At 37.3% G+C, this 72,089-nt stretch overlaps 2 pseudogenes; one reads left to right on the top strand and one right to left on the bottom strand.

Moving 5' to 3' along the window:
• Positions 1-10,653: 10,653 nt before the first annotated feature.
• On the bottom strand, positions 10,654-11,148 carry LOC141519995 (large ribosomal subunit protein uL14-like; annotated as a pseudogene).
• A 56,294-nt stretch (positions 11,149-67,442) lies between these two features.
• On the top strand, positions 67,443-68,327 carry LOC141519994 (very-long-chain enoyl-CoA reductase pseudogene; annotated as a pseudogene).
• The last annotated feature ends 3,762 nt before the right edge of the window (positions 68,328-72,089 follow it).

Raw genomic sequence — 72,089 nt, 5'->3', positions numbered from 1 at the left:
AGACTAAAGGATCAGAATATAACAATCAAAAAAATCACAAAATTTTATCTTGTTGCCCAGGTGATTTTGCTTCAAAACAAACAAGATTTGAAATATATAAATATAATAATCTCAAATTTTATATAGAAACAAATTCTATAAAAATAATTTTCTCTGATAATATGTTCACTTAACCACATTTAAATAAACATAAGTAATAAACTATTGCTTACAGAATCCTTTTAAAAACAATTAGAGCATCTTTAGGTGATTTTCAATAAATTTGAATTGTTCTACAGTTATTCTAAATTCCACTGTAACCAACAACATACATTGGATTTCAAATAAGAAGACATATAACCTGTTACCCTTCATACCATTTTCATTCTGTAAACTTATTTTCTTAGCTTAATGACTTAAATCAAACCTACTCCTGAAGGAGTGCTAGGTGGTGCAGTGGATAAAGCCCTGGACCTGGAGTCAGGAGTACCTGAGTTCAAATCTGGCCTCAGACAATAATTACCTAGCTGTATGGCCTTGGGCAAACCACTTAACCCCATTTGCCTTGCCAAAAACCTAAAAAACAAAACAAAAAAAACCCTACTCGGGATACATATATTCTCCCCCCCCCCCACTTAAATTGACCTCTTAAAAAAACCAAACATAGAACTGAAAAAAAACAAGGAGAGACATCATTCTTACTTCAGAGAGAGAAAGAGAGATAGGAGGCCACAGCTGACCAATCCAAACAATAGACAGGATAGTAACTCACTTTCCCAGCTTCACTCCTTTGGGAGACTCACTTCTTTCAGTTAGAAAGGTGAAGGTGACTTCAGACACATGTACAGAAAGGCCACAGTCAGTCAATCAATCAGAACTTCAGAAATATAAAAGGCAACTGGAAGGACAAAGAAAATGAGAGAGAGGGATGAAATTTTCTTAGCCAATCACTAGACTGTCAAAGTTAGGAAAAGAAAAATAGAACCCTTTCTCCTTCAAAAACAAAACCCTTTCTCCTTCTTGTCCTATGGTGATGAATCATGAGTTTTGGGGAAAGAAAAAGATCCAGTTTCCCCTATTTCCTCGCTGTGAAACAGAGAGAAAGGGAGAGGAATGCAGTGAGTTGTTGGCTCATCAAGGGTGGGTAGATTGGCTACTTAGGACCCATAAATATGATAGCAAACCTGACCAGGCAGAGACAACTGAGAGTTGGGGTTTTTTAAAAGATTTTTCAAGGAAAAGGGGTTAAGTGACTTGCCCAATGCCACACCACAAGGTAATCATTAAGCGTCTGAGGTTGGATTTGAACCCAGATACTCCTGACTCCAAGGCCAGTGCTCTATTCGCTGCACCACCTAGCCATCCTGACAACTGAGAGTTTGATTCTGCCTATACCACAAAGAATATCAATTTAAATAAGTACCTACAAAAACAAACTGAGTCAGAGCATCTCTAACTAGAGACCCTAGAATTCCAGGGAAAACTCTCTTTGCTCTCATATCAGAGGATCATCAAAACAACATAGACAAAAATAACAGGGTGTCAACAACTTCCCTTTCATTCATCAAAATGCTACAAGAGATCTAATAATAGCAGGCCACTTTATAAAATAAAAGTGCCACAACATGCACCTGACCAAAAAGCCCTAAAAGTTGATAATCCCTAAAACCAGGGATAAAATCCAGAGAATATTTCATTTTAAAATAAAGCAATTGAGTTGAAAAAGTGGAAGCCTCATTTTGTTTCAAGGCCAGTTTTATGGATCCCATATCCAGCATTGTTGAAAAAAGTTAATCTACCCCATTTCCAAGTCAAAATTGTCTAAACCCATTTCTGCCAACTAAAACACTGGTTCAGAATACAGCTGGTATTTCACCTCTTTCCTTTCAAGGAGCATGTTTTGAGTACAGACCAAATACTTGTCCATCTGATGTTATGGGCACCAAAATTGTAACAAATCTTTAAAATATACAGTTAAAATAAAATGATAGAAGATATAGGTTAGATAGTTAAAAGTTTTATTCTCTAAGATCTAAAACTTAAGGTAGAGGCCATTTTAGGATTTACCCCAATCTGGGGAAGAAATTGATCTTTTAAGCAAAAACAGAGAATAGGGAATTTTAGCTACTTTGTGGTCTAACCATGAAAGTTGCACAATATCCCTACTCAAAACTGTTTCTCAAAGGTTATCCTCCTTATATAACACTTCCTTATATAAGGTTATCATCCTTATATAATACTATCAGATTTTTTTTTCTTTTAGGATTTTTGCAAGGCAAATGGGGTTAAAGTGGCTTGCCCAAGTCCACACAGCTAGGTAATTATTAAGTGTCTGAGACTTGATTCGAACTCAGGTACTCTTGACTCCAGGGCTGGTGCTCTATCCACTGTGCCACCTAGCCACCCCTATCAGATCTTTTGTTGTCTCTTCCTGGCAGGGACAGTCTCCCAGCATCCGGGTAACTGATACGTGACTCTAAAGAAATCAGTCTTTTACCAGGATATATAGTTATGAGAAATTATTATTATACTTTCACAGGTTAGAGTTCTGGTCAGGAGGACCTGAGTTTCAATCCAGACTTAGACACTAGCTATGTTATTCTGGGCAAGACACTTAATCCTGATTAGTATCAAAAGAAAAAAAATGACAGAATGTGAATCTAGTGGGGAATACCTACTATTCCATGTTGTCCTTCCTCTGTCATAGAAAGAATTGGGACAGTTACTTCTAGTACTGTTTCTTCTTTCCTTTTTAAAAAGTTTATTTTTTTTTATTTTTTCCAATTACAAGCATCCTTTTGCAAGCCTTTAAATTCCATATTTTTCTTCTACCCTCTCGTCCTTCTTCTTCCCCATGACAGTGAAATAGTCTGTACGTGAACAATTGTGTTTAACATATTTCCATATTAGTCATGTTTGTGAAAGAAGAATTAGATTCTAGTGATGTTTCTTACAAAGACTGTTCTTTATCCTTCTCTGAAAATTCTAGTGCCTCTGCAGATATAATTAGGCAATGCAGAAGAAACCCTAGCTATGGGTAAAGAACTGAATCATCTTTACCCCAAATCAACTCAACCTATTCAATTCTTTATTTCTTTTCAATAATCACACTAAACCTACATGATTTACTAAATGTGTAAAGTTGGGCCTCAGTTTTCTAATTTGAACTAGATGGCTTCCAAGGTCCTTTCAAGATCTAAATCTAGAATCAGATAGCTAATATGATATGGTATCATTCTTGCCCTCCTCTCATCCTCACCATCCTCACCATAGTCGCTATGTTCTGACAGTTCTAAATCCCTGATATTTTGCTCACATATGTGCCCTTCTTTCCATTTCTATTTTCCACAATCTTTGTTCAGGATGGTACCTAGACATTCCTCCAACTCACAGTTTTCTTAAGCACAAATACATTTTAAGAGATGTGTGAAATGAGATGAAAAAAAATTGCATGTTTATTTATTCACTTTAATTGAAATTTAATATTTCCTTCAATTACAAATCTAGGCACAAACCAAGGAGAATTAACAGCCTGAGACTTTTACCAAGAGTAATCACTGCTGTTTTCATATTATATTACAGTTATAGCAGATATCTTAAAATATCATTTATAGTCAACACAACTTTAAAGTTATTGCGATGTTAACAGAATTTTACTGAACCAGTCTCTAACCTGGGAATGGAAACAGAGTAGGTTAGAGACAGGGTGCCAGTAATCTAGTAGCAGTTTAATTAATTAGTTTCATCATGAGGAACAGATTTGCAAATTGGGAATTCTCCTGATTGGAACTCCACCTTGCTGAAGTGAAGACTGAGATTATATACATAAATCACAAATGAGAAGTGAAGGAGAAGGTGGATCACAACACAATCATTTGTAATGCCTGAGTGGTTTCTCGAGGCATGGTAGTCATTATTATTTTGCTTGGGTATGGGAACACATTATACAGTTTTTGATTCACTTCACTTGGCACAAGCAGGTACAGTACAGTGAAAGAATGTAGGCATTGAGAGAGTCCTGTCAGAGTTGACAAATCACTTCAGGTTGTATTGTACTCTCTGACTCCCAAGCCAGAGTCTGCTTGTGAAAAGGGAGAAATCCAAATTATGTATATTCATTATACACATCATATTGGTTATTATGAAAATCATAAATTCTTTCCATAGCAGTTATGAGACTTAAATTGCACTATATCTCCATCTTCCAGTCTGATGATGGAAAAATTTTGGAGTGGTCTGGTCTAGGGTTTGAGAATGTTTGAATGAATGAATTTACAGAATGACTGGCTCTTGACCCAGAAGTATTTAGGGACAAAAAGGTTTATTCTGTTAAGGCAACAAAGTAAAGGGATAAAATAGTAATATAAGATTAAGAAAGTAATTAGGGAAAGTAGGATCAGTTATAAGAGTGATTCAGCTGGGCAGATCAATAGCAGCTTCCAGCAGGGGATATGTATCATAAAGAGGGAGAGCAGCATAAAAAAGAGAAATTAGGGACAGTTGCAAGGTTGTTGCAACTGGGTTGATAACAGCAGCCAGCAGGGGGTAGGCAAGGGAAAGGGGTAAGGGAGGAGTTATGGTATAGAGGGATTAAAGAGTGAGTGACACATAGACTGCACATATCCTGAGGGGTCAATTTAGAATCTTCAAGTAATTTTTATAAGGTAAAATAATGGAAAGTAAGTCTGAGATCTCAAGTTATTTTTATAGACTTAAACAATTGGGTAGAAGTAGAGGTATGTGGGTGGGCTTAACAAGAGGATGAGAGTAGGTGAGCTTCAAGTGCTTTTGAGTAGGAGCATACATAGCTCAAAGACTTAATCCTTTTGGATTAGGGCAAGAATTTATTTTTTAATTAATACAGTCTTGATTTATGCCTGGAGGCAGGGATTTACTAAATCCTTGACAAGGAGTAAGATACTTCTTGAGGTTCATTGACCTGACCTCATCACATCTATAGACTGTATGTCTGGGTATAGACTTTTAATATCATTAGTTTTGGACCTGCATGAACTGATGCTGAATGAAATGAGCAGAACCAGGAGACCATTATACACAGTAGCAGCAACATTGTGAGATGATCAACTATGATTGAAGCAATTCCTCTCAGTGATTAAGGACAATCTTGAGAGACCTGTTATGGAAAATGTCATCCACAAAAAACTTTGAATGATGAATACAGAGCAAAGCATACTATGTTCACTTGTTAAAAACTTCATTTTTTTTCTTTCATTCTCATATTCTCCCCCCCCTTAGTTCTAGTTCTTCTCTCACAGTTTGACTAATATTGAAATATGTTAAATGCTATTTTACATGTGCTTTTCCCCTCAAAGTAAACAACCACAGTTTTGGGATATATAAATATTTATATCCACAATAATCCCAATTTACATATATAACTGGAAAATTTCTATACATAAACTTGTTTAACTACTGGTCATAATTAAAATATAAATTATTACTTCAGAATTCGTTAAAACTATTAGAACACGATGACTTCAAATTTCCAACATGTGTTATTAATTCTAATGTAATAAAACAATAGTAAGAATAACCAGATATTCAAGTCAATTAACACTTGATTTATTAAATTTTATAAAACAATATTCCTTTATTATATTATACATTATTTAGTAATATTAGGAATCCTAGTGGTGATCTTGGTTTTGATATTTCCATTTCATTATCCTTACAAAATAATTAGGTATTAATTCCAGGCTTCAATACTATTACAATATTCAAATAGCTTAAACGGTCATAAGAGATAACCAAATAATTATAAGTCTACAAAATCCTATCACTTAAACTGATAAAGATTTTTCCACATCTTACTTACAGACCCCCCCCCACATCAGAGAACATCCCACAATCAGGAATTTACATGAGAGAATAAATCTATGATTTTGCCTTCTTTAAAATTAAGCATATAATTAATAACTTACATTAAACATAAGATATTTAGGATCATTCTAACTTAGGCTCATGCTAACATCTCATTACCTTAGAACAAAACCAAGCAATGAAGAGGTTTTCCTTAACTTAAGGCAGATCTTATAACTCAATATCTTTTGCAATTTGTTTTATATACTTATTTACCTCTATTTCAAATATGCTTTTTTATTTTTAAAAAGAAAATGAGAATTCCTAAGGATTAAATCATATATCTATATATCTATAATATATCTATATGATAATTTTTTTTTTTAGGTTTTTGCAAGGCAAGTGGGGTTAAGTGGCTTGCCCAAGGCTACACAGCTAGGTAATTATTAAGTGTCTGAGGCTGGTTTGAACTCAGGTACTCCTGAGTCCAGGGCCAGTGCTCTATCCACTGCGCCACCTAGCTGCCCCGATGTACTCTTTTTAAAAAAAAATTTAAGACAATGGGGTTAATTGACTTGTCCAAGGCCACACAGATGGGCAATTATTAAGTATCTGAGGTAGAATTTGAACTCAGGTACTCCTGACTCCAGGGCCCATGCTCTATCCACTGTGCCACCTAGCCATCCCATATATGAAAATTAAAAAAAAACCCAATTAACTCTTATTTATGCCATGGATACTAGGCAATTGTTACATTTACATCAAATGAGATTTCAAATTGATACATTTTCTTATTTTCAAATAACAGATGTTAAGTAGATTTTACTTTAGTCATATATGTATATATATATATATATATATATATACACACACATATATCTGTATTCCCTTCTATACACATGTGATGAAAGACAAGGTTATTACAAAATTTTCACCAGCAAAAAGTTTTGTGAGATTCTTGACAATGTATTATCAATATTAATTTAAACCAAAACAAATCAGATTACAGAATTTAGTAGTGTTTCTTTTCCCAAAAGAAACTCTCCAATTTAGCAATTTTCTTTCCTAACCACAAGGGGGAGACCTTTCCTTTTTAAAGCATCTTGGGGGCAAGATGTTCCAAAAGAATTGAGCATTTATATTTAGGACAATCACACAGAAATGAAACAATAAATTGATTATTAACCATATTTTTCTAAACCCAAGGGAATACTTAAAATATCAACTAATTAGTGTAAGTTGAATACTGCTATCAATCAATATTAGGCTAACAAAATTTAACTTACATACTCTCAAATGTAACCAACCCATAGATGGGCTCAACCTCTTTTACTTTCTTTCTTTTTTTTCTTCTAAGCCAGATGACTTTTTTTAGTTATCTTTTTTTAGCCATGCACAGCTCACCTGCTAAATTTATTTTATTTTTTAAATTTTTATTTATTTAAGGTAATGGAGTTAAATGACTTGTCCAAGGTCACGCAGTTAGCCACTTAAGTGTCTGAGGCCTTATTTGAACTTAGGTCCTTTTGACTCCAGGGCCAGAGCTCTATCCACTGTGCCACCTAGCTAACCCAATTTATTTATTTTCTAATTTAAACCTGATTTAAAGGAAAAGATATAGTCTCTGCAATTTCTATCTGAAGTCAAATGGTATTACTGATTCCCTAGCAAGGAGGTTTGTTCAAATCTTATTGATTACTTAATTTTAAATTAGCCTTTTATTAAACAATTAAATCCAAAAATCCAAAGGAATAACATTTAACTCAGGTACCAATAAGGAACTATTTCAGATCTGAATTACCTACACAGAGGAATATTATACACACAGACACACAGAGGTACAATTCTTTTTGAACAAAGGTTACACAAATCTCCAAAGTGAGATTTTTGGACACCCTGGTCAGCACCAAAATCTCAAATATAGAAACATTTTTTTCCATCTCTCAAGCCAGTGGAGAGGTGTGAAAACATCCTATTGATTTTTTTAAATATGCACATACACATAAGTATTCATAGTATTAATTTTGAATTGTGCCAATTAAGACCAGTCAAAAAATATTTTTATTAAGAATAAGAATTTCTTGAGGAGCCTCATATGTATATCAAGATTTTAAAATAGCCAATCAATAGTTAAAATTCCTTAATACAGTTGAATGCATTCTTAAGTTACTAAATAAAGTTCAAATTCAGTTACTCTATTACAGAGATCTTAGTTAACAGTACAGGCTTAATTCAGATGGAATCTAAATTTCCCAGACAAGTTTCATTCTTCCCTTTTCCTTTCTTTTAGTCAATTGACCACGAGGCATGTCAATCAATCTTCCACCTTTGCTTCCCCTTCCCCCACCCCATCCTCTGAGCTAAGGGAATGGGGGTTGAGTCTAAAGAAAAAGACCATTTACCCTGCCTCCTTCTCCCCAATCTAGGAAGAAGGTATGGGGGTTTCCTATTCTAAGCTATGGAGCCAGACTAAGTTTTGGGGATTTTACTCATTTCCAACTGGGACATAGGACTGAACTTCTGGATCCTAAGAGTAAGAACTTTTTGCTCCTTCCCCTCCCTGCAGACATCCCAAGAGGGTGGGGCTTCGGAGAGAGAGAGAGCATTTCAAAGACAGACAAACAGAGACAGACTGACACACACTCACACACACACACACACACACACACACACACACAGAGAGAGAGAGAGACAGACAGACAGACAGACAGACAGATAGAGAGACAGAGAGACAGAGAGACAGAGAGACAGACAAAGAAAGGAAAGGTGGAAACATTGCTCTAGCAGTGGAGGCTGAGAGAATCCTTAACCTGCCACTTCCCTTCTCAAAATGTCAAATAAACTCTCAGTGAAAAAATCTTCTCAGCTCACTCCTTACCCCAAGGACAAATTTGCTACTCATAAAGCTTTTGGCCACAGGCAGACCACCCCCTCTCCTGCCCTCCCCCACCCAGACAATCCAGGTGTGCATCCCTGGAAGTCAGCCAGTCAACCCAAACACACCACAAAACCCTATCTTCTCAAGGACTGGATCTTGAAGCCACCATCCCTGACAGATTCCCAGGAGCAAGGGAGAGGCCTAAAATGGGGAGGGTTTTTCCTGAGAGTCCAATTTATTTAGCCAGATCTGAAAGATATTCTAGAGTTTCTCTCATCTCATAGATTCGAAGCAGATTCAGAGATTCAGCGTGTCCTTCCTGAGGTCACCAAAATGTAGCTGTGGGGATTTTTTTTGGGGGGGGGTCACCAATTAAAGATAGAAATCGAATTTGCATGCTCTCTAGGGTTTTAAAACTACTCAGGAATTTATTATAAATTATTACAAAGTAAACAGGTTAAAACTTTTCCTCCCCCCCTGAGAGTCAACAAGAACTTTAGGACAGGGTGGATAACAAAAGGCTAGGCAAGGTTGCTTGGGGGACAGAGACAGAAGGAGATAAAGAGAGACAGGGATAAAGACAGTCAGGGAGAGCTGACTGGGCCAGAAAGAATGGACTACCCCAAGCAGAGGTCCAGCCCAGGGTTTTTTTTTATTTATTTGTTTGTTTATTTATTTATTTTTCTTTTTTTGCAAGGCAAATGGGGTTAAGTGGCTTGCCCAAGGCCACACAGCTAGGTAATTATTAAGTGTCTGAGACTAGATTTGAACCCAGGTACTCCTGACTCCAGGACCGGTGCTTTATCCACTACGTCACCTAGCTGCCCCTAGCCCAGGTTTTATAACCTTGCCCCTTATCTGGACACTGAGGGCAAAGGGGGAAATCCCTCCCCCCCCTTTACATGACTGAAACCAGGTAGAAGATTAGGCTGGGGGGTTTGAGATTGAGGAGACAAATTTTACATCAAACAATGAAACTATAGGAGTCAATTTACATCTTAAGAGCAAAGAGACTTCCTTTAATAAGATTTAACAGCAATAAAAATTACAGAACTTGTTCCTTATTTTAATTTTCAACATTCATAATTCTCTGCAACAAAAGGAGGATCCTTTTATTAAAACATCCTGGAGGGATTTGCATGAACTGATGCTGAGCGAGATGAGCAGAACCAGAAAAACACTGTACAACCTAACAGCAACATGGGGATGATGGTCAACCTTGATGGACTCATTCATTCCATCAGTGCAACGATCAGAGACAATTTTGTGCTGTCTGCAATGGAGAATACCATCTGTATCCAGAGAAAGAACTATGGAGTTTGAACAAAGACCAAGGACTATTACCTTTAATTTAGGGAAAAAAATTGCTATCTTATTGTCTGATCTTGCTATCTCTTATACTTTATGTTTCCATATGATTTCTCTCTCATCACATTCAATTTGGATCAAAGTATACCATGGAAACAATGTAAATACTGGCAAATTGACTTCTGTGGGGGGGAGGGAAGTAAGATTAGGGAAAAAATTGTAAAATTCAAAATAGATAAAACAAAAAACAAAAGGAAAAAACCCTTCCTCAACCCCTGGTAGTCAGGCTTTGAAACGGATAACACTGATGTGTGTGTGTGTGTGTGTGTGTGTGTGTGTGTGTGTGTGTGTAGCTGGCTATTGGTGCTACTTTATTCACTAGTTCACCTTCTAATTCTATTCCCTTGTCTTCCTGTGGCAGTCCATCCCCTTCTTCTTCATGGAGATTCCCTAACTCCCAGTAAAATGTAAATTAGCTTGATTTATATCTGCAAGTCAGTATTCCCACAGATTCTATTATTATAGCTTCTTTCCCTCATCTTCCCTAGCAGTGTCTCTACTTTCCTCAGTTTCCCACAACTTATGTAGAAATGAAACTAATCACTTATCATAATCCATTCTCATTTTTCCCATACAAAATTTCATTTCTACACCTTTTAATTTTTCTTTTCTTTTTTTTTTAGATAGGCAGACACTTTAATGGGGGTGGTTTTTTGTTTACAAATGAACTTCTTAGGAGAATCAGGCAATGCTGCCGGCATTAGATGCAATCTTGGGCCACAAGTCAGCACACTCCTTGGCAACAGGTCCTGTGATGGCTGAACTTTTCATCTTTCCTTTGTTGTTTACTATGACCCCTGCATTGTCCTCAAAATATAAGAACACACCATCTTTTCTCCGATATGACTTTCATTGCCGTATTACCACTGCTGGATGGACCTTCTTCCGGAGTTCTGGTTTTCCCGTTTTGACTGTGGCCATTTATCATGTCACCCACACCAGCTGCAGGTAGCCTGTTCAATCTTTCCTTAATCCCCTTCACAGAGATGATGTACAGGTTCTTGGCACCTGTATTATGAGCACAGTTGATAACAGCTCCAACTGGGAGACCCAAGGAAATTCGGAACTTTGCTCGAAGACCCACCACGTCCTCGCTTAGACATCTTGGCTCCCGGAAAGTGCGAAAGAACACCTTTTAATTTTTCAAATTTGGTTAGCAATTTTTCACTTTCTTTCTCATACATGTCTATTTCCTTGCCCTGTATTTCATCAAGTAAGCTCATAGTGTTCTAGTAATGGGTAAACCACAAACATGAAGTCTGTCTATAGGGAGAGAACATAAGGATGAGAGACACACTTACAGAATCAAGGGGAAAGTTACAAAAATTAACCCATACAATTAAACACCACATATTATTAAAATATATCACCAACTTCTGGTCCAATTTTCTTTCTTCTGGAGACTTCTGATATTCTTCTACATCTTCTGAGTCTGTTCACAAGAAGCCCTTTCCAATTCAGTTGACTTGTTGAGACCTTTTCTGATAAATGAACTTTTTTTTTTCAGGTTTTTGCAAGGTAATTATTAAGTGTCTGTGACCGGATTTAAACTCAGGTACTCCTGACTCCAGGGCTGTGCTTTATCCACTGCACCACCTAGCCACCCCAAAAGAAACTTCTTAACATAACATTTTAATCAGATCACTGTTAATTTTTTCATCACTAGACACTGAAATTCTGGAGTTTCTTAGGTCATGACAATTTACATTTTGACTTCCCTACTGTCATGCTGATATACACAGAAAATTTAGTTACAAATAGGAATTAACCTAGCTTGGCTTTATCCTATTTCTTTTAATCATCCATTTGGAGGATGCTAATTCACTCTAACATAATTGTTTTTCTACACAAGCCAGATTAAGTTGAGTTTGTAAGATATACATTTGGCAATCATCCTAACTCAAAAGAGTATCTATCTAGTAAGTAACTTACAATATTAACCTTTTGCTATTATTACAATAATGACTTAAACATCACGAGTTTGATGAGAAAAATGAAATTTTCTCCCTATTTCTAAATATATACCATAGGTTATCCTTCTCCTAATATACCCAGTTGATTCACATTTCTTTCCTTAAACTAAAACTTGAAACTGCAATTGTACAGAATCATATCTTTATATCATAAAAACTTCCCATTCTTCTTACCTAATTATCACCTCTAAGATAAAAATTAAGGGATCTTAATACTTATCTAAACATATACCATATTTCCCCACATATAAGATGCACACTTTTTTGAAAAATTTGGGGTCTAAAAACTGGGAGCGTCTTATACAATGCTTGTAGATTTTTTTTTGTTGCATTTCCAGCTTTTTCAAGCTTGTTGTCTTTTCATATTTGTTACTGGTAAATTAGGTTATGTCTTGCCATGTTCTGTCCAGAAATGACTCAGAAAAGATTTTTGTACAGTGCTGAATTCAAGTTCAATGTGATCAGGTTTGCATAAGTGAATGAGTAAGTTTGATCCACCTTCAACTGAGCAAACATTACAAGCCTAGCTCAGGGAAGAAGAAACCATACTGAAAACAGCCTGGTAGAAGAAGACCATGAGAAGCAAATCAGCAAAATGATCTGAGTTAGAGTGGGAACTAAAAGGATGGACTGAAGAGCAAAGGGCAATTGGAATTCCTGGGTCCACAAAGATCTTTCAGCATGAGTCAAGGAGAATTGCTGATGACAAAGAAGTGACTGATTTCAAAGGTTGACACAATTGGTGCTTCAGGTTCATGAAATGGAATGGACTAAGCATGTGTCTGAGCACCAGATTTGCCCAGGGAGTTTTTGTGGTCAGCCACAGACCAGAACACAGGTAGGAGAGCAGTCAGAGCCTCTCCTAAGACAGTGATTTGTCTTCAAACACAGATGAGGATGAGCTAATGGATGGGAGTTTTGACAGTGATGAGGAGTTGTATGAATTTTATGATGAATAAAACTTGAGTTTAATAACTTTATGTAATGTATTTTTTTTTCAAATTTTGGCCCCCAAAATTAAGGCGTGCCTTATACATGGGGGAATATGGTAGCTGACAACAGGTGCCAGAGCCAACACAACCTATTTGACTATTAAATCCAATTGACCTAAAACTTCTTTATCTGGTTTGCTTAAAATAACTTATTATAAAGATCTAGGACACCAAAGGAAAATTCCTTTATAATTTTTGAATGTCATTGTCCAGGCAGAGGTCATGTGGGTAGTCAAATGTCTTAAGCCAGATTTAATCAACCAGTTGAGACAAATATCACATTTGGGAAATCAAGTCAGAAAGGGTCCAACCTCAGACCACATTAAAAAGCTGCCCCTTAAACTGCTCATCCCTGTCACTAGTAGTCTTAAGGCCTCCATTGGGCTTCAGAACATTGACTCACCGGCACTTCCTTTTCCTGACTAATCTGCTGTCAGAATAGAAAGCCAATTTAAAAAGCCCTATAGGGTCTAAAATTGTAATTTTACTTAATTACTTCAAGTGAGTCTAGTTTACAAGGATTAAATATCAATTATAATTATGATGGAGTCTCAATTAATAAGCCTCTGACCCCAATATTCAGATCTGGTTCTGAGTGTCCCACTTGGGTCCTTGCTAAAATTAGGAATTCTAACTGGCCCAACATCCCCTGTCTCCTACCTCTGGCTCAAGGTCTTTGATCTTCAGTTTCTTTTTTTTAAATCAGATCTTTTTTTTTTAGATTTTTCAAGACAATGGGGTTAAGTGGCTTGCCCAAGGCCACATGGCTAGGTAATTATTAAGTGTCTGAGGTGGGATTTGAACCCAGGTACTCCTGACTCCAAGGCTGGTGCTCTATCCACTGCGCCACCTAGCTGCCCCTTTTTATCAGATCTTATGCAAGTTCTTCCAGCATCTGGAGCAGTAGAAACATACCTTTTCACAGGCATCTACTCAAAACTCAACCAAAAGGTCTGTCCTTCTGGTGCCACTAGCTTCTGATCTCTGGATCTACATCCATTTGTCTTAATCTTATCTGCTCTGTCCCTTCCTCCTCTTTTCTTACACAAAGATAGTGTGTCAGATGCTTCTGGGCTAAAGAGCACCCCTCCAAACCTGCGGTTTTATACAATAACTAAACACTTCCTTTGGCAATGAGATTGCCCATCATCTCCAGACTTCTCATAGAACAATTAGCTAAAGATTGCTGTAGAGAAATCTCAAATTACCACTATTATTTTATCTTTCTCATATTACATAAGTGCTTTTACTTCAAAACAAACAACCACAGTTTTGGGATATATATGTATCCAAAATAATCCAATTTACATATATAGCTAGAAAACATCTATAAAGACAACTTCACATTAAACCTGTTTAACCACTACCCAAAGTCAAAAAATGATTACTTTCAGAATTCTTTCAAACCATTAGAATATTTTAGATGATTTGAAACCTTAAACATGTTATTAATTCCAATATGACAAAAGAACAATGAGAATACCATATCAATTACTAGATTTTACAAAACAATCTTTCCATTATTACATTATACATAAACCCCCAGAACTATAACAAGTTCCAATATATAGTTCCAACACATTGTTTAAAAATTTTAGGGATCCCAAAGAGGGTCATAGTTTTTAATATTTCCCTTTGGAGTATTTAATGATCAATTCCAGGCTTTGACATGTTACTCTAATTGTAAGTACAATATATTTGCTACAAAAGTATATCACATAACTGATAAATATTTCTCCGTATTTTACTTACACAATTTTTTTAATTGCCCAATCAACTTCAGAGCCCCCCCCCCAAATAGAAAGAATCCTCAGCTCAGGATATTCTTTCCAGTGTCCTGTTTCAATAACCTTCTAAGGATGCAGTTACCATGAGGGAAGTAGTCCACAATCTTTACTTTAAAATTAGACATAGAATTATTAACTTACATTAAACATAAAATTCTTATGCTAACATCTTATTCCCTTAGAACAAAACTAAACGATAAAAAGGTTTCCTTAGCTTAAGGTAAACCTTATAACTCAATATCTTTTATATTTTGTTTTATATGCTTATTTACCTCTATCCCAAATATACATCTATTTTCAAAAAGAAAATGAGATTTTCCAAGAATTCAATCTTATACATATGATAATTTTAAAACCCCAATTAGATCTTATTTATGCCACGGATACCACTAAATGTTACATTTACATCAAACAAGATTTCAAATGGATACATTTTCTTATTTCTAAATAACAAATGTTATGTAGATTTTACTTAAGTCTTATATATATATATTCCTTTCCATAAACATGTGATGAGAGATAAGCTTATTACAAACTTTCTTCTTTCACCAACAAAAAGACCTTGTGAAATTATAATGTATTATCAATATTAGCTCACAGATTAGCAGTTCATAAACCCATTACATAAATGCCTTTTATATAATTTGTTTTTTTTTTAAGTTTTTGCAATGCAATGGGGGTTAAGTGGCTTACCCAAGGCCACACAGCTAGGTAATTATTAAGTGTCTGAGGTTGGATTTGAACTTAGGTACTCCTGACTCCAGGGCTGGTGCTCTATCCACTGCGCCACCTAGCAACCCCTAATTTGTTCTTTTCTGACAGTGTTTCTCTTTCCTAAAACAAATCAGCAAAGATTCCTGATAACATTATTATTAGTCGATATCGTAGAGAGATTCCCAAGTTTCTTCACTTATAATAAATCCCCATTTCCACAAAACTCCTGAGTATCACTTCCCTTGAACTCATGGTGGGTCTGTTGGTTCCAGACAGGGAAACATATCAGTCTCAGTTTTTTTCCTACAAAATTATTCTATAATTAAGCATTTTTCTCTTTAAACACAAGAGGGAGACTTTTCCTTTCAAAAAGTCTCTCAGCCCCATCTTTTCACAGAAGGGCTTCTAAGAGGTATACAGCAGCCTTTGCTATAGAAATGCACCAGAGAATTCTGGGTCAACTCAAGGAACTAGACTGCTTTGCAACACCACAATTTAAATCCCCTAGTATATAGTTTATTTGAGAATCTACTCTTTATTACTAGTTCTAGCTGTTATATTTACCTTTATATATATATGTATATATGGCTCATTTAGGGTCACCCAATCTAAGAGATAATAAAAAGTTCAATTATTTTTGTATCAACCACCTCATAGTCATAAGACCTAAAAATGTACTTCTTTACTTCCTCCATACAGAATAATAAACTAATTTACCTTTCTTTGTGTAGTATGTGAATTTCCCTAATCCCAAATCTCAAATATTAGGTATTCCTAATAAGGCAAATTATAATACCATTTGTCTCTGCATAATTACAGATGGGTTCCCTTATCAGAGTTCCTGCCCCATCCCCCACCCCACCCCCTAGACTAAGCCCCTAGAGGAGAAAATTGCCTTCCCTCCAAGATAAACTATCAGCTAAATCTCTGCTGTTTCACTTCACTCCTGATCTAAATACTGTCCTTAACTCCCCTCAAATCTATTCCTTCCTTTTGCACAAGAACAGTTTAAACATCCCTCCTAGTTAACAAACTGTTTGCCTACTTTCATTAGTATAATTCTTAACCAAGTACACACTGAACAAAACAACCTTTTATTCCCCACTGTATCCTGTATTTCTGATGTTCATTGTTTCCCAGACAATTTATTACTAGAGAATTAATTTTACTTTAATTCAGTTCAATTTTGAATTCCATAATCCTAGAAAGATTATATAGTTCATCTTTATTATTCAGACTTATTCATACCTTCCTCACATACCCAAGACTATTCCTCTTTATCCAAAACATGCCTTTCTTAGATTCAGAGAAAGCCCTATGCTGTTCACACTTTTCATTCCCTTTTCTTCTCAAGTTCCTTAAATCCATTCTTCAAATTTCCCATTAATATTATTATTATTATACCATACTGCTTAACCCTATTTCAGAGTTCATTGACTGACTTTAGTACATATGTACTTTAGTACTCTGACTAGATCCAACAAACTTATTAAACTTGTACTTTCACAACTACATCATTTTATCTTTTCCTTAGTTTGTCATAATTAAAATAATCCCCTTAAAAGATATAAATATCCACTGACAAATATTTCTTTTAAACCTCTTAGACTAACACCCCAGCAACCAAACATTTTAAAAATACTTTATCAAGTTTTATAGCAAGAATTTCACTTTTCACTGCCTATTTTCCCCCATCAAAAGGCATTCTAATTTTGAGAAGCAGTGACTCCCAAGTCCCCAGTTCCAGAACACCAGAACAGGAAGTTTTCCAGGCCGAAATGCAGCAGCTTATCCCTGGTGGGGGAGACCAAGCTGAACTCTGGCAGCCCAGCCCCAGATCAGAGGTAGGAGGAAGACAGAGAAGAGGGTGGAAGGGAATAGACTTATTCCATGTAGTCCTAGGATCTTTGAACAGCTCCTAAGCAAGATAATGCACTGGCAACATACAGGGCCATGTAAATCATGAGTCCAGACTTCCTGTCTTTGTTGATGATCCTCCCTGATTCAAGATGTCCAGATCCTGAACCTTCATCTATAAGAAACAAACCCTAACAAGAACTCAGAACCATCATTAGTGGACCAGAGGAGGATCCTTTTATTAAAACATCCTTAAGGATGGGTGTCCATAATAGAAACAGGCACATGAAATCAGACATGAAATCAGGGCCTTTTATCTCCTGTCTAGAAACACAAGCCCCTCCCCTGTCCCCAATTGGTTGGATATTGCCAAGTTCAAAGGCCTAGCTGAAGTGTCCAATTCTCTCCCCACATGGGTTCAAATTCTTTTTTAAAATTCTTTTTTATTTATTTAAGGTAATGGTATGAAGAGTGAATTGCCTAAAGTCATCCAGCTAGGTAATTATTATTAAGTGTCTGAGGCCTGATGTATCTGTCAGATTTGAACTCAGATCCTCCTGACTCCAGGACCCATGTTCTATCCACTGGACCACCTAGCTGCCCCCAATCTGATGACAGCAAAGATGCTGAACTTCAAGCATCGTCAAACAGGACAAGTTTTCTAGCATCCTGATTATGTCTTTCTGAGTTTGTAATTAACATAGGAGGAGATATCCATTCACCTAGTGGCAAAGAACACTGTAAAGATTGAATACTGTCAAAAGAAATCAGCCTTTTTCTTTTTTTTTTCTTTTTTCTTTTTACCTAGAATAGAGTTTATTATAGAAAAATCTTTTAAAAAAATTTTAAAATTTTTTTTAGATTTTTTTTTTTTGCAAGGCAATGGGGTTAAATGGCTTGCCCAAGGCCACACAGCTAAATAATTATTAAGTGTCTCAGGCCAGATTAACTCAGGTACTCCTGACTCCTTGGCTGGTGCTCTATCCACTGCGCCACCTAGCCACCCCAAGGGTAATAGAGTTTATTATGCTTTGACCCAATCAATTCATCAAACAAGTATTTATTGAGGACCTTCTAGGTGCCTTGCATTGTGCTAGATGCTAGTGTTTTCAGTTGTTTTTTAGTCATGTCTGACTCTTCTTGACTCCATTTGAGTTTTCTTGGCAAATATGGTTTTCCATTTCCTTCTCCAGATCCTTCCCTAGCTTCAGATGGGGAAACTGAGGCAAATAGTTACCCTAACTCTCCCAATGTGACATAGCTAGTAAATGTCTAAGGCTGGTTAGTTCTTGTCCTTCATTATTGAAGGAGACCAAAATGACATCACTATGTTTGAGGCAAATTACAGTGTGTCATACTGTAGCTGATCAACTCTATGTGAACAGCTGGGGTGTTTACTTTAAACTATGTATGTCACATTTCCTTTGAGCTGCTTCAATTCTACCTTTCTCATACAAGACACCACCTTCACTGATGAGGGCTTGCCATGCTGGGCAGTTCTGTGCCAGTGTCCCCCATGCTGCACAATTAGTTCCAAAGTTCTTAAGAGAGAACTTCAGGTGTCCCAGTATCGCTTCCTCTGATGCCCTTGTGAGCACTTGCCCTGTGTGAGTTCTTCATAAAAATAGTCTTTTTTAATGTACATCTGGCATTCTAACAATGTGGCCAGCCCATTGTAGTTGCGTCCTCTGTAGTAATGTGGGAATGCTAGACAGTTTAGCTTGAGAAAGGACCCCAGTGTCTGGGATCTTCTCCTGCCAGGTGATCTTCAGAATCTTCCTAAGACAAGTTAAATGTAAGCTATTCACTTTCCTGACATGGTGCTGATAGACTGTCCAGGTTTTACAGGCATATAGCAATGAGGTCAGCACAATGGCTCTGTAGACCTTCAGTTTGGTAGTCAGTCCAATACCTCTTCTATCACATAATTCCTTTTGAAGCCTCCCAAATACTGAGCTGGCTCTAGCAATGTGTGTGCCAACCTCATTGTCAATGTGTGCTTCCCTAGAAAGGACACTACCAAGGTAAGTGAACTTGGCCATAGGACTCAAAACTTCTCTATTTGCTGTAATCAATGGTTTCACATATGGATGGTGAGTTGATGGCTGATGGAGCACCTGTGTTTTTTTGGTGTTAATTGTTAGACCAAAATTAGCACAAGCAACAGAGAACTGATTCATACTTTGTTGAATCTAAGCTTCAGAGGCTGTATCCAGTGACCAGTCATCTGCAAACAGAAGATCATGCACCAACACTTCCTCTACTTTGGTCTTAGTTGTAGCCTTTTCCAGTTGAAGAATTTGCCATTGGTGAGGTAGCTGACCTTGAGGCCATGTTCAGCCTTAGTGAAGGCATTTGATAACATGGCTGAAAACATCATGCTCAAAAGCAGGCCTTACAGGAATTTGTATAGAAATCTTATCTCCCTTGTACTTTTGAGCAACCTGTGGACTGAGACTGAGTCTTCAAATAACAGTATTTATAGCTTTTCAAGTCTGCAAAGCTTTTTACTTGGTATATTGAACCATTTGATCTTCACAACAACCTTTTGAAGTAGATGTTATTGTTACTCTCATTTTACAAATGAGAAAATTGAGGAGAAGGGAGCTTAAGATATTAGTATAAGTCTGTTTTCTCCATCAAGACCAAATTGAGGCCTAGGTTCCTGGGTGGCAATTAAAGTGTTAAATGAGTAGCAAAACTTTCATTATGAGTAAAGTGATCAGAATCTTTTTTCACCTCCTTTTCTAGGGAAGGCCCTTGGGAGAGAGGTACTAGAGTGGGGTGTTTGGTGTTGGACGTACAGACCAAGGGCAAACTTTACACTTATGTAAACCAGTCTTATTGCTATACTTCTGTCCATTGCTTTCTTTATTCCACCCCCCCCCCCCCCTTTCCATAGGCTAAATCTCTCCCTTTTTTTCAACTTGCACTTTAGCCTTAGAAGTAGTTCAGTGGGGTGGATAAAGCACAGACCCTGGAGTCAGGAGTACCTGGGTTCAAATCCAGTCTCAGACACTTAATAGTTACCTAGCTGTGGGACCTTGGGCAAGCCACTTAACCCCATTTGCCTTGCAAAAAAAAAAAAAGTAGTTCAGCTAAGTATGCCTTCAGGTGGGCCTGTGTCATCCACCCACACCAGAAATTAAATCTCCAGGATTTAATAGAGGAGAAGAAGCCAAATGCTAGCCTGATTAGAAGACACTTGATGGGTTTAATACTGGAAGCTAAGGAGTAGCCAGGGCATAGAAGGAAAGACCTACCCCCATCAGAGGGAAAGAGATGCCATTTTGTAGAGTTTGTGCAAAAATTTCACATTCTTTTGTTTCATTATACTTCCTCCCAAACTTGCTTCTTTTCTTGACTTGTCTGCTTTTTGTTTTGAGGTTCCTATAATTTTTTTTTCAATTCAATGGGGTTAAGTGACTTGCCCAAGGTCCCACAGCTAGGTAATTATTAAATATCTGACTCAGATTTGAACTCAGGTTCTCCTGACTCCAGGACTTGGCGCTCTATCCACTGCGTCATCTAGCTGCCCCCTATAATTTTTTTAATTTAAAGCTTTTTCAAATAACAAATATTTGTTTTCTCTCATTCTACTTTGTTCTTGAGAAAGAAAGAAAATAAAACAGAACAGAATAAAATTATGTGTAGCCAAGCAAAACAAATTCCTTCACTTAATCAAAAAAGTGTCTCAAACTACACTCTGAGTTCATCACCTTTCTATGAGAAGTGGATAGAGTGTTTCATCTTGAGTCCTCTGGAATTATAGTTGGTCAATTTACTGATCAAATTAACTAAGACTTTCAAAAGGACTTGTCTTTATAATGTTGTTGTGTTATAAATCATTCTTCTAGTTCTACTCACTTCATTCTGCATACTTCATACAAATCTTAAATCTAGACTTAGACACTTACTAGTTGTGTCTTAAACACTATATAATTGTTTAATCCTGGGTAAGGTATGTTAGTTCTGTCTGCCTCAATTTCCTCAATTGCAAAATGAGGATAATAAAGGGTTGTTGTGAGAATAAGAATAACATCATATTTGTAAAGTGTTTAGAATAATGCCTGACATATAATAAGTACTTGATACCTTCCCTTCTTTTCCCATGATACTCTGAAACTATCCCTCTTCATCATTTTTTTTAAGGTTTTAGCAAGGCAAATGGGGTTAAGTGACTTGCCCAAGGCCACACAGCTAGGTAATTATTATGTGTCTGAGGTCGGATTTGAACTCAGGTACTCCTGACTCCAGGGTTGGTGCTCTATCCACTATGCCACCTAACTTCCCCTTTATCATTTTTTTTTTTAGTTTTTTGCAAGGCAGATGGGGTTAAGTGGCTTGCCCGAGTCCACACACTAGGTAACTATTAAGTATCTGAGTTCAGATATGAACCCAGGTACTCCTGACTCCAAGGCCAGTGCTTTATCCACTATGCCACCTAGCTGCCCCTTTCCTTTTATCATTTCTTATAACAAAATAGTAGTCCATCATAGTCATATACCATAAAGTGCAACCATTCCCCAATTGATGGGCAACCTCTTAATGATGAATTTTTTTTGCCACCACAAAAAGAGTTCTATAAATATTTTTCTAAATATGGGTTCTTTTTCCTCTTTCTTTGGTATCTTGGAATATAGAAGTGAGACTATAAGTTGGTAAGTTAAAATACATGCAGTTACATTTCCAAAATTGCTGAAGCAGTTCACAGCTCCACCAATAGTGTATCAATATACCTGTTTTCCAACATTCCCTAATGCATTTTTCATTTTTCCTTTTTGTTGCCTTTGTCAATCTGATGAGAATCAATAATCAGAAGTGAAACTTCAGAGTTGTTTTAATTTGCATTTCTCTAATTATGTATTATTTAGAGTATTTTATATGGGTATTTCTTTGAAAACTATTTGTTGGGCAGAGCCAAGATGAAGGCATGAAGGCAGGAATTCTGGGAAACTCATTCTCCAAAAAACTCCAAAAACCATCAAATTCTGACTCTAGCCAAAATTTAGAGGGGCAAAACACACAGAAAGACTGAGTGATACAGTTTTCAAGTCTGCAAGAAAGGTCTGTTTCACTGGAACCAGGAGTTGGAAAGAGCCACAGTGCAGCCATAGCAGCAGTGCAGCTAGGCCAGAGCAAACCAGCTCCAGCCTTCCAGGAAGTCCATGGGATGCCTGAGTCTGTGTCAGAGGGGGTGGTTTCCAGACCTCTTGGCCCAAGGATCACCCGGGATAGCTTGAAGAGATGGTGAGAGAACTCTGCCACACTTGAGTGAGTGCAGAGTGGAGCACGGGCCTCAGAGCTCCCAGCACTTCAATAGCTCCCAGCCCACATGGTAAGGGGGTTGGGGGAGACTAGAGAGGTCTCTTTGCTCTTCCTGGGGCAGGACTCTGCTGTTTGCCCACATTCAGATCCAGGTTGCAGTTTGGACCCCCATACTACCATAGCCAAGCAGGGAACCTCCTCACAGCTTTAGGGCAGAAGGGAGGGCCTGTGGTCATCCATGTACCAGAGCACAGGCAAGAGAACAGTCAGAGTCTCTCATAAGACCTTGGAGGAATTAAGGTCCCTGTAGGGAGGCCCACCCCAAACCTCCCAAAGCCTTGGAAATGCCGTAAATTAGTCATAGACTGAGGAAATGAGTAAACAACAGAAAAATAAGATTCTGACCATGGAAAATTACTTTGGTCCCATGGAGGATCAAAAGAGGACACTCAGAAGATGACAAAGTTAAGCTTCTGTGTCCAAAACCTCCAAGAAAAATAGAAAATGGTCTCAGGCTACGGATAAGCTCAAAAAAGACTTTGAAAAGCAATTAAAGAAGGCAGAGGAAAAATTGGAAGGAGAAATGAAAGCAATGCAGATAAATCATAAAAACCAAGTCAGCAGCTTGGTGAAAGAAATACCAAAAATTCCTGAAGAAAATAGCATGTTAAAAACCAATTTAGGCCAAATGGAAAAAGCAATCCAAAAAGTAAGTGAAGCAGAATTGGTCAGCTGGATAATGAGATAAAGATGCTCTCTGAAGAAAATAACTCTTTCAAATATAGAATGGAACTAAAGGAAGCTGATGACTTTGTGAGAAATCAGGAAGAAATAAAATAATACCAAAAGAAACAAAAATTAGAAGAAAATGTGAAATATCTCATTGGAAAAACAACTGATTTTGAAAACAGATCCAGAAGAGATAATTTAAAAATGATTGTACTACCTGAAAGTCATGACCAGGAAAAGAGCCTAAACTTCATTTTTTAAGAAGTAATACAGCAATGGGGCGGCTAGGTGGTGTAGTGGATAAAGCACCGGCCCTGGAGTCAGGAGTACCTGAGTTCAAATCCGGTCTCAGACACTTACTAATTACCTAGCTGTGTGGCCTTGGGCAAGCCACTTAACCCCATTTGCCTTGCAAAAACCTAAAACAAAAAAACAAACAAAAAAAGAAGTAATACAGCAAAATTGCCCTGAGATCCTCAAAGCAGAGGGTAAGATAGAAATTGAGGGAATTTATCAATCACCTCGTGAAAGAGATCCCCAAAGAAAAACTCCCAGGAATATTATAACCAAATTTGGGTGGCTAGATGGCACAGTGGATAGGCACTGGCCCTGGAGTCAGGAGTACCTGAGTTCAAATCTGTCCTCAGACACTTAATAATTACCTAGCTATGTGGCCTTGGGCAAGCCACTTAACCCCATTGCCTTGCAAAAAAACCTAAAAAAAATTTTAGCCAAATTCCAAAACTCCCAAGTCAAAGAGAAAATACTAAAAGGTGCCAGAAACAGACAATTCAACTACCTTGGCTCTAGAGTCAGAATCATACAAGATTTGACAGTGTCTACATTAAGGGTTCATAGGGCTTAGACTATGATATTCTGGAAGGCAAAAGAGCTTGATTTACAACTGAGAATCAACTACCCAGCAAAACTAAACATCCTCTTTCAGGGTTGAAAAGATGGACTTTCAGTGAAACAGGGGACTCTCAAACTTTTCTTCTGAAACAACCAGATCTGAATAGACAGTTTGATCTCCAGGTACAGGACTCAGGTGAAGCATAGAGGTGGTGAACAAGAGGGACTAATTATGAGGAGCTTAATGATGTTGAACTGTTTGTATTCCTGCATGAGCAGAAGATACTGATAACTCACATGAACTTTTTCATTTATAAAAGCAGTTAAAAAGAGCATATATATAGACAAGGCACAAGAAGGAATTGAATATAATGGTATAATATAGTAAAAATATGGAGTCAATGGGTAATAAAGGAAAGTACTGGGAGGAAGAGAAAGGAGAGGAAGAAGAGGCTAAGATATTTCACATAAGAATCAAGAAAAAACATTTACAATTGAGTGGAACAGGAGAGGAGAAGGCAAGGGGTATGAGTAAGCCTTCATTCTCATCAGAAATGGCTCAGAGAGGAAATAACATACACACTTAATAGGGTATAGAAATCTATCTTACCCTAGAGAAAAATGAGAAGAAAGGGAGGGGATGAGGAGGAATGGGAGCGAAGGGGAGAATAGGTGAGAGGAGAGGGAAGATTGTGGGAGAGGGTACTCAGATACCACACACTTTTGGACAGGGCCAGGATGAAAGGAGAAAGAGAATAGAATAAATGAGAGTGGGGAGGAATAGGGTGGAGGGAAATATAACTAGTAATAGAAACTGTAGGAAAAATATTGAAGCAACTTCTCTGGTGTATTTATGATAAAGAAGGCAACTCATCCCAGAGACAGAGCCATTGGAAACCAAACACAGACTAAAGTACATTTTTTTTCTCTCTTATTATTCTTGAGATTTCACATCTTTTTTTGGGGGGAGGAGGGGTGTTTGTGTTAACTTTCACAACAAGATTATTGTAATAATATAAAAATAAATAAGCCAAAAAAAAGGAAACAAAAAGTTACAGTCCCAGAGTACATTTCTAAGGTTTTAATCATTTTTAGGAATCCCTCCTGATTTCTGAATGTCACTTAACTGATTGTTCAAAGTGTTAAAAGTTAAAGGTTAGTTTTTAGTAAAACTGGTGGTCAGTTAATGGCTATCAATACTTTTGATACAAGTGAAACCTGTATATATGGCAGAAATGAGACTAATATCTATTTACCTTTGCTTTCTACAACTGGGTTCATAATGTGGTACTCCTCCAGCATAAGTGTGACTGTCAATAAGTTCAGTACTTTGTGTGGAGATACAGTTCAGCCACTATTAGAGGAATAATATTAGGGCCCAAACCTGGAGACTGTCTCTTTTCCTCAACAAATTAAAGGTACTAAAACTGCTTAGATCTAAAAAAAAACTAAAACTAAGCATGCTACTGTTCTCAATTTGATCATTTGTAGTCTCCAGAGACCATGTTATGTAACAATCCTCAGGCTGATCAGATATGGATGTGGGGGATGGGAGGGGATAATGGTACTAGGAGAGGTACAGCTTGTTTGATGTCCAAACACATAAAAAAGAAAAATAATTTTTCAAGCCAAAAGTGGAATATAAATAAATTTCCTCCATATTTTAGTTGTTCCCCACCTGACAAGGGGAAGACAAGGCCCCCTTATTTCTCCAGGCTCTGAAGAATGTTGATGGTGACATATTGTGGCCCCTTCTCTAGCTAAGAATATAGGACTCCCCCAATTCCTCAGATTCTAAAGAACTTTGATAAAATGGTATGCATGTCTTTGATTAATCCCCGAATTTGGGAGGGTTCTCCTTATGGGAAAAGAGTCAAATTATAAAAGTCAATTCACAACTAATCTCCATAGAAGAAACTCTCCCTTCTGATGGAAAATTCCATAGGGAACCAAAAGAAAAGGGAGACTTTTTCCTAAGGGAGTCTGGAGGGCCAAGTTTCCTCCTCTGGTCTCAGGAGGACCTCCAAAACTGTGACTAGTAAAATGAAACTGAGGCAAACTGAGGAAGTTTTCTCCTGGCAAAGTAACAGTTTATTAACAGTGATATGAAATGTAGTCAGACTGACCCCCTTAAACAGGTCTGGGATCCTCATGAGAAAGACAAAACCTTGGTTGGGGAATGTCACAATTGGCTAAAACTGGGAGAGGTGGATTGACTTCAAGAGTAGATGATCACACCCCTCTCTGACAATTAAAGTGTGTTAATTGTTTTATGGGATTCATAAACCCCTAATCATGTTTGGGAGTCCAGAACCACATAAATCAGAATTACCAGGTTAATGGCTTGCTTGTTGGAATATCAAACCACCCCTAATTAGACAAGGACAAGCAAAGATAGAAGAATCATGGGGAAAGGGGAGCTTTAACTTAAGCTCATTTTTTTTTACAATAAACAGAGGCCCTAGGTTAAACTGATTAGCAAGCAGATGCCCCATAGGTAACTGTATATTAACAATATCATTCCCTTTCTTTTTTTAATATTATTTTATTTTATTTTTTCCTATTACATGCAAAGATACTTTTCAATATTTATTTTTTAAATTTTTTTTAATATTTATCTTTTTGTAAGCTTTTGAGTTCCACATTTTTCTCCCACCCTCCCCATGACAGGTTATACATGAACAATAATCATGCTAAACATATTTCCTTTTTAGTCAATTATTATTCCCTTTCAACCATTCTTTTAAGCTCATCTAACCTTCAGAGAAACTGTGTTCTTAAACCCAACTGAGAAATGGGGTTTCTCACATATGGGCAATAGAATCAAGTACAGAATAGAATCAGTTATAAAATGATACAGCATAATTTTGATTTCCTCAGAACAAAAATGTAAAGTGCTTAGCACAGTATCTAGTGTGTAATAGGTACTATATAAATGTTAGCTGTTATCATTATTATTATTATTATTATCTATTGTCTTCTCTGAAGTACTCAAGAAAAATCAACATACTATAGAGTATATCTAGGTTTCCCTAAATATGGATAACAAAGTTTCTATTCCTATACAGGTATACAAGGTATCACTTGCATATGGGATATGGGACAGACATTAACTTGCATAAAATGCATAAAATAAAAAAAATTAGTCCCTCCTTATTCACAAAATATGGGGATAGGTCTTATCTTGATGGGATCCAGGGAGATAGAAAAGTTAGCTTTGTTAAAAACTAGTTTCTACAATGCAGAGACCAACAGAATGCCTTCTGTGGGGAATGGGGGAGGTAAGTAAGAATGGGGAGAAGAATTGTAAAACTCAAAATAAATAAAATATTTAATTAAAAAAAGTTTATCATAAAAAACCTAGTTTCTATCTTTTACAAATACTAATTTGAACTGATTTCCAGAAGGTTTTATGTGAAAGATGAACTTCCAATCTCTAGTGTTACCGAAAAATTAGTTAAAAAATATAGTTTAAAAGGGTAAAAAAGTTCATGGTTCACAATCCCCCAGTTTAGTCAATGTGATGTTTTAGCATCACCTGCAGACCAATAAAGAAGGGTGTAGGAAAGTGAAGGGCCTTCTGGAGGAAAATGGCATATCTTTTTTTTTTTTTGCATGTTTGTTTTTGCAAGGCAATGGGGTTAAGAGTCTTGCCCATGGTCACACAGCTAGGTAATTAAATGTCTGAGGTCAAATTTGAACTCAGGGCCAGTGCTCTATCCACTGCACCACCCAGCTGCCCTGAAAGTGGAATATCTTGAAGCAAAATATTACCAAATCTAGGGTTGCAATGAAATATGGACAAACAGTGTGGAGTTCATAAAGGGAGAGAAGGATGAATGGAACTTTGACAAAATCAAAGAGGGCAGTCCCCTTTGGTAAGTGGACCTTATAAATAAAATGCATGAGGTTGGGGAAGAGAGGGATGGCAGCAAATCAAATTCAGATACATTCCTCTCAAACATCCAATTCAGTCTTGTAGTTCAGGTATAGTTTCAGAGGTCACTTGGAGAGATTTTCTTCCCTGCTATAAGAACATTTTAGCACAAATCTTCTTTGTAAATCTTATATTTCTATCATAGGAAAATGAAATTTGGAAACTCTTGGACCCGATAATTCACTTAGACTGGCCAACTATCAAGCTGATATACAAAGAAAACTAAGATAAATCCAGGTTTTTTTAAACTTGGTATTATAAATCTCCCATTTGGCAGGTGAGATTCCACTAAGAAATTAATAACAGAATCCTTTTATAAGAGTATAGACTCTAATACAAAAGTAAATTCATTTAAAAGTTGCTGGATTAACTTCAGTTTTAACAAAAGGTTCAGGGATGATATATAAAAATTCTCAAAACTATATTCCTGGAGAAAAGATTGATTTCTTAAGAGAGTACTCAGCCTTCATATCATTCAACTTGTCAGATTTAGTAAGAAATTAAGACTTCTAGGTATCTCTCCCATATTAATTACAAACTCGAGAGGACAATGTTCTGCCAAGAGACAACAAGAGATCAGATAGTATTATAGAAGAATGCTAGTCTTTGAAGAGCAGTTTTGAGCAGAGATATTGTGTAACCTTCATTGTCAGGTCACACAAGGGAGGTTTATGATTTTCCCTATTCTCTATTTTTGTGTAAAAAGTCTAAGTTTTGTCCAATGTGATCATTTTCTTAATGGTCTCCACCTTAAGGTTTAGAGGTAAGGTCATAGAGAATAATATTTTTAAAAATCCAAACTGTATTTTCTTTTTTTTCATGATTTATTTATTTTCACATTACTACAATAATCTTGTTGTGAAAGTAAACATAATCCCTCCCTTCCCCCAAAGACAGAAAAATCTCAAGAAAAATAAAGTGAGAGAAAAAACAGTGTACTTCAGTCTATGTTCAGATACCATCAGCTCTGTCTCTGGGATAGGTTGCATTCTTTATCATAAGTCCATCAGAGAAGTTGCTTCAATATTTTTTCCCACAGTTGCTATTGTTAACAGTATTTCCCTCCATTGTATTCCACCCCACTCCCATGAATTCTCTTCTCTCTCTCCTTTCACATTTTTCCTCCTCAAAAGTGTGTTGTATCTGACTACCCTCTCCCAGGATCCTCCCTCTCTTTTATCACCTATACCTCCTCCCCTTCCTCTGTCCTCTTTCTCCCATCCCTTTCCTCTCCTTTTCCTCTAGGGTAAGATATTGAGAATGTATGTTATTTCCTCTCTGAGGGACTTCCAATGAGAGTGAAGACTCACTCGTTCCCCCTCACCTTGTCCCCTTCTACTTCATTGCAAAAGCTTTTTCTTGATTTTTTTATATGAAATATCTTAGCCAATTCTACCTCTCCTTTCCCTTTCTCCCAGTACATTCTTTTTTTACCCATTGACTCCGTTTTTTATAATACATTATATCTTTATAGTCAGCTCCCTCCTGTGCCTTCTCTCTCTCTCTCTCTCTCTCTCTCTCTCTCTCTCTCTCTATATATATATATATATATATATATATATATATATATATATACACATATACATATATATGTATATACATATATATAAATGAGAAAAATTCATTTGAGTTATCAGCAGTATCTTCTTCCCTTGTAGGAATACACTCAGTTCAACGTCATTAAATCCCTCATAATTTACCCTTCCCATCCTCCCTCTCTATGCTTCACCTGAGTCCTGTACTTGAAGATCAAACTTTTTGTTCATTTCTGGTTGTTTCTCCAGGAAAGTTTGAAAGTCCTCTTTTTCACTGAATGTCCATCTTTTCCCCTGAAAGAAGATATTCAGTTTTATTGAGTAATTGATTCTTTTTTTTTTTTTTTTTTGGTTTTTGCAAGGCAAATGGGGTTAAGTGGCTTGCTCAAGGCCACACAGCTAGGTAATTATTAAGTGTCAGAGACTGGATTTGAACCCAGGTACTCCTGACTCCAGGGCCTGTGCTTTATCTACTGCACCACCTAGCCTCCCCGAGTAATTGATTCTTAATTTCAATTCAATCTTTTGCCTTCTGGAACATCATACCCCAAGACCTATAAACCCTTAACATTGATGCTGCTTAATCCTGTATAATCCTGACTGTTGTGCCATTGGTAATTGAATTGTTTCTGGCAGCTTGAAATTTTTTTTTTTGACTTGGGAGTTCTGGAATTTGGCTATAGTATTATTATTGCGAGTTTTTATTTGGGGATCTCTTTTAGGAGGTGATTGGTGGATTCCCTCAATTTCTATTTTACCCTCTGTTTCTAGGATTTCAGGACAATTTTGCTGGATTATTTCTTGAAAAATGAAGTCTAGGCTCTCTTCCTGGTCATGACTTTTATTTTAAAATTATCTCTTCTGGATCTGTTTTCCAGGTCAGTTGTTTTTCCAATGAGATATTTCACATTTTCTTCTAGTTTTTCATTCTTTTGGTTCTGCTTTATTGTTTCTTGATTTCTCACAAAGTCATCAACTCCCCTTAACTCCATTCTATATTTGAAGGAGTAATTTTCTTCAGAGAGCTTTTTTATTTCCTTTCCAATCTGGATAATTCTAGTTTTTAAGGCATGCTTCTTCTCATTGATCTTTTGGACTGCTTATTCCATTTGACCTAAACTGGTTTTTAAGATGTTATTTTCTTTGGCATTTTTTGTAACTCCTTCACCAAGCTGCTGACTAGGTTTTCATGATTTTCCTTCATCATTCTCATTTATCAAATTCCTAAGTTTTCTTCTACCTCCTTTCCTTGCTTTTCAAAGTCTTGAGCTCTTTTATAGCCTGAGACCAATTTCTATTTTCTTGGAGGCTTTGGATACGGAAGCTTTGACTTTGTCATCTTTTGTGTTTGTATTTTGATCCTCCATGGAATCAAAGTAGTTTTCTATGGTCAGATTCCTTTTCTTTTTTTGTTTGCTCATTTCCACAGTCTATGACCTCGTTTTAATATACTTCCCAAGGGCCTTAATTCCTTCAAAGTCTTATGAGAAGCTCTGACTCCTCTCCTGACCTGTGTTGTGGCCTGTGGACAACCAGAGGAACTCCCCTCTGCCCTGGAGATGTGAGGAAGGTCCCTGCTTCACTACAATAGTATGGAATCCCAGACTGTGACCTGAATCTGAGTGTGAGCAAAGCAGCAGAGTCCTGCCCCAGGGATAGCAGAGCCATCTCTACAGTCTTTCCCAACCCCATTTCTGTCTGGAAGTAGCTACTTGGTAACTCAGTAGGTTCCTGGGATAGGCTGTCCTGGGCTCCATGCTGAGTCTGGATGTGAGAGTTCTCTGCTGATCCTCCAAGCTGCCCTCAATGATCCCTGGGCCAAGATATCTGGAAACTGCTCCTGCTGCTAGGGACCCAGGTGCCCCCAGGAACCCAGGCGTCCTGAGGGAAGTTCCTGGAAGGCTGGAGTTGGTTTGCTCCAGCAGTGTTACTGTGCCCTATGCTGTACTGCAGCTCTTTCCAACCCCAGTCTGAGGATCTTCCAAGTTGTCTTGGGCTGGAAATTAGTTTCACTCAGTCTTTCTGTGGGTTCTACCACTCTAGAATTTGGTTAGAATCATAATTTCACAGCATTTGGAGTGCTCTATGGAAGAGTTTCTGGGAATTCCTGCCTCCACATCGCTATCTTGGCTCTGCCCCAAAGTATATTTTCTATCATTTTATTTCAACCCTTTACTGCTTTTTAAATATTTATTTATTTTCACATTACTATAATAATTTTGTTGTGAAAGTAAACAGAAACTCTCCTTCTCCCCAAAAGACAGATAAATTTCAAGAGAAATGAAGTGAAAGAAAAAAACTTCAGTCTGTGTTCAGATACCATCAGCTCTGTCTTTGGGATGGTTATTCCTATATTTTTAAGGTTTTTATAATTTTAGGTTTAACAGTTTTTTGTGTCTGATATGTGGATGGATGGGAATTTTGAGAAGGGATAGGTCTTCAGTCTGTACTCAGACAGAGTTCTGCAACTTTTCAAATCCCAGTTCAATTTTGAAGCAGCATTTTAGTTGACAGTTATGGGATTAGACAATTTTGACCTGGAAATGGGATAAGCTACCTTTTAACAATGCTGGATATCAGATCCCTAAAAAAAAGCTAGGACAATTTTGAGCCTAGTAAAAGCTGGCCTTGAAAAAGGTGAGGCTACCACTTTTTCAACCCAATTGCCCTATTTTGAAATTAAATATTCTCTGACTTTTACTTCTGGTTTTAGGGATTATCACCTTGGTGATAATTGTGGGTATTGAGGATTTTTAGAAGTTGACCTGGTATATTTTTAGAAGGTGACCTGGTATATTAGGTTTTTGACACCTTTAGTAGGTGTCTGGGTAAGGGGTGTTGCCTGGCATCTTATTGTCTTTGTCTGTGTTGTATTTTTGAGACCATCTAATGGGAGAGCAAAGTGGGTTTTCCCTGGCACCTCTAGCATCTCTCTGCTACAAGAATTGTTTTGAAGTACTCCAACTCAGTTTATATGCTTTGCAGTGTTTAAATTGAAATTCTATGTGGTATATGCAGAATCAAAGTCTCCTCTGTCTCTACATGTTAGTCTTACTGATACATGTGTGTGTCCTGATTAGTCAATCTCTGTTCATTCCCCTCTCCACTTTTCTGTGTTTCATAGCAGGGGAATAGGGGAAATTGGATGTTTTTTCTTTTCCAAAAATCCACAATTTGGTCCCACAGGACAGATTTTCTTGAAAAATAATGGTGTTTTTGAAAGAAAAAAGGGTTCTGCTTTTTCTTCCTAATTTTTGTTGTGTTCTAACAGTGTGCCTGGCACTGGGAAAATTTCATCCCTCCCTCTTCTTCAATTTCTGTATTTTAATCATCTATTTCCAGTTGTCTTTATTTCCAAAGTTCTGATTGACCAGCAGGATTCTCTGTCTTTGTCTCTATCTCTGTCTCTTCCTCTTTACTCCTTTCCTAGCAACTGTGAGGAGCACAAAAGCCAAAAGCTGATTAGATTGGCTGTCTATTGACCTTTCTGTACATGTATCTGAAATTCCCTTTTTTGCTGGGAGAAATGAGTCTCCCAAAGGAGTGGTTCTGGGAAAGAGATTTTTCCCAACCAAGTGATTGCTGTTGTATCTGTTATTTGGATTTACTGGCTGTGACTCTCTCTCTTTCTCTCTCTCTCTCTCTCTCTCTCTCTCTCTCTCTCTCTCTCTCTCAAATGAGAATGATATTTTCTCTACTTCGCTTTTCCCTTCTGTGATGTTTTTAAGCTATAAAATGGGGAAAAATTAGAATTTCTCTCTTAAAAAAAGAGAAAGAGAATCTTGTTTTTTCTATTCCTAGCTTGGGTAGAAATGGCTAATTCTTAAATTCTTAAATTCTGCTCTAATAACCTGGCTGCACCCCCTCCTGCCCTGTAAATCTAGAAAAAATGATAGCACAGACTAGCTGCTATTTTTGAACTCAAAGTTTACTTTCAGAAAATAGGACTTAATAAAGAGATATTTAGGTTAAATTGAGTGTTTTATTTTATTATTTTTAGGTTTTTGCAAGGAAAATGGGGTTAAGTGGCTTGCCCAAGGCCACACAGCTAGGTCATTATTAAGTGTCTGAGGCTGGATTTGAACTCAGGTACTCCTGACTCCAGGGCCAGTGTTCTATCCATTGCACCAGCTAGCTGTCCCTAAATTGAGTATTTTAAAGGTTACAAATTAATGACTATTTTATGTAAAGTGTTCTGGTGACTTGAAAATTTAGAATATAGTTCTATAGCATATTGTGAAAATTTAGAATTTGGATACAAGGAAAGAATTGTGGAATTTAAACAAAGACCAAAGGCTATTTTAATTTTTAAAAAAAAGTCACATTGGGGCAGCTAGGTGGCACAGTGGATAGAGCACTGGCCCTGGAGTCAGGAGTACCTGAGTTCAAATCCAGCCTCAGACACTTAATAATGACCTAGCTGTGTGGCCTTGGGCAAGCCACTTAACCCCATTGCCTTGCAAAAACCTAAAAAAAAAATAGTTATCTTATTATTTAATTTTGCTATCTCTTATATTTAATTTTTTCCTTAAGGATATGATTTTTCTTTCAACACATTCAATTTTGATCAATGTGCAGTATGGAAACAATGTACAGACTATAAGACTGCCTTCTATGGGGGAGGGGAAGAGGGAAGCGAGATTGGAGGAAAAATTGTAAAATTCAAAGAATGATTGTTCAGTGCCTTCTGAGGTTGGACTCTTTTGCCTAGATTTCCTGGATATGACATTTGGAAATGTCTGATCTGGCAGACTTACAGTCTGGTTTAAGGCATGTGGCCATCCACATGACCTCTGCCTGGAAACTGTCATCTAAATAAATGAAGGAATTTTTCCGTTTCTTATGTCTCTGATTTTTATGTAAATTTCTATAATCTAACCAGGTGATTAATATTGAAATTAAGAATAAAAATTTATGTCATCTTCTCATTGCTAGTTAGGTTAAGTGTATAGTTTTGGCATCTGTTGTCAGCTACTTGTTGCTATAGTCTATTTTAAAATATAAAATACATTTTCATTTAAGGATTTGTGATACATTTTAAAAAATATTAGCAAAAGGTTAAACTGTTTTATTTGTAAATCATTTATTGTATACACTGTTCTAAAGTGATTATCAGATGTAAATATTATAAGCTCAATTAATTTAGTATATTTTTAAAGAATTCATTTTTACAATGGAATCCTAATTTTTATCCTAATTTTTGTTTAGATGTAGATTTTCCAAATGGGAGAAGAAATAAATAAATGAATAATATAATGGCAAAAACAGAACTAGTTTAATTTTCAAAATTTTCTATTTGTAGGTAAGGTCTATGTGTGACAACTGGCATATCAATGAAATTTCAAAGTATGAGTTTTGACCTGTTTAAAATTTTGTGTTGAGATATTTCTTTTACCAAAAGGGAAGATATTTATAAGTAACCTGAATGTACTTGGAAAAGTCTGGTCATTGATAGACTTCAGAATTCCAGTTGGACCTCAGATATCTCCAGAAGAAAGAAAAAACAGACCAGAAGTTTATATTATTGTTTACATTTATTTATATGAGTTATTTAATGAAAGGGAACTGTTATCTTTTGATCCTTGTAACTTTCCCCTTGATACTGTAAATGTGTCATCCATCTTTATGCTGTAACCCCCCCCCATATATATATTTTATTTTTGCTGCCTGCCCATTCTTCTTGCAATCCTAGGTCTTTCAGAAATGCTATTTTTCCCTTCAATATGACCCTCATCCTTTTCACTATACCTCTTTAGTTGAATTATAGCTGACATAAGGAAGTCAGCTGTGATCAAAATGGGAGATAATGTCAAAGTATAAGATTCTCAAAACTAAAAGATAGAAGATTGATTTCTTTAGAAAAATTCAACCTTCATATCATTCACCTTGCCAAACTTAGTAAGAAAGTAAGACTCCTAGGTATCCCCACCTAAATTAATTACAAACTCAGGAAAAAAACTAATTAGGATGCTGAAGACTTGTCCTGACAGGAAAAGACAATAAGAGGTCAGATAGTATTGCACAAGGATGATAGTCTTTGAGGAGCAGTTATGGGTAGAGATATTATGCAGCCTTCAGTGTCAGGCCATGCAAAGGAGGTTAATGATTTTCCCTATTCTTTGTTTTTGCATAAAAGTCCAATTCTTTCCCAATTCAGTTTGAATTTAGGCTTTAGTTTTAAACTGTACATTGAATAATCAGTTTAATAACAGTACCTATCAAGTAAGTCATTAACAATAAAACATTTTATTTTTTTATGCAAGGCAATGGGATTAAGTTAAACTAAGTAAATATTAAGGGTCTGAGGTTGAATTTGAACTCAGGTCCTCCTGACTCCAGGGCTGGAGATCTATTCACTGCATCACCTAGCTGCCCCCACAATAAAACATTTTCAACTGAAAGTCATGTTTAAATTGAGCAAAGTAGTCTCAGACAGATAATAATTACCTAGCTGTGTGACCTTGGGTAAGTCACTTAACCCCACTGCCCTGTAAAAACTAAAATAAATAAATTAAATTAAACAAAATGAACAAAGCCCCTAACCTAAAAATGGATCTCTCTTTAAGACATTTTCAAGATAGATGACAGGTCATCAAGACTTTATGATTAAAGAGTCATATCCTGATGTCACAAATAATTTGCTTGTTTTTGGATTTTCTTTTTAAATTTTTGGTGGAGCAATGAAATTAAATAACTTGTTTACAGAACTAGTAAGCATAAAGTGCCTGAGGCCAGATTTGAACTCACATCCTCTAAACTCCAAGGCTGGTGCTCTATCACTTTGGTACCTAGCTGCCCCAATCACAAATCATTACCATTCACCTAATTATCCCAGTAGCACTGTGAGAAATTAAAGGATCTTAATTAGCATGGGAATATATAGCTAGAAATAGATGCCAAAGCTATACATTTGATTAGGTAGTTATTTAGAATTTTGAGAATTAATGGCAAAAATGACTAAAATTTTATATATCTTACTCCAGTAATTCAGAAATGCTTCAGAATTAGCTTATAAAATAAGTATTTAACATTGTTAATAATGATCATGCAACATGATTATAGAAATTTACCAATAAGGACAGAGACATCCAGGCATGATTTATGCATGGCTAATGGCATTGAGCCAGGTTTAAAGTCAACCAGGTGGGATATTGTCATGTTAGAGAATAGTCAGAAAATACCTTCCTCCCAGCCTTTCCCATGAGAACTCCATTTGCAGTTTATGCATGTAAACCTCCATAGGGTTGCCAAAATCATGGATCATTGACTCATTAGCATTCCTTCAATAATCATACTTGGAGTAAGACTCAGAACAAATCAATTAACAGTCCCATTAAAGTCTTTCAATGGCAAATTCCCATAATCAGACTTTCAGATCAGCTCCTAAGAATCAAAATTAACTCTTAAGAGTTAATATTCCTGGTGAAGTCCTCTCAGGGTTAAAAATCATTAAAACAAGGACAGACTATTACTCTTAGTCTATTCTTAGAAGAAAGAGGGAGACGGGGTGACCAGGTGGCACAGTCGATACAGCACTGGCCCTGGAGTCAGGAGTACCTGAGTTCAAATCCTGCCTTAGACACATAATAATTACCTAGCTGTGTGGCCTTAGGCAAGCCACTTAACCCCACTGCCTTGCAAAAAAAAAAAAAAACTTAAAAAAAAAAGAAGAAATAGGGAGAGAGACCTTGCATTCCAAGTTGGACACCCTCCTGATTCTGTTAGGGAGGGAAACAGTGGAATATTTACATAAAAAAAAAAAGACCTTGCATTCCTAGTTAGCCACCTATTTGGTGATTGACTGGGAAAACAGTAGACTGCCTTCTCTTGTTTGATGATAAGTATTAAGAATACTCAGACATTAATTCATTTAGATAGACAACAAAAGGTCATTAGAAATCTTCTGATACCCTCATTATCGGGATGGTGAGGTAATATTTTTTGAAAACATTCTATTCTTCTCTTTGTTACCAGGTAGATTTTTCACGTAAAGATTGTAACTCTGAAAATCTTAACCAATCAGGATGGAAACAAGGGGGCTAGGGATGGTGAGAATTGTGCTAGGCCGTATAATCTTGCTTGAGTGTCACCTCGGGGCAGCTCCTTGATCTTCACTACCTCTGTGAGACAGAGTGTGCCCTTTTCTCGAAAAAAGTCAAAATAAACTTTCTTTCTTAGCTCAGAGGAGGCTCTCTATTTTTTTTAAGTGGATTTTTATCCCACACAGTTTATGGTGCATTGGCCGGGAATATTAACCCCCCTCCCTGAGACTCTCTTGGGTATAAACACAAGCAGGCACCATGCTGGAATGTTTTTAACAGCTTGTGATTTAATGCCCAGGCAGATCCCTTGAGGAGTGAGGGAAAGAACCCAAACAGACACTTAGCTTGAGCAAAACTGAAAGCCAGAAGACCTCCAGAGGCAGGACTACAAGGAGACAGCACAGGAGAAGACCCAGGAGAATGGTGCCATGGGTCATAAGTTTGTGTACCCCAGCCTAGGTGTTGTAAAGTCCTAGGTGACTTGCCCTTTGTCATCCCATTAATTTAAGGTAGAAAAAAGGACGAAGAGGGGAAATACTCCCATGCAATCAAATTGCCAGTCCAAGTGGTTAGAGTCTGTAGGACCAGTTCAAGCAGTTAGAGTCTGTAGGACAAGGGTCTGGAAGTGCTGGCTGTGATCTATGGGATTTAAACAAAATAAATAAATAAATAAATAAATCTTCCTAGGAGAAATTACAAGAGACAGCATTAGACTGTAAAAATGGGAGGGTCAAATTAAAAGCACAACAGCTTCAGTAAATTATTGCAATCTCTCTCTTTCTGAAGTGTGGGGAGATAGTCCCTTGGGACTTAAACTTAGTCATTGAAATAAGGAACTAAAATATCAGGGGAAAATGTAGAAAATGACAAAATGCTGTTGACTTTTTCACTGTGATTCTGTTGCTAGAATTCTTTCTCCTCCTTTCCCTCCTCCTCCTCCCTGCTTCTTTTCTCCAGGTGAGCTTGTCTTGTTTTTTGTTTTTGTTTTTGCTTTTTTTGGTTTGTTATTGCTTGATTTGGGAGAGAAATGGGAGCAAAAAGGGAATTTATTAAGAAAAAGGGACCTTAGTTTTGAAGTTAAATAGACAATGAAAATTACCAAATATAAAGAAATTAATTTCTTTATTTAAATATTTGGTAATTTTCATTGTCTATTTAACTTCAAAAAAATGATTTCTTTATTTAACATATTTGGTAATTTTCATTGTCTATTTAACTTCAAAAATAAGGTCCCTTTTTCTTAATAAATTCCCTTTTTGCTCCCATTTCTCTCCAAAAAGTCAAGAGAGTCAGGTTACTTCTAAAGTATATAATAATTTGGTTGCATAGAAATGCCAGAAAAGGGAAACTAAATAGTTAATCTTTTACCAGAATGATAGGGTAACATTATAGATTCAAAAGTTTATTAGTATAGATTCTGTTAGTTAGTTATTACAGAGATTAATGGAACAAGGTGGTGGACCTAAGATCAGAAGAGCCAGAAAGCTCTTGGACCTGCCTCCTTATGAGAAAAGTTATGTGGTTTATTCTCTCTGAAGAAGGGAGCAGGTAATAGTACAATTAGGCTGTGAGATTTTTTTTATTTGTAGTAGCTGTGCCTTCTCAAAAGTTTTACTGGTTAAAATCAAGAAGTATTAAATATTAAATTCTTGGAATGGAAAATGTTTTCTGGAAAGTGGAATCATGCCTGTGGTTTATTATGTAGGGAGTTCAGAACAGTATTAACTACAGTCAAAAACAAGAGTTAATGAAAAAGAATAGTGGAGCAGAATATTAAGGGAAAATGTAAGTTGTATGATCTGAGAAAGAGGTTCTGAAAGCACTAGAAAGAGAATCAAGGCATAGAGACAAATGGGGTTTTCTGAACCATTTGTTAAGTATGGAAATTGGTTAAAGCTTGTAGACAGAAGATTTGAGCAGATTTGATATTGTATAAGTAAAAGGATTGATTTTGGGAATTTTGGGACCTTGGGAGGTGATTTCAAATTCAGTTAAGGGTTTTTTTTTTATTTTAGTGTTTTATGACTCCTCCAGAGACATAGGAAGAAAAAGAATTAATGGAAATGCTGTAATAGGTAGGGACAGAATTACCTTGGTAGAGGCTGGCAGTCAGGATAGATTGTGAGTTATATGCTCTTAACTGAGCTTTAAAATTACCAAACAAAGGGAATCGGGAAATGCCAATTCAACATATGTTTGGGGTATAGTTCATGTATCTGGAAAAATCTGGGGTGAGTGAGTAATGTTAAATAATAAAAATACAAAATTAATATATGTATATTACTTTAATATCTCAAATTGAGGGGATTTTTCAATTCCCAGAACATAAAATGTTTTAATATTAAGAAATGTTGGTTAGTAAGGATAGAAAACTCTTATAAGTTAGAGCATTGAGAAATTAGAATTGTACTGATAAAGATAAAAAGAATTTGCAAACTTTTTTTTAGGCTTTGAAAAAGAAAATGATTTAAGGTTATTTTGAATATGACTTTTGGAATTTAAAAGAAGTATAAAGAAAATCTTGAAACCATAAAAGGGGAATTTTTAACAAGTGGTCTTAAGAATTTTTCTGTGTTGCAAAATTTTAGGGAGTAAAGGGAAAATACATGAAATTGAAATATGTAGTGAAAATTAGTAAACTATGTATAAGAACAGATTTAAACAATTTTTTTTCAGAATTTAAAATTGGGATAGGGGAGCGGAGCCAAGATGGCAGCATGAAGGTAGTATTTCCTGGGAACTCCTTCACCCTAAACTCCCCAAAAAATATGATGGCTCTAGCCAAAATTTAGAGGGGCAGAATCCACAGAAAGACTGAGTGATCCATTTTCCCAGTCCAAAATAACTTAGAAGTTCCATGGAAAAAGTGTGTTTCACTAGGACTGGAGGTTGGGAAAAAAGCCCCAGCCACAGCTCAGGTCAGCCCAGTCCGGAGATCACTGGCAACAGCTTGAAGGGGCGGGGGAGAACACTGCTACACCAGAATGAGTGTGGTGTGAGAAGCACAAGCTACAGAATCTGCAGTGAGAATCAGGAGACAGCAACCTATATACCCCAGAAATGGTAAGGGAAGTCTGCAGAGATTTCTCTGTTCTCCCTGGGGTAGAACTCTGCTGTTTGTCTACACTCATATATTGCAGTTTGGGCCTCCTTACTATGATAGCTGGATCCCTCCTTATAGCCCCAGGGCAGAGGGAAGTATGGGGCTATCTACATATCAAAGCACAGGCAAGAGAGCACAAGACCTTGAAGGAATAAAAGTCCCAGTGGTGTCCTCCCCAAAAAACCCCAAAGCCTTGGAAGTGCTGTCTTGGGCTGAGAAAATGAGTAAACAACAGAAAAAGAAGAATCTGACCATAGAGAATTACTTTAGTCCCATGGAAGATCAAAGCACCTATTCAGATGTTAACAAAATAGAAGCTTCCATATACAAAATCTCCAAGAGAAATAGAAAATGGGCTCAGACTATGTATGTGCCCAAAAAAGACTTGAAAAGCAATTAAGGAAGATAGAGGAAAAATTGGGAGGAGAAATGAGAACAAGGCAGAAAAACCATGAAAACCAAATCAAAAGCTTGGTGAAAGATATACAAAAAATACTGAAGAAAATTATATGTTAAAAACCAGTTTAGGTCTAATGGAAAAAGCAAAACAAAAGGCAAATGAGGAGAAGAATGCCTTAAAAAGCAGAATTGGCCAGATGAAAAAGGAGATAAAAAAGCTCTCTGAAGAAAATAACTCCTTTAAATGCAGAATGGAACTAAAGGAAGCTGATGACTTTGCAAGAAATCAGGAAGAAATAAAACTCTTCCAAAAAAGCTCAAAATTAGAAGAAAATGTGAACTATCTATCACATTGTAAAAACAACCAACCTTGAAAACAGATCCATAAGAAATAATTTAAAAATTATTGAGCGATCTGAAAGCCATGACCAGGAGAAGAGCCTAAACTTCATTTTTCAAGAAATAATACAGAAAAATTGCCCTGAGATCCTAGAAGCAGAGGCTAAAATAGAAATTGAGAGATTTCACCAGTCTCCTCCTGAAAGAGATCCCAAAAGAAAAACTTCCAGGAATATTATAGCCAAATTCCCAAACTTCCAAATCAAAGAGAAAATTCCAAAAGCTACCAGAAACAAACAACTATCGAGGCTCCATAGTCAGGATTACACAGGATCTGGCAACACCTACATTAAGGGCTTGTAGGGATTGGAATATGATATTATGGAAGGCAAAAGATCTTAGTTTACAACTGAGAATCAACTACCCAGCAAAACCGAACATCCTCTTTCAGGGGAAAAGATGGACTTTCAATGAAACAGGGGACTTTCAAACATTCCTATTGAAACAACCAGAGCTGAACAGAAAGTTTGATCTCCAAGTACAGGACTCTGGTGAACCATAGAGGGAGTGGTAGAGGACTAACTATGAGGAACTTAATGATATTGAACTGTTTGTATTCTTGCATGGGAAGAAGACATTGATAACTCATATGAACTTTCTCATTTATGAGAGCTATTAGAATGAGAATAATATAGATAGGACATAGGAAGGAGCGGAATATAATGGTATGATGTGGTAAAGGGATGGAGTCAATGGGCAATGGGGGGAAGTACTGGGAGGAAGGAAAAGGAGTTGAAGAAGCTGAGAGATTTCACATGAGTCAAGAAAAAGCTTTTTCAATGGAGTGGAGGCGGGGAAGGCAAGAGGGAATGAGTGAGCCTTCATTCTCATCAGAAATGGCTCAGGGAGCAAATGACTTACACCTTAATAGGGTGAGGAAATCTGTCTTGCCCTGGAGAAGGATGGGAGGAAAGGGACGGGATGAGGGGGAATGGGAAGAGGGAAATAGGTGATAGAATAGAGGGAAGATTGAGGTAGAGGGTACTCAGATGAAACATACTTTTGGACAGGGTCTTGATGACAGGAGAGAGAGAATAGAATAAATGAGAGTAGGGAGAAATAGAGTTGAGGTACAGCTATTAATAGCAACTGAGAGAAATATGTTGAAGCAACTTCTCTGGTGGACTTATGATAAAGAAAGCAACTCACCCCAGAGACAGAGTCATTGAAATCTGAACACAAACTGAAGTAAAATTTTTTTTTCTCTCTCTATTCTTGAGGTTTCTCATCTTCTTGAGGGGTGGGAAATGGGTCTATGTTTACTCTTATAACACATTCAATTTACATCAATGTATGGCATGGAAACAAACTATCAGACAACCTTTTGTTGGGGGGGAGGGAAGGGTAGGGGAAAAATTGAAGAATTCAGACCCTTGCAAAAAATGATGGATACATATTACTATTGTATATAACTGGAAAACAAATAATATGTTAAAATAAAAAAAAAGCTCACCTTAGTCCACAATTGAACTGCTCCTCTGCCTTGGGAGGACAACCTGCTCCAAGACATGGAGATCCCCCTAACCTTTGCTCTTCTCTAGTACTTATCCCCTGTTTGCTTGTCTTCCTTTGAAGCTGGCCTGCTCTGGGGTCCCTTTACTCTTGTCTACTACTTAATGCTTGTTTGTCTTCCTGTAAAGATAGCAGGCTTTGGGGGAGCATAATCTCCTAAATAACCTCTCAACCTCTTTCCTCCTTCTTAGTTGTCCTTGCTGTTCTCTCCAGACCAATTTATGGCTGTTCCTTCTTTTACTTAACTTTTACTACTTCTGAAATTCATTATTTTGCTGCTTCTCCAAAGAACTTAACTTGTGAACTTTTTGGTAAATCTTTGCAAAAACCTGTAAATTAAAATTTAAACCTCTTCTAATCTAAAAAAAATTGTGATCAATGTAGCTTATTATACACACACACACACACACACACACACACACACACACACATATAAATGTAACACTAGCATGGGTAAAAAGTGTTCATTGGGCTTTTGAAATTATCATATGTAGAAGACTAAATTCATGGAGAATCTTTTTCTCTTTGTTTTGGAAATAGAAATATATTTGGAAGAAGAGATAAATAAGTTTATAAAGCACCAATTTATTTGTTTTGTCTTGTTTTTTGTAAGGCAATGGGGTTAAGTGGCTTGCCCAAGGCCACATAGATAGGTAATTATTAAGTGTCTGAGGCCAGATTTGAACTCAGGTACTCCTGACTCCACAGCTGGTGCTCTATTCACTGTGCCACCTAGCCACCCTCTAAAGCACAAATTTAAAAGAGGTTTGTGTGTAAAAGATACTTAATTATAAGGTTAACTTTAAGAAAACCTGTTTTGTTTTGCTTTAAGAGAATGAGATGTCAGCATGAAAAATTTATGTTTCATGCAGGTTAAGGATTAACTGTTTAAATTTTAAGGAAGTAAAATTTCAGATTTCTTACCCCATGTTAAATGCAGATTCAGAAGGATAGTGTAACTGCAAGATACCCTTTCCAATAATGTTGGATAAATGTGAAGGACTTTGGGAAATGATTAGGAAATTAAAAATCATGTAATCCTAATTAGATGACATTAACGAATAAGTTGTTGAAGAATATTATCAAACATGAGATCTACTTTTGGAAATATAAACTATTTAACTGTAATGTGGTCAGACCTGGAATTAATGACTGATTGCTTTGTAGGGATAATAAGGGAAGTTATCAAAGGTCATGACCCTCTGGGTTTCCTGAAATTTTTAAATGATGTGTCAGACCTTGCTCTAGAACTGTAGGTCCAGGTATAAATGTAATAATGGAAAAATTGTTTTGTGAAATCTAGTTCTTAATGTGTTATACTTATTACTGTTTTGTTAAATTTAGAGATATTCTAATGGGTTGAATGAATTCTGAAAAATAATGATTTGTATTTCAAACATGGCTAATAATTAAACAGGCTTATTATAGAGAATTGTTTGCATAAGAACTTGCCAATTTCATATATATGAATTGCAATTTTTGTGGTAATATGTGTGTATGTATATATATATATATATATATATATTTATAATCTCAAAGTTGTGGTTGTTTGTTTTGAAGCAAAAGCACCTAAGCAACATGGGAATGAAAATAATGATAATAATAATTTGTGATTTTTTTTTTGTGACAGTCTCTGGCTAACTGTTAGGTGAGAATTCTTAGAATAATCTTCTAACCAAAGGAGGTATTTATTTATTGTAATACAGCAGGCTAGCCAAGAGGCCTCTAATATACTATCTTTGTCCAGAAATAAAATAGAGATGATTTCAAACAAAGGGATATGGGTCTGCAGATTAGAAGTTAGTGCTACCAGGAGGGTAAAACTTCCAGTTGAATTATGAAACATATTTGTGAAGAAGTGTTTTCTATGTCAAGGAATACTCTAGATGTTGGGGGAACTTGACTGCTTTTTTGAATGTTTTATAAAGTCACTTTATTTAATGTATTCTGATGACAGGGATACTCAGAGTAGATGTAGGTGATACATGTGTAGGGAAGGGGACTGATTGATTGTGAGCCCCCTATCCAGATTAGAATTAGCATTTAGTCCTTGTGAAGTGGATTGTCATGGAGTTCTAATAAGATGGAATTACTATTTTAGATCATGGGACTTTTAATTGGCTTTTGTTTTGTGACTGCTATCAGGTATGATCATCAAAGGAAGTGATGTCAAGTCAATGCTCTCTTGAAGTCTGGAAGTCTGAAGGAATTTTGGTCACTACACAGGTAACAGGTTTATTGAAAGAAAAAGCCGAAGGGGTGACTTTTCAATGCAACCTGAAGTTGGACCCTTTTGACTTGACTTCCCCAAATGTGACATTTGAATAATGTCTCACTGGATAAATCTAAGATTTGACTTAAGGCATTTGACTATCCACAAGTCCTCTTCCTGGAAACTGACACTCAAAATCATATCTATAAAGGAATTTTCCTTTGATGTCCTAGATCTTTATAGTAAATCACTAAAGTCAATCTGACATAGAAATTTTAGGTCAAGTGGAGTTTAATAGCTAGATAGGCCAGCATGTGTTTTTAACCTCTGCTGTTAGCTATAGGTTTTGAAAAGAATTGAGATTCTTTTATTTTATTTGATTTGATTTTATACTAGGAAAAGGATATTTAAGTAAGAAGAATAAAGAAAGTTATATAATCTCAAGATATATTTCTTTGCAGTAGTATTTTCAAGTTCTACTTTGAGAAGGGAATGTAAGTCAGTTGAGTATATCAAGAGAATTATCACCTACAGTTTAGTTAAGAAACATTTTGTAAAGAAAGAAGCATTTATTTTATTTAAGGATACTTGAGTTATTATTTTAATGAAGAGCAAGAGATAAGGCTATTTGTATGTCACTTGCTGAACACTCTTTGTACAAAGATGGTCATCTAATGGAAATATTATAAGCTCAAGTTAGCTTGATAATTTTCAACATATTCATTTGTGAAGTGAACAATTATTGAAGTTGTATTTTTGTTAAAGTATGTATATCAATGTAACAGTAAGGCAAAATGTGAATTTTAATAGCTTTAGAATTTTATGATCTGATGAAAATATGAATCTGTCTGATAAGATATTGTGTTAAGTAGTTCCTGTATCAGCAGAGGAGATCTTACCAAGTCATCCAAATTGTAGATTGGAATGGACTCTGCAGATACAGAAAGACAGTGAATGTCTCCAGGGGAAAAGAAAGAGAAACCAGACAAGTTCATCTTCCTCCATTGAGTTATTGATATGTGTGTATGGATTTTTTGGTCAGGGTTCCAAGGAGAAGATGGATCCCAAGTGGACAGGAAGTGAGAGAATAGAACCTGAGAGGGTATCAAGGATAGTGTGAGAAGACTTCAGATGCCAAATACATACATATATACATACACATATATACATATATGTATATATATATATATATATATATATATATATATATATATATATATATATTTAGAAAAAAAGGGGAGGGATTGAGTGGAACATTCCCTCTTAAGAGTTAATATTCCTAGTGAAGTCCTCTCAGGGTTAAAAATACTGGTATCTATTTTCAGTAGTAACATTATTATAAGTAGAGTTATCTATATTCCACTGTGTACAATTCTTAATTAGTTCTTGTTCCATTGTTGATGGACAACTTTCAATTAATCTATTACACCATGAGGCCAGGGATGCAAAGGGAAGAGTAATACAACATGAAATGTTAACTAAGGAAGAGATAGTAAAACTTAAGTTCACAGAACAAGGCCCTTTCAGGATATAGGACGAAGGAGCCTGATAAAATGTAGCATTAGTGATTAGTCCAATTAGCAGCATTACAAAAGTTGAGTGCAGGGCAGGTGTAATTTCCCTGTTGTGAAGGAATAATAGACGACCACCACTTCAATTGGATCTTGTTCCTGGAGAATCTCAACCGGGCTCCCGGAGTCCAAGTCCATACAGCAGCATAAAACCAGAAGCCTATAAAACACTTAATTCCAAATGAACATTTGGGTTAGTGGAACATGATGCCAAATGTCATCTCCTATTCCCTTGGGCTATTAATTCAGCGGGCCTAGGAGCTTCTGTAGGGTGTCCTTTTATCCATACTTTGGTTCCTGGGATTATTTTCTCAGGTACCCATTGCATTTCATCTGAGCTACCAAATCCTTGATCCCCTCGAGTAGTCTTATCAGGGGATTGGGTTTTTCTGTCCATTGTCCAATGAGTTATGGTAATATAACCATCTGACATATCCTCTCTCTGGTCTTACAGGAGTAGGTTTCAGACACATGGGAATTATGCAAACTTTAATTTCTCCTCTATAATCATTATCTATTACTCCTCCCAGTACATGTACCCGTGTCTTATTGGCCAAGCTGGATCTAGAGAATAGTTGACCATAATATCCAGTAGGTAGTTTAACCCCAATACTGGTACCACATAATAATTGGCCTTAAGGTTTTATTTCCACATCATGAATTACATATAAATCATAGCCTGCAGACCCAAGTGAGGCCCTCCAAGGTTCCCTGGTGTTATCATGAAATTTCCACCATTGTATGGTAGGGGCGTTAGATGCTTTCCTTATTTGTAAGTTAGGAGTCATCATTCTGGACAATGGAGTACCTTCTCCATCAGCCAATGGTCTATTATTTAACTGTCTCAAAGCTTCAAATAAATTTTTCTCCTATTTCTTTAAGTTATTATCCCCCAGTTTCTTTAATCTTTCTTTTAACAGGTCATTCATCCTTTCAGTGAGGCCTGCCGCCTGTGGATAGTACGGGATATGATATATCCATTCAATATTATTATATCCACAGTAAATATCAATTTCTTTTCCCTTGAAATGAGTTCCATTGTAACTTTGAATTTGTATAGGGGTTCCATAGTATAAGGAAATAATATCAATAGTCTTACAAGTATTCTTTTGAGTTGCTTGTCTATATGGACAAGCAACTAGTACTCCTGAATAAATGTCTACACAAGTACAAGCATATTGGCACCCTTGATTTAGAGGTAATGGGCCTATATAATCAATCTGCCAAATTTGGGCAGGCAAAGTTCCTCTAGCCAATTCTCCAGTTATAGTTTGAGGTATGGAGTGCTGACTGAAGAGCTGGCATTGGGGGCACTCCTGAGTTATCTGTTTAAAAATATCTAAGAGAGGGGCGGCTAGGTGGCACAATGGATAAAGCACCAGCCTTGGAGTCAGGAGTGCTTGGGTTCAAATCCAGTCTCAGAATTTAATAATTACTAGCTGTGTGGCCTTGGGCAAGCCACTTAACCCCTTTTGCCTTGCAAAAACCTAAAAAAAATAAAAATATATAAGAGAATATTAATTCCTCTAGTCAATGCCCACCTGTAAGATGCAAGAGTGCCAAGATGGCCTGCAGTGATGTGAATCCATTTTCCTAGCATCAAATCATCCCTATTCTCCAAGGGCATCATTTGCAGGGATTTTCCTTCTACTTTTGAGAGTTCATTGGTTTGAGTATTATACTCACATTACACCGAATCAGTCTTCTTATGGGCATCTACATGAAACACAGACACATTAGTATACTGGATCCAAATACATTTATCTTTCCACATTTCATAAGCCCAAACTTGTTTCCCATAAAAATCCCATTTTTTTTTTGCATGCCACATGATCATCTAAGTGGTTAGGCCATTTGCCACTACCCAGGTGTCTGTAAAAAATATGACATTGTCTCCCCTTTTCCTGTTTCAATACTTGACATACAGCTATCAGTTTTGTCCACTGACTGCTTTCCTCTTCTTTCTAAAATATTATTTGTTACAGCCTTCCAATGCCTAATTTGTCCTAAATATCTAGCAGAGCCATCTGGTAAACCAAGTGTTTTTCTTTTATTCAGGACTCAAGGCATCATATCCTTGATTCCATTTGACTGGTGAAACAGCCTTCTGAGGGGGAGTGGTCAGTGGAGACTGCACTGAGGTTAATTCAGATACTTTCTCAGGCAGGGGAGAGACACCAGATTCTCCTGGTTTAGTTCTGTTTTGTATGTACCATTTCCATTTAATTATGCTGGACTTCTGTGCATGTCCTATCTTACGAGAGATCAGAATCTCCATTTATCCAGCTCATAATAGTTATTTGGGACCTTAACAGAACTTCATGATTTAAAGGAAACTGTTCAGTTCCTACTAATGTCCAATATGCAGCTAGCAATTGTTCAAAAGGAGTATAGTTCTCTCCCACAGGTAGCAGTCTAATATTAATTTTTTTTAAATTGCTCCAATCACTTTTAAGAACACATCTCAATTTAGTACAAATCTGGGTTGCCAATCCCAGAAGAAATTCCATAACTTATTAGTTGATTCATAACTCTCTATGTTCTTTCCTACTTTACATTTATTTAAAATCAATTTTCAAAATTTCCAAAACCAATATCTTATTTATACAAAGTCAAACTTGCTCATACCTTCATTCTACATGCTTTAGCCTCCATAAATTAAAAAGAACCCAACCTTCTCTATGCCTCTTCATTTTCTTTGCACCCCCTTTCATTATTCTCTTCACAGGTCCTTAAATCCAGTATTCAGACTGCACAACTTGCATTTTCTCTTAACATACTACTTAAATATATTTCAGACTTTATTCACCCCTCCTTTCTTCTTCTTTTATTTTAACACATACTGTTCATGACCAGATCCAATGATTTATTTAAAACCTTACTTTTGCAGCTAAATAGGCATAGTTCTATTTACAAGTTCTTGGGCAAGATTTTTCAATGTCCCTAATTACATTGTATACTTAAAATTTTACAGATTGTAACGGTCTTTGTACTTTTGCAAGAATAATTTCTCATCAGGTAAATTGAGAGTCATCCCCCTTAAAATGTACTAATATGTACTCTGGGAGAAAGGGGACAATCATCACTGAGTACTCCTTTTTTTGGTAATTGACCTACCTTCATCATTATTTTAACTTGTTTTACCTAAATTTCTTTTCCTCCCAAGCTTGTAATTTTAACAGACATTCCATTTCTAAATATACTAGGATTGCCATCCATCAAAGAGGTCTTGCCCCAATTTCAAAACAAAATAAAACAAAACAAAGAAGCAAACAAACTTTAGTAACAGTTGTATATCCATTTTTCCAATTTATAATTAATTAATCTTATGAGAGACCGATAGTTCCTCTGTCTGATCTCCCTTACTGGGGTTTGGTCCCTATCTACTATTCTCCTTTAAAATGTTCTAATGAGGGATACGAGGGAAGAGGAGGGGGGGAAGGGGGGTGGACAAGTAGGCTCCACATTCAAGGTAGAAACTTTTCCTTCATCTCCAAGTTTCTTATCCAAAGCTTGACATACCTTCTGATCCTCGGTTAAAAGAGCCCATCCCCTTCTGCAAATACCATTCATCTCCTTTCCCCTTTTCTATGGTAATTTTACTTAAGCACTCAGGAAGTTGGGGAGGCTTTCCAACCCTACCGGGGCTTCCCCAATCTTCACATCAGTATTTTAAGGCCAGACTTTTGCTAAAGTAGAAAAGGGAGGGTCTTCCCATTCTGGTACTTCAACAGGGATGGGGATCTCTGCTGTTTTCTTAAATAGAGGCATTTACACAACGAATCCTGTTCTTGACGCCAATTAATGTATTGTGATTTTAATGAGGTTCGGATTTGTTCCTGTAAATGACGCTCTCATGCAGATGAAAATGAAAGTATTTTAATAATGCAAGGAATAGGGTGGCTAGGTGGTGCAGTGGATAAAGCACTGGCCCTGGAGTCAGGAGTATTTGGGTTCAAGTCCAGGCTCAGACACTTAATAATTACTTAGCCGTGTGGCCTTGGGCAAGCCACTTAACCCCACTGCCTTGCAAAAACCTAAAAAAAAAGATCTTGGTCTCAGGAGGCTAAGATTCTGGAATAATGCAAGGAATAGATTGCTTACAATAATATTCTATACAGAAAATTATATATATATGTACATATATATATGAAAGGATTATTAATACTATAACAAAAGTAGAAGAGAAAGATAAAGAAAACATCACCAATTCGGGGGAGCACCAACTCTTAATCGCTTTGGCTGGAAAATTCCAGTTCAACAGCCATTGAGTCCCAAATGGGAGAGCCACAGGCAGAACGTCTTCTCCATGGGTGGGATTCCCTTTACTCTGCTTCTTCTCCTTCTTCTGAATGATTGGAGTTTTAGTATATTTATTAGGGGAGAACAAAGGTTTGTTGCCAAATTCAATTGGAAAGGATCCCAGCGTTCTTATCATGAACGTAGGAAGTCAGTAAGTGCTATTACATTAGGAAGATGTCATATGGGGCCACAAGACACAACATAATTAAGGTCAGTACTGTGAGAATAGCCAGTTCTTTTCAGTACTGTTTATGTTCCAAGAAATAGCTAGTTCCTGGGACTCTAAGAACTCGGTCAAATCACATAGGACACGTTCTAGAGGGGAAGGACATGTTCTCATACAGGCTCGAGTGAACTTATTCATATAAGAATATAAGTGAACTTACTCATAAGAATTTCATTTTCTTATACAGTGACTTGCCCAAGCTTTCATAGCTAGTAAATAACAAGTGTCAGGCTGGATTTGAACTCAGGTTTTCCAGGGTTGGTGGAACACTGCTCCACCTAGATGCCCCACAACATTCATTTTTGTAAAGTTTTCTGCCTCCTACTTTTCTCTCCTCCCACCCTAGGATAGCAAGTAATCTGATATAGGTTATTATACATGTATAATTGTCTTACATATATTTCCATATTGCTGTTTGTCCTTCATTCTCAAAGAAGACCATGACATGGAAGTGATGCCATGATAAGCACATGAACTGGATCTGAGCGAGGGGGCGCTGTGCCAAGTCACCAGCCTCACTTTCTCCTCCAGAGCCATCTGGATCTAATGGCTAGATATGAATCAGGTTGCCTGGAGATGACCCTGAATGTGAGACTATCAGGGTTAAGTGCCTTGCCCCCAAGGTCAAGGAGGTAGTAAATATCAAGTGTCTGAGGTCAAATTCAAACTCCATCCACTTGACTCCAAAGGTAGTGCACTATCCTCTGTACCACCTTGCTGCCCCTAATTTCGAATTTAGTCACATTATGAAAGAAAAATCAGAACAAAAAAGAGAAAAACCATGAAAAAGAAAAGGTGAAAAAACAAATTTTAAAATGGTGAAGATAGCATGCTTTGATCTGCATTCAGATTCCATAGTTCTTTCCCTGGATGTGGATGACATTTTCCATTGGAAGTCTTTTAGAATTGTCTGTGATTGTTGTATTGTTACTCAAGCTTTGTTTCTCTTTCTGAATCTTTCAAACCATATTCTTAGACTACCCTACTTTCTTTTACAATTCAATCATTTCCCAGACTGCTCACAATATTGTTAAAGACATTGGTGTTACTTTCCAAACCCAGGGGATTCTCTTCATTATTTGGCATATCACAAAATTTAGGTGTTCTCTAGGAGATCAAAGAGCTCCAAATCTCTCATTCTCCCAAAAGGAGATAGAAATCTCTACTGTCTATGCCTAATCCCAATGTAGGAAGAAGTTTGTGAGACAACTCCTTAGAAAAAAAGTTCATTAAGATTTTTAGTGATTCATTCAATTTAGACCAATGTATACCATGGAAACAATGTAAAGACTAACAAACTGCCTTCTGTGGGGGGTGGGGGGAGGGAAGCAAGATTAGGTGGAAAATTGTAAAATTCAAAATAAATAAAATCTTTCTTTAAAAAAAACCCAAAAACAATACCAAAAAAGATGTTTAGTGATTACAAAAACTTTTGGTAGATATGCAGTGGTTTATGTTCCTGTTGAACACACAAGTGGGGTTTCTGGTTATCTGTATACAGATCAGAAAATACTATAATACCCATTAGCAAATTACAAAATGCTTGGCTGCCTAATTAATAGTTATTCCAAATTAAATATACTGACCTCTCCTTTCTGTCCAGACTTGTAAGAATGAGGAGAGGAAGGGGGTGTGGAGTTGGTGGGGTAAAGCAGCATTAATAGAAGCTACAACTAATACAACTAATAGCAGATACAACCTGACCCTCTCCATCTGCAGTTGAGTCAGTCTGGGATGGGGTGTTGGTGGTTCTGCTCAGGGAGCTCAAGTCTGTATGTGGGTCAATTGTGACAGAAACAGAATCCTTAGAAAGAGACAAGGAAAGAGGAAGGAAAAAGAGGTAGAGAGGGGTGGTATAGGAAGGAGTCAACAGAAAGGAAGGAGTGGGACAAAGAAGGACAGCTAGTTTAAGGAGTGGGGTATTGAGGTCAAGGATACTAGGACTGAGGCAGCTTCTTGAGAAGATGACTCTGCCTTGTGTTCTTATTTTATTTCCTCAGTAAAACATTGTCACTCTTTCTTACACTTTTTTTTTAGGTTTTTGTAAGGCAAACGGGGTTAAGTGGTTTGTCCAAGGCCACACAGTTAGGTAATTATTAAGTGTCTGAGACCGGATTTGAACTCAGATAATCCTGGCTCCGGGACCAGTGCTTTATCCACTGCGCCACCTAGCTGCCCCTGGAGATACCTTTTAACAATCTGTGTGGCTTCTTGTTTACTAATAGCATACAAACATCTTAAAGCAAGATGGCAAGTGAAAACATTCATGGGCAGCCATAAGATCAAAGGTGAGTGTGAATGCTGAAAGGGTAATTAATGCTTAGTCTACTATCTGATTGCCTTCAAAGATTGGTCCCAGTCCTGAAGCATAGAACTGAACATGTAGAATGTAAAAGGGGGCAGACCTGTTCCAAATAATTGCCTGTGCTTGGTGTAATAGTTCTAAAGTTGTATTTCTGTTTTCAATATAGACTGTTTCAAGTTTTTGCATGATCTTTACAGCATATTCACTATCAGAAATAATATTAACAGCTTCATCAAAATTCTGTAGGGCCATTAGAATAGCATATAGCTTATTTCGTTGGGTGGATGTATATGGTGTCTCAATGGCCTGCAACGAAAAATCTTGAGGACAATAAATAGCTGCCTTTTTGTTCTTAGTGGCATCAGTAAAAACATTTTTTTCCTTGTACAGGTACTGGGGCGGTGAAATTAGGTGTTACCAGCCCCCAAGTTCTATGAACTTGTGCTGTAAGCAGTAGGTAAGAGGCACAACATACCTTAGCCCAGGAGGATACCAGGTACTAAGCTTCAAAGGAGGTCCTAAGATGTTCATAGATTTCAATTTTTAGGGGAAGCCAAATGATTGGTGTTAATCCAGAAAGGGTCATGGCTCATTGACTGTCCCTGGTCAATAATAGGACTGCATCCTCTTGAGTCTTTTTAAGTGTTTTCTTTTGTCTGCTGTTGGGATATACTCACTCTAGTACCTGAAAGGATTGGTGTATGACTCCAATAAGGTCATATGTGTTGTGATCTCTAAAGGAGTCTGATCATTGTACTCTGTCAGTTTTCCTGTTTCTGTGTGTTTTAGGATCTCTGCCAATGCCTGTTTTGCTGCAGGAGTCCAATGTCTAGGAGACCTAAGGTCAGGATCTCCCTGCAGAATGTCATATAAGGGATTCATGAGTCCAGGAGGAATGCAAGTATGGCTTCTTAGCCAGTGTAACTGTCCTATTAAGATTTGAAAGTCATTTAATGTTTTACCTTTTCTGTGGCAACAGATGGTGCCTTTTGTGTGATCTTTTTATCATCCGTAACATATCCTAAATAAGTATAGGGGGGCATCAGTCTGTATTTTATCTGGAGCTATATAAAGCCCCAGTTGTTGTAAGAGCCTTGTAATCTGCTTCCCTATGTCCTGTAAAATTTTTCTCTTGGGATGTGCTACTTAAACATCATCCATATAATGAATGGCTTCAGGATATTCTTGCTGAGATTTCTCTAAGCCTTGAGAAACAAACCACTTACACAAGGTGGAGCTATTAGCCATACCTTTTGGAAGCACTTTCCACTGATAACGCTTCATTGGCTTTTGCATATTAACAGTGAGAATGGGAAAGGCAAATCTTTCACAATCTCTGGAATTTAAGCAGATGCTATAGAAACAATCCTTAATATCTATGACCCACATATGCCAATGATCAGGAATCATATTTGGAGAGGGGAGACCTGGCTACAGGGCTCCTGTGGGATGCATAGATTGATTGATTGCTCTAAGGTCAGCAAAATTCTGAACATACCCGATTTCTTTTTTCTTTATCACAAACACTGGATGCATATTTTGATTCCAAGGCACTCTGCATTCCCCCCATTCCACAAGCTCAAGTTCCTGCACTTCCCATTCAGGGAGCCAATTATGATAGGCAATGACACATGGGTCAGCTCCCATATCAATCAGCCCTTGGAACCATTTCCCATTTAACTTCACCTTCAATTCTGGTTTTTCCTGGCCAATTTGTTGTACTAAGCTTATCTGGGGTGGAACAGCAGAAGTGCCTCTATCTAATACCCGTCCAAATGCTAAAGGTGAACGGGTACTGCATACAGATTAGAAAATACTATAAACTTGTCCCCAGGGTTTACTATATGGGTATGAATACTACCTGGATTGTATTGAGGGTTATTCAGTGCAAGGAACTTTTGTGTGGGAGATTGAATACATACATGTACTACAGCATGAGGGAGTACTCCATAATCTTTTGAGCTGTACATGGGTAGTTGGAACCCTGCTGAGCTATTAAGTCCTAGTATTCACTGGTCAAGGTGGCAGGTTAGGTTTGTACAATGAGGTTATGCAAGGGGCCCCTCTGGCCCATTTCCTGACAGTTTTGTACATAGTTTAGCATAATGTCCTGGTCTCCTACAATTAAAACATTTTTGCCTTTCTGGAAGAGGGCATTCCCTGGCTTTCCTGCAGTCTTTCTTTATGTTCCCAGGCCACAAGCAAAGCACCATTGTTCTTTAGGCCTGGCTCCTGCCTGGATAGCCCCAGCCATCATTTCTGTAGCATAAGCCTGTGAGCCCACTTTAACACATCTGTTTACTATGTCCTGAATACTTGCATTCTTTGGGGTGGCTAGGTGGTACAGTGGATAGAGCACTGGCCCTGGAGTCAGGAGTACCTGAGTTCAAATCTGACCTCAGACACTTGGGCAAGTCACTTAACCCTATTTACCTTGCCAAAAAACCCCAAAAAACAATACTTGCATTATTTTTCAAATCTATCATAGCCTTTTGACAGTCATGATTGGCATTTTCCCTAAGCATAAATTTTATCACCTGATCTGCTCCAGGAACATCTCCCATAGATCAGAGTACAGCCTCTTGCATCTTGGCAACAAAATCTGAAAATGACTCATTGACCCCTTGTTTAAGCTATGCCATTCCCTTTCCCTCTCCCTTTTCTGTCACTATCTTTCTCCATGCCCACTGGGCACATGTGGCAATCCTGACATATTCTGGGGAATTATAATTGAGTTGCTGAGCATTGAGACTGTGGATTCCCTCTCCAACCATCTGATTGAAAATCACCAAATAGTTTCTCCCTGTGCCTCCCGCCAACTTTTGAGCCTCCTCTTTACTTGTGCTCCTAAATTCTGATTTCCACACCACTGTTTGCCCAGGTGTCAGAACTGCTTTAGTCAGGGACTTCCAGTCATTGGGAGTGAGTATAAATTGACCAGCCAAAGTTTCTAATTGCATGAGAACATAAATGGAAGTAGGAGAATAAGCAGTAACCTCTTCCTTTAATGCCTTCACTATCTTCCAATCAATGGCTCTGAACACTCTATTATTGCACTGGGGGTTATTGGGCTTGACTCTTCAATTACAGGAAAAGCAGTGAGCCATCTTGTCAGATCTTCCCCCTTCTCACAAGCCTTTTCTAGGGCTTTTCACAAGCTAGAAAGCAGGGGACCATCTCCTTTATCCAGTTCCCCATCAGCTGATTGCATGGGTACTTTTGATTTCTCAACTAGCCCTGTTTTTTCTTTCAACCCTGTTTCCTCTTCAAGATTTTCATCTTGGCAGAGCCAAGATGGTGACAGGAGAAGAGCCTCTCTTAGATTCTCTCTCTATATAATATTTCAAAACTTATATAATATGGACTCCAAATTTTCAAGAGACAGAACCCATGGAGGGATCCAGTGAGGCAATTCTCCAGCCTAAGATAACCTGGAAAATAGCGGAAAGGCTCCACTTCACAGGGTTAGAGGGGTGGCCCGACAAAGTGAAGGACCTTCAGCCTCCTGGAGGTGTCTCCAGACCCAGGGTGCCTGGGAGCCAAGCTCATGGCAGTGTGGGCAGTTTCCTGACCTGCATCTCAGGGAGCACCAGGCACAACTTGGAAGATCAGTGAGGAAACCTCTGCCAGAGCAAGCACGTGAAACTCAGTCCTGAAGACACTCAATGAGCAGCATGGCTGCTACAGCCTAGATCCAGGAAACAGAAGCAGGCAGAGCCACTAAGCAGGAGCCCCCAGGCAACTGAGCCTTGAGTGCTCAGCCCACCAAAGGTAGGGATGTGGAGAGAGATTTCTAAAGTCTGTCTTCTGTATCTGGAACAGGACTCTGACCACATTCAGATCCTGATCGCAGTCTAGGCCCCACATAGAACAGCAAGGTGCCCCCCCCACCTCAGCCTCATGGCATAGGGGTATGTGTGTGGTCATTCACAGACCAGAGGGAAGACAGAGCCTCACACACTGAGAGCCTTGTGGGGGGTGTCCCAATAATACTCAAAAGATCAGGAAGCACCCCACAACCAGGCATAGGCTGGGGAAATGAGTAAACAGAGAGAAAAGAGGAACATAATTGAAAAATACATTGTCTATGATCCCAAGAAGGATCAAAATACTCAATCTGAAGATGAGGAAGTACAAGCTCCAGCATCTAAAGACTGCAAGAAAAACAAAAATTGGGCTCAGGCTTACAGAGCTCAAAAAAGATTTTGAAAATCAAGTGAGGGAGATAGAAGAAAAATTGAGAAAAGAAATGAGAGAGATTCAGGAAAAACATGAAAAGGAAGTCAGCAGCTTAGTCAAGGAGATCCAAAAAAATACTAAAGAAAATAACATGTTAAAAACCAGCATAGGTCAAATGGATAAAACAGTTCAAAAAAATTATTGAGGAGAAGAATGCTTTAAAAAGCAGAATTGGCCAGATGGAAAAAGAAATAAGAAAGCAATCTGAAGAAAACAAATCCTTCAGATGTAGAATGGAACTAAAGGAAGCTGCTGACTTTACAAGAAGTCAAGACAATACTTCAAAACAAAAAGAATGAAAAATTAGAAGAAAATGTGAAATATCTCATTGAAAAGACAACTGATATGGAAAACAAATTCAGGAAAGATAATTTAAAAATTATTGGGATACCTGAAAGTCATGATCAGGAAAAGAGCCTTGACATCATTTTTAAAGAATTCCTACAGGAAAATTGCCCTGATATCCTAGAAGCAGAGGGCAAAATAGAAATTGAGAAAATCCACTGATCTCCCCTAGAAAGAGATCCAAAAACCCCCCCAGGAATATTATATCCAAGTTCCAGAACTCCCAAGTCAAAGATAAAATATTCCAAGCAGCCAGAAGGACACAATTCAAATATCGTGGAGTTGCAGTCAGGATTACATAGGACTTAGCAACAACTACATTAAGGGCTTATAGGGCTTGGAATATAATATTCCAGAAGGCAAAAGAGCTTGGAATGCAACCAAGAATCAACTACCCAGCAAAACTGAACGTCCTCTCCCAGGGAAAAAGATGGGCTTTCAATGAACCAGGGGAATTTCAAATGTTCCTGTTAAAATGGCCAGAGCTGAAAAGAAAGTTTGATCTTCAAATACAGAACTCAGGGTGAAGCATAGAGAGTAAAGAAGAAGGGTAAAATATGAGGGACTTAATGATGATGAAATACACATATTCCTGCATAGAAAAATGATACTGATAATACTTATAAGAAACTTCTTATTTAATAGAGCAGGTAGAAGGAGCTTTTATAGATGAAGCACAAGGAGAGAGCTGAATTTGAATATATAATATATTGTAAAAATAGAGTCAGTGGCTAAAAGGGAAATATAATGGGAGTAAGAGAAAGGAGAGGTAGAATAGGCTAAGATATTTCATATAATAAGATTTTTTTTATTACAATGAGTTATTGCAATGATATGGAAGGGGGCAAAGGTGAGGGGGAATGAGGGAACCTTTGCTCTCATCAGAGGTGGCTCAGAGAGGAAACAGCATATATACTCAATGGGGTATAGATATCTAGAGTAAGAAGGAGAGAAGGGGGACGGGGAAGGGGGAGATGTGAGTGATGGAGGAGAGGGTGGACTATGGGGGAGAGTGGTCAGATATAACACATTTTCTGCCTTAGGAGTAGTATGTGGGCTCAGGGCCTCTTGGCCCCAGGGTCAGTGATCAGTCTGCTCCACCACTCAGCTACCTTACAGCACCTTTAAGAAGAGGGACAGAGTGAAAAGGAGGGAGAAAATATACTATATGGTAATGGAGGGAGTTGCAATCAGCAATGGCAACAGTGGAAAAATATGGAAGTAGTTTTTGTGATGGACTTATCCTAAAGAAATCCACCTGTGACAGAGCTGGTGGTGTTGAAACACAGACTGAAGCCCATTTATTATTATTATTATTTTTTTGGGGGGGGTTGCAGGGCAGATGGGGTTGGGTGGCTTACCCAGGGTTGCACACCTGGGTGATTGTAGGGTGTTGGAGGCCAGATTTGAATCCAGGTGCTCCTGACTCCAGGACTGATGCTCTGTTCACTGCACCATCTGGCTGCCATTATTATTATTATTATTATTATTATTATTATTATTATATTTATTTTATTTTGGTTTGGTTTTTGGTTTTTGTAGGGCAATGGGGTTGTGGTGGCTTGCCCAGGGACACACAGGTGGATGATTATTGGGTGTCTGGGGCCAGATTTGAGCTGGGGTACTCCTGACTCCAGGGCCAGTGCTCCATCCACTGTGCTACCTAGCAGCCATTATTATTATTATTATTATGTTTTTAAATTTTATCCTCTTTCCTTTGTTGCTCATGAGGGTCTATTTTTTGGGGGGGAGGAGGTTTTATGTTTACTCTTAAATCAGAATATTTTAGTGATATATAAAAAATCATTTGTACAAAAATAAAATAAATATAATAAATAAAGTTTTTCATCTGTACCAGCAATCTTTCAAGAGCCTGAGAAAGCTGTGAAAGTTCAGGATACAAGCCTTTGTAACTAGGGCACAAAATATTGGGGGCACAGTTGGAAAACTAGACCCTGACAGATCACATTCAGTTTCTGTCTGAGGGTAAACCTGAACTGCAGTCAGCTATGTCCCTTCAGAGCTGCTTTAACAAGTCCCCAGATGACAAAATCAAGGCCCTCTAACAGGCTAGGATCTGATTGCTCACAGGCAGTCATTTGCTCCCCTACTACGGTCCAATTTTTTCCACCCAGGGGATGTTATCCAAACTTTGTCCACAAAACTCCTCACATCCTTAAGATGGATTGTTACTCCCTGACTTTTTACAGCCTTATATACCTGCTAACAGTATCTCCTTATCTTCTTAATAACATGGTTCCCCATCTTCCTAAACCGTTTCAGCGCTACCTATGGTAAGGGTATTCCTTCACTCTATCACGGGATATTCCCCATAGACTCCTCTGGTCCCTGTTTGGGCATCACTTAATGGGATTTTCATTGGCCCCAGCTCTCTACAGGGAGCCTACCTGTGACTTAACCAGCCTTCTGGGCATCCCCAGGCATGTTGACCAACAGCAGTCTCCAGTGAAGAGTCTAAGAAGACCAGAGACAAGGAGAGTCTATGCAAGCAGTCTTTATTGCTACCTGTGGCAGTTACATTTTGAGGCCTCTCCTTTAAGCAGTTACATCTCGGAGCCCCTTCTTACACAGCCCCCCTCCTACCTCTCCTTTGTTCCCCTAAATATGTCTGGACAGCATGTGAAGCCCTCATGTAGGGAAGTGAAGGGACAAGTCAAAGAGAGTCTTGTCAGCATAATCTGCTTCCAGCCCAACCCAGTGAGTACTGTGATAATGGTTCCTGGGAGTAACTTGAAACAGGCTGAGACCCTCAGCACTCCCTAAATTCCCAAGGTTACAAGTTTCCCTGGTCCCTCAGTCTTGTGGGAGTATGCCCTGTACTTGATCTTGGCTCCCTTCAGAAAAAGGCATAGAAGGGGTCCTGAAAAAAGAATGAGAGAGAGTATGACATTTGGCAATTGTCCTGCCTATGTAGGAACAGAAGTAAAGTTGCCATTCATCCCCTTTCACTATTTATGACTAATACTGAAGGGAAATATCTGATGACTCTCCTCTACAAATAGCTAGATATGCCAGTTGTCCAGTGAAAAATAAGGTTGTGAACTCTGATCTCAATTTGTTATTGTTGCAAGAGTATAGGATTCTCCAGAAATGGCGGGTCATTAGCTATTCAAAGTTTTAGAAATTTTTTTTTTAGGTTTTTGCAAGGCAATGGAGTTAAGTGGGTTGCCCAAGGCCACACAGCTAGATAATTATTAAGTGTCTGAAGTCAGATTTGAACCCAGGTACTCCTGACTCCAGGGCCGGTGCTCTATCCACTGTGCCACCTAGCTGCCCCTAGAATTTTTTAAAATTCTTATTTGAATACTTATTTGTGCTGACTTGTTGAATATTATTTGCTAATATGTATGCTAACTGTTGTACTTTGATCTGAACTCTCTTAACTTGGTATATTTGCATGCTTATTTGCATGTGGTATTGACTAAACAATGTGTACCTGTTCCTTTGTTAATTGTTACATAAGTTGTGACATTCTTGCTATTTGTAATTGTTTAGTTATTGTATGTTGCTTTGTAGTAGTATTGATCATCACCTGCATTTGCCTATCATTTTATTATTATTTTGCTACAGTATGGTACTGTATAATTGGTTTTTTATTTAGCATTATTAGTTTGCTGAACACAATTTTCAATAATAATTGAACAAAGCACTGGGTCTTCTAATTCTAGAGCATTTCTGAGCATTCACAAATAAGGACATTATAAAATTGTTGAAAAGAATTATAAAAAATTTGGAAAGATGTATGGTGATAAATAATGAGGTCAGATCTGGAAACTGCTGAAAAATTGTGATACCTAATTTCCCCAAGTCAAAGAGTATAGAACTTTATAACTTGGGAGCATTGTTCCAATTTGCTTTCCAAACTGACTGGACCAATTCAGGCTCTACAAACCATATAACTATGTACCTGTTTTCTTAGACCTCTCCAACATTTATCAGTTTCCTTTTCTGGCAGCTTTACCAATCTGATGGGTGTAAAATAGTTCATTCTCATTTTCATTTCTCTTATTATTAAATATTTGGAGCATTTATTTATATAGCTATTAACAGCCTGGATTTCTTCCCTTGATAACTACCTGACAGATGCACTGATGATATAAAATTGACTGGACCAGTTGGAATATAGTGTCAAAGGTCCTAGATAGGTTGTAACTAATATGTGGAACAAGGAATAGGAAATCCATTTATTTATTTGTTTGTTTTTTCCAATTATAATATATAATGATAATATTATCAATGTCTCATCATTATAAATATTTAGTCCAGAGTGATCAAAATGACTTTTATTAAGACATAATAAAAGGACCACCTCTCTTTTATTAAAAAAAATCATTTATTAGGCAGCTAGGTGGCGCAGTGGATAGAGCACCGGCCCTGGAGTCAGGAGTACCTGAGTTCAAATTTGGTCTCAGACACTCAGCTGTGTGGCCTTGGGCAAGCCACTTAACCCCATTGCCTTGCAAAAACTAAAAAAAAAATATTTATTTAAGGCAATGGGGTTAAGAGTGACTTGCTCAAGGTCATATAACTAGGCAATTGTTAAGTGTCTGAGGCCAGATTTCAACTCAGGTTCTCCTGACTCCAGGGCCAGGGCTCTATCCACTGTGCTACCTACCTGCCCCAAGGACCACCTCTCTTAAGGAAAGGGGCCCCAATCATGGCAATGCTGGGTCTTATATGCAATTTGAAAGGCTTATTCCTCCCCTTTTATGCCAGTCATTGGCCAGGGTCTCAATCTAATTGATACATTCACCTCCACACATTTTTCCTTGCCCTGTTCATTATACTATTGAGCACAGGAGAGTAAACAGTAACCTCCTTGAGCAGGCACAAAGGAGGACACAGACCCTAGATTAACTCAAAACTAGATTGGGCAGGCCTGATATAATCTCAGGTTTTGATCAGATTGGGGCCAATTCTTTTATTTTACACTTACATACCTGCCCATAGACACCAATACAGACAGACCCCAGTCTTTGTAATGTAAACTAACAATCTCCCTTCACATTCTTGCAGAAACCAAACACCCCCACATTCCTCACGGATAATTTTCAAGATTAATTTTTGCGGTTTTTCTCCCTCTCACCCTTCCCTTCCACCTCCCTAAGATAGCAAGTTACACATATTCCCATATTAGTTATGTTGTAAAAGAAGAATCAGAATAAAAAGGGAAAACCATTAGAAAGAAAAAAATAAAAAATAAATTTTAAAAAGTGAATATAGTATGCTTTGATCTACATCAGACTCCATTGTCCTTTCTCTAAATGTGGATGACATTTTCCATCATGTCTTTTAGTACTATATTACTAAAAAGAACTAAGTCTATCAGAGTTGATCATCTCATAATGTTCTGTTAAGGTTTACATATTCTCTTGGCTCTGCTTTACTTTACTCAGCACCAGTTCATGTAAGTTTTCTAGGTTTTTCTGAAATCTGTCTGCTCAACATTCCTGATAGAACAATAATATTCTATTATGTTCATAAATCACAACTTGTTCAGCCATTCTCCAATTGATAAATATCCCTTCAATTTCTAATCCTTTGCCACTACAAAAGAGATGCTATAAAATTTTTTGCACATTTGGGTCTTTTCCCCTTTTTAATGATCTCTTTGAGATACAAAACTAATAATGATATTGCTGGATCAAAGTATATACATAGTTTTATAGCCCTTTGGGTCATAAATTTGGACTTCCAAATTGCTCTCCAGAATGGTTGGATCATCTCATAACTCTACTAACAGTTCAGTAGTGAAGGGATAGGAAATCTTAAGAAAATTCAGAGTCTGACCTGCTCAATCAAGTTTTGGGGAATATACTGAGTAGGGAAACCCACAAGATTCCAGACACAATATTGAATGAGTCACTGCCACTTGTTTCCCCATAATCTAAGAAAGATAACAAGAGACTTATAGAACTCTCTAGATTTTGGAGAATCCATATTTCTCAATGGGTAATTCTGATACCCATTATTTACTGAGTCACCTGCTAGTCTGCCTCTTTCATGTGGGGCCAAGAATTGACTACAGATGTAGAAAACATAAAGCAGGCTATCCAGCAGTTTCTCCCTTTAAATTCTCAAGACCTTTCAAGACCAATAAATCTGAAAGTATCTGTTCAAGAAGACCAGATTAAGTGGAGAATCCGGAAGACATAAACAAGTGACCAGAGAAAACCTGTTAGGTTTATGAAATTCTAAATTCCTCAGAGAAGTCATTCACTATACTACCTTTGAAATGGATTTATTCACCTACTATTGGGTCCTAGTTGCTTTGGAAATAAGGTCACCCAATCACCCTTTGTTAAGGATTGGGTAGTACAAGATTAGTAGACCACAAGAATCTTCTATCGCTAATGGAAATGATATAATAAAAATCAAGCTTACCTGCACCCTTCTGATATTAGATAGTGACTAAGCTAGTGATAAAGGTCTCCATTCTAGAACCCTAGACCCTCTTATGTTTTAATGACTTCCCACCTAATAAGGACTTGTTCCCTAAAGAATGTCATTTTACCTTAATGATTACTATGAGAGAGGCATATGCAAGTGAATTTCAACAATTACTGATCCAATTGAAGGGGGTACTCTAAAGAATGGTATACTGGCAAGTCCTTCTGGTGGGTTGAGCTCCAGGCTGATGGTTGCATGTGAAAGCCTTGCAAGATGGGAAAGGGAAGATATCTTATGGGCCTGGCTAAGTGGTCTGGGGCCTGGAGAGTTTAAGACTGGACAATTTAAAAAATTTCCCTTTTTAGCTAGGACTAGTGAAAGAATTTTGCTACATGAAGTTGTTTCTTGAGCATATCAGCATCCCTCAGAGAGAACCAGATTGGAGCCTAATCCCTCAGAGAGAACCAGATTGGAGTCATTATTACAGCAGTTATTAGGTAGGGGATCCAGTGCCAATATAAACAATGGGGTGGTAAGTCTCTATTGTGCTGAATATATGACCATGTAATCCCTCTAAATACAAGGTGGGTATCCAACTGGGCTTCTTGTGCCAATTTGATCACCTAACACAAATAGGACACTACTAACTGACAAAAATGGCACCCTCCCATCTCAGGAAGAAATTTATCCCCTCCTAATCAACTGCATTGCTATGCTTCTCTTATGGATATAGTTCTTTTTGGACATAGTTTTAGTTGACCCTTTCCAGTTCTTTCTTAATTCATCCCCTAGTGAAGACATTTGATCTGACTTAAGTTTCTTGTTCCCTCAGAGGTCTCTTTACATCCTGGAAAAGTAACTCATGTCCACTTCAATTGGCTAGTTTTCTTTCCTTTATAATGATTTGGACAACTCTTTTCCAGAAAAAGTTTGGGGGACCAAAAGATAATAAGTTGGGGAGGTTCTGTGTTTTCTAATTATGTAGGTGAAGTGAAAATGTTGCTATATAATAATGATAGGTATGTATTTACTTGGAAGGATGGAGATTCTTCAGCTGACTTAGTGGTAATTCTGATTCCCTAGATGAGTGAGTGGGGCAGAGTTCAAGAGAGTTCTTATTCATCTTATATGAAGGGCAATAGTCTTTCCACAGACCCCTCTAAGGGGCCATAGATTCTGTATCATTTTCTTTTTTTATTTATTTTTTCTTTTTTTCTTTTTTTATCTGTATCATTTTCTTGATGTTGCTTTCAGGGAAAAAGAGATTTTGGCAGATGGATTGGGACATATTGAGTGGATAATCATGGGATCAATTAAGATCCCATGATAGGTTATATCTGGGAAGGAGCTTATGAGATTTTAGCTCATTTTCTACAGATGAGCCTAATGTATAATGATGTGTTGACTGTGTCCAAATGACCAAGTCAAAGTGACACTTGGCCTGATTAGCAGCTATATCCTTGATGCAACTTCTTGTCATGTAAGGCATAAAAACCCCATAATGAGCAGTTGAGAACATTCCAAATTTCTGTTAACCACTTAGATTATCATGTCTTGGTAACTAAGTAAGTTTCTATAAGGAAAAAAAGGGAACCAAATTCAAAGAAGCCAAACTCCTTGTTATATAACCTTGCTGTATTAGAGAAAATTAAACTTCCTATTTCTTTTTTAAAATTTTTATTCAATTAGTTTTTCAATTATATGTAAAAACATTTTTAAGCTTTGTTTTTTAAAATTTTGATTTCCTAATTCTCTTCCTCTTTGCTTCCTCTCTCCCCCTCATTGAGAAGACAAGCAATTTGATGTAGGATATATATATATATATATATATATATATATATATATATATGTAATCATATGAAACATATTTCCAAATTAATCATGTTGTGAATGAAGAAAAAGAACAAAAGAGAAAAAACTACCCATAAAAGTGAAAATAGTATGTTTCAATCTGCATTCGGACTCTATCAGTTCTTTCTCTGGATGTGGATAGAATTTTCTATCATGAATCTTTTCAAATTGTCTTGGATTATTGTGTTGCTGATAAGAGCAAAGTCATTTACACTTGTTCATTGCAAAATGTTTCTGTTACTCTTTAAAATGTTCTCCTGGAACACATTGATAGCAACATTGTGTGATGATTAACCATGATGTATTTAATTAATTTTAGTAGTTCTATGATCAAGGGCACTTCTAAAATACTTGTGATGGAAAATGCCATACATATCCCAAGGAAAAACTATGGAGTTTGAATGCAGACCAAAGCATACTATTTTTACTTTTTTAAATTTGTTTTAGGTTTTTATTTTCTTTCTCATGTTTTTTCCCCTGATTCTTCTTTCACATCATGACTAATATGGAAAATTATTAATGTACATGATTGAACAACTATAACCTATATCAGATTATTCACTATCATGAAAATGTAGAACTCAAAAGCTTACAAAAAGATAAATGTTGAAAACTATCTGTGTATGTAATAGGGAAAATTCAAAGAACATGCAAAAAGATAAAGAAATAGCATAAAATAAAACATTCTTCTGTATCTACTCACTTTACTTTGCATCAATTCATGTAAGCCTTTCCAGGTTTCTCTGAAATCCTCTTGCTTATTATTTCTTATAAAATAATAGTATGCCATTACAATTATACATCACAAGATAGCAGTCAGAGTGTGAGAGGGAGCCATGAAGCACTATGAGATTTTGGATGCCAAGACAATGGAAAAGTTGTGTTTCCTGGATAAGGTGAAACCCAATGCTACCATTGCTGAGATCAAGAACCCTTTCACAAAATCACATCCCCAGTGTTATACTGCCCAGCTTTCCCTGCGACTGTATCCTAAGGCAAGTCTTTGAAGGATGAGGACATTTTGTAGAATCTGCCTATGGGAACCACAGCTACACTTTACTTCCTGGATCTGGGAGCCCAGATCACCTGGGTGATGGTGTTCCTGACAGAGTATATGGGTTCTTTCCTCATTTACCTACTATTATGCTTCTGGGAATCTTTCGTCTATGATCACAAGTATGATTTCACATCTAGCCAGCACACTGTGGTTCTTCTTGTCTGTATTTATTATTCATTCCACTACATCAAGCACTTACTGGAGATACTATTTGTTCACTGTTTGTCTCATGGGATAATGCCCCTGCATAATATCTTCAAGAATTGTACCTAGTCCTGGGGCTTTGCTGCCTGGATGGCCTATTAAATCAACCATCCTCTCTACAATCCCCCACCATGTGGTGGTCATGTGAAACTAACACTTGGCATTTTTTTTGCTCTGGTAACTTCTCCAATCACAGTGTTCTAAGGCACTTGCAAGTTCTAAGACCTGGAAGATACCTTATCCAACCAAAATCCCTTCACATGACTCTTCTTGCTGGTGTCATGTCCCAATTATACATATGAAGTGGGGTCCTGGATTGATTTACCATCATGACCCAGTGCCTCCCAGTGGCTCTCTTCCAAATAATATGAGTTAAAGGGAAGCATCATAGCTATCTGGAAGAGTTCCAGGATTACTTCCTCTCCAACAATGCTCTCCCATTATCACCTTCCTTCTCTAAACTGCCCTCTTGGAGTGGCCTCTCCCATTTGTAATTATCATAAGGCAGCTTCTCAGTCCCTCCTTCTGTGCTGGGTGGGGGGAACAGGACTGCCCATCTCTCTTTTTCCCCCACCACTGAACTAAGGCCAGTTCAGTGGTTGCCTGGGCAGAGGGCTTGGCTCTCTCTTATTTTCCTAACTCAAACATAATATTGGTTCTGCAGAAGAGATACTGGTATAAAAAGGTCTTGTTTTTTGGCCACAGGAATAAAACACAATTTAATTCCAAAAAAGAAAACAAAACAATAATATAGTACAACAATGGAATGGGAGTCAGAAAGATCAGCACAGAAAGAGAAGAGATAATAAGGGATATATAGATGAGGGGTGCCCTATCAGTGCTGTTTGGACTGAAGTCCCAAGCATGCAAGGCTTTCAACTAGTCATTGTGGTCATACAAGTATTTTGACTTACATTAATCTTGGTTTACATTATTTGTGGATTTCATTGATAGGGGCTATCTTATTATTATTATGGTTTTCACAGAAAGAAACTTTTGCTAGGAAACACATTATTGACGGTTTTTAATGGTAGAGACTTTTGCTAGGAAATTCACATTGTTCACGACTTTTACTGCTTAAGGGTTTTCACCAATAGGGATCCCACCCCCTCTAATAAAGTAGACTCCAGATCTCCTGAACTTCCCATCTGAATCTCAGATCCTGAAATCTGAGATGCCCCTTTATTCCAGGATCGTGTGTGTGTGTGTGTGTGTGTGTGTGTGTGTGTGTGTGTGTGTGTATGTTTTAGATTTTTGCAAAGGGGTTAAGTGGCTTACCCAAGGCCACACAGCTAGGCAATTATTAAGTGTCTGAGTCCGGATTTGAACTCAGATACTACTGACTCCAGGGCCGGTGCTCTATCCACTGCACCACCTAGTCTCCCCAGGACCTTGTATTTATAGAATTTGATACTGTATATTACCTTGACACTCTAGAATGCCTATACAAAATATAGAATAATTCCTTTGGTTGACATTTGACATATACTAAAAGAAGCAAAAACAATATGTCAGTAGTGTCATGAATTGGTTGAATCAAGGAATATCTCCATTGATTAGGCAGTCACAAGATGATCCTTTGCTCATGTCGGGCAAGAGGGAATGGTCTGGAGGTACAAAAATAAATTGGGGGACTTTCCATGGAATTGAGTTGATTTGGCTACACTGGGAGGGTCACTGTGACAAGGAAAAACTTGTTTAACTTACAGAAATTACTTGAAAACACTAAGTTGACCCCTGAAGATATGTGTAACCTATGTGTCACTCTTTCATTCCCTAATACAACCTAATTCCTCCCTTACCTCTTTCCTAGCAAGTATTTTATATAAACCTTATATAAACTGTCCCTAGTTTCTCTTCTTCTAAGTTGGGTCACATAATATATAATCAAAATGTAAACACTGATCCAGAGGAGTTAGAGGCAATACTTAATTCTTCACTACCAAAAAATTTTTAAGACTTAAGGCCTTTTTTGGGATTTGATGTCTGTTAGTGCAGAAAAAGTTTTAGCAATTTCTAAACCTCTGAATGAATTGATGTCTCAGTTTATGGTTGAGGACAACTGGAAGTAGAAGTTCAAGGTCAGTTACTTTACCTTGAACTTTCTGAAACTATTTAGAGACAACTGTGAATAAGTTATAAAAACAGCCAATTGCTTCATGCATGCACTAGTTTTGACCTGTGTAGAACTGAGCAAATCAAGAATGCTAGTTTGAAATGCCTGAGAAGTTTAAAGACTATGCATACAGAGCTATTGGAGACAGCTCTAATTCCAGCATTCTTTTAGTTAAGATTCCATAATCCCCCTTTTTTCTATATGGAAACTTGTCAGGTCATCATTCTAAAGGGAAATATTAGGGAAATATTTACTTAGTCTTTCCTACAATATTAAGGGGATGATGTGTTTGCAGACATTCCTTGAGAATGCTTCTCTCTTGGGACTGTGGAGACTAAGCTGTCCATGGTTGGAGGGATATCCTTCAGAATGTTAGGATATGGCAAGATTAGCCATGAGTCGGTCTCCCATTTGCACTTTGTGAAACTTATTTTGAATTTTGTTTTGTTTTTGCTTGATCCTCTTGATTTATAGGAGTATGAGATTGTTATGATCTTGCTGTTGAATACCTTTCCCCTATGGTGGCTTATGTCATTGATGCAGTTGCTGTTGCTGACTTTATACTGTCTTTACTCTTTTTTCCTCTTAACTTCTACTTAAATCTTTTTGTTCCTAAAATTTCTCTGGGGAGGGCGGCTAGGTGGCGCAGTGGATAAAGCGCTGGCTCTGGAGTCAGGAGTATCTGGGTTCAAATCCGATCTCAGACACTTAATAATGACCTAGCTGTGTGGCCTTGGGCAAGCCACTTAACCCCATTGCCTTTCAAAAACTTAAAAAAAACAAAAAAACCCCAAAAAACTAAAATTTCTCTGGGTTAGAGTTGGTCTTTTATATGAATTCTTTCATGTTCTGCCTGAACCTTTAGCTGATTGCATTTTTCCATGGCAACAATCAGGGCAAGTCTCAAGTGATCTTTAGAAATTCACCAAGTCTAAGAAGCATGGATATTTCTATGCTTTTAAATAACCAGGGTGTTGAGCCAGGACCAATCAGTTCTGAAGGGACAATTTTGTCTTCATTTAAGTAAAGTCTCTCCTTTTTTGTGGTTGGGAGGAAAGATGTTCCATCAGGGAAATACTGATCCTATCCTAGGGACTAAATTTCAAGGGCTGTTCAACATTTGATTTTTATTTTAATTCATACCAAGTTGAATTCTGCCTGACAAAGATGGACTGGATAACAGTACTAGCTAAGTATGAAACATATGCTCTTTTTAAAAAATCTTAATAATTTTACTATCTCATGCTTTATTTTTCTTCCTTAAGGATATGATTTCTCTGTCATCACATTCAACTGAGAGCAATGTATACCATGGAAACAATGTAAAGACTAATAGAATGCCTTCTGTGGGGGGTGGGGGGAGGGAAGCAAGAATGGGGGAAAAATTGTAAAACTCAAAATAAATCTTTCTTGAAAAAAATCTTAATATCATTTTTTCCAATTACATGTAGTGTTTGACATTCATTTTTGTAAAATTATCTCCCTCCCTCTCTTTCCCTCTCACTTTCCAAGTCAGCAAAACAATCTGACACAGTAAAGATTATACATGAATTATCATCAACATATATTCTGTCAAAGAAAACAAGCATGGATCCCAACTCTGCCTCAGTCCATGGGAACCTTGGTTAATAAAGTGTGTAAAGAAAGGATGAAATCTGAGGTATCTAATGGTTAAGGAAATCGTTAAGTTACAGGGAAAAAAATAAAAAACACTGCATTTGAAAATACTGAGAGCTACTTTTTGCAGTGGCAAAGAATTGGAAATTGAAGGGATACCCATTATTTGGGGAATGACTGAACAAGTCAAGAGTAAACTGATACTGAGCAAAGGGAACAGAACCAAGAGAACATTGTACAGATTAGCAACATTATGAGTTGATGAACATGATGCATGGCAGCTCTCTCAGCAGTTCAGAGAGCTAGGATAACCTTGGGGGACCTGTTATAGTCAATGTCATCCACATCCAGATGAAAAAAAACAAAGAAACCAAAAATAACCCCAAAACCCCACAGAATCTGAATGAACATTATGTTCACTTTTTAAAATTTTCTCTTATGTTCTCCCTTCCTGTTCCATGGTTTTCTTTCTTTTTTCCTTAGTCCTAA

The sequence above is a fragment of the Macrotis lagotis genome, chromosome 4 (genome assembly GCF_037893015.1).
Source record: "Macrotis lagotis isolate mMagLag1 chromosome 4, bilby.v1.9.chrom.fasta, whole genome shotgun sequence".
In the NCBI taxonomy this organism is placed as follows: domain Eukaryota; kingdom Metazoa; phylum Chordata; class Mammalia; order Peramelemorphia; family Peramelidae; genus Macrotis; species Macrotis lagotis.
The sequence above is the reverse complement of the archived record's forward strand: the minus strand, read 5'-3'. Positions and strand labels throughout refer to the sequence as shown.